Here is a 72,089-nt window from a genome sequence, read left to right on the forward strand (position 1 = left end):
GAAGAGACAACAATGAATAGAAAAAAAAAAAAAAAAAACCTGTGAAATTGAGGACCAATAAGTGAAGAAACAGACATTAGAGGAGTAGAAAAAATCTGCCTCATTTTAGCCTAAGTGTTAACCATTCCTTTACCAACAGGAAATATTAATCTGTCAACTACCTTAGGATGATTGATACTGTTCCCCCCACTATTTGAATGATGATATTAACATTTTGAAAGGTTAGGTTGGCTCTCCAGCTTTAAAAAACTAAGGTGTGGTAGATTTGAAATTCAAGTCCAGATTTCCTAATTCAAAAGTTTTGCATTTTATATCATTAAGAAAAGTCTGCTCTTATGATCCTTTGTATTTCAGCAGTATCAGTTGTAATTTCTCCTTTTTCATTTTTAATATTATTTTTGAGTCCTTTTGCTTTTTTCTTGAGGAGTCCAGTAAAAGGTTTATCAATTTTATTTATCATCTCAAACTTTTCATTTTATTGATTTTTGCTATTGCTTGCATCAATTCTATTTTGTATTTTCTGCTCTGATCTTTATGGTTTCATTCCTTCTACTTAAGGATTTTGTTTGTTCTTCATTCTCTAGTTGCTTTAGGTGTAAGTTTAGATTGTTTATTTAAAACTTTTCTTGTTTCTTGAGGTGTGATTGAATTACTATAAACTTCCTTCTTAGAACTGCTTTTGGTGCATCTTATAGGTTTTGGGTCTTTGTGTTTTTGCTGTCATTTGAATCTATGTATTTTTTTAAATTTCCTCTTTGATTTCTTTAGTGATCTCTAGGTTATTCAGTAGCATGTTGTTTAGGTGCCGTGCATTTTTCTTACAGTTCTTTTTCCTCTGATTGATATCTGATCTCATAGAGTTGTGGTCAGAAAAAGTGTTTGATATAATTTTAATTTTCTTAAATTTTCCGAGGCTTGATAGATGTCATCTATCTTGGAGAATATTTCATGTGCACTTGAGAAGAAAGTGTATTCTGCTGCTTTGGAGTGGAAATCTCTAAATTTCTAATTTGTTCCCTATAACTGCTCACAGTAGTCTTTCATGATCCTTTGTATTTCTCTGGTATCAGTTGTAACAACACTGCTTTCATTTCTGATTTGTATTTATAAGTGTGCTGGCCATTCTGCTGCTGGCATACACTTCCACACACAACCTTGCGCATCTGTCCTATTCTTACTTGAAGTCACTGTTCAAATGTCAACTTGTTTGCCAGTCTTGCCACAACACTCATGAAAAATAGAATGCACTATTCCCTCTCACGTTCATATTTGTTTTCCATTTTGTCATATCTTTAGTCCGCATTTGAAGTTGTATAGAATTTTATTATTTCCTTATATACTTTTTCTCTATCAATGAATTGCAAGGATTTGTGTGCTTCAGCATCCATTATTCATAGTCTAGTTAGTGCCTAAAATGTGGCCAGACTTCGCTGTACATTCCTTACATTTATGAAGAATTTCTCATTAAAAGTTTAAAATTCTTGTCCCGTTAGAGAAAAAGCTGATTGGGACAGAAATTCCATATCATAAGTGACACAGAATATCCCAAACCAGGACTGTGTAACAACCTGGAGTTGTGGGATGGGGAGGGAAGTGGGAGAGAGGTTCAAGAGGGAGAGAACGTAGGTATACCATGGTGATGTTTGGCAGAAATCAACACAATATTGTAAAGCAATTATCATTCAATCAAAAATAAATAAATTTAATTATAAAAAAAAGAAAGCCAGATCCATACAATGAATATAAAAATTAATGTATTGGCTGAAAAGTATATACAGTAGCATTTAGAATATGTGACTAATGTAAGTTCATGTGAATATTAATCATATTATTTGCTTCTCTCTTCAGAGTCACAGCCAGCATATGGAAGCAAGAAATAAAACAAGAATTTCAGAATTTTTGCTTCTGGGATTTTCAGAGGAACCAGAAATACAGCCCCTCATATTTGGACTTTTTCTCTCCATGTACCTGATCACTGTGTTTGGAAACCTGCTCATCATCCTGGCTGTCAGCTCAGACTCCCACTTCCACACCCCCATGTACTTCTTCCTCTCCAACTTGTCCTTTGTAGACATATGCTTCACCTCCACCACCATCCCAAAGATGCTGTGGAACATCCAGGCACAGAACAAAGCCATAACCTATGAAGGCTGCATTATCCAGATGTATTTTTTCATACTTTTTGTATGTTTGGATGACTTCCTCCTGACTGTGATGGCCTATGACCGCTTTGTGGCCATCTGCCATCCCCTGCACTACACGGTCATGATGAACTCCCAGCTCTGTGGACTGCTCATGCTGGTGTCCTGGGTGATGAGTGCTCTGAATTCCTTGATACAAAGTTTGATGGTATTGCAGCTGTCCTTCTGTACAGACTTGGAAATTCCCCACTTTTTCTGTGAAATTAATCAGATGGTCCGACTTGCCTGTTCTGACACATTTTTTAATGACATGTTGTTTTATTTTGCAGCTGGGATGTTTGGTTTTTTAACCCTCACTGGGATTCTTTATTCATATTCTAAGATAGTTTCCTCCATAAGAGGAATCTCATCAGCTCAAGGGAAGTATAAAGCATTTTCCACCTGTGCATCTCATCTTTCAATGGTCTGCTTATTTTATTGTACAAGCCTAGGAGTGTACCTTAGCTCTGCTGCTACCCAAAGCTCACACTCAAGTGCAACAGCCTCAGTGATGTACACTGTGATCACACCCATGCTGAACCCCTTCATCTATAGTCTGAGGAACAAAGATATAAAGAGAGCTCTGGAAAGAATCCTTGAAATGGCAGCTACAAAAGGTCCAACTGTTTGGAGGCTGAAGTAGTATGTGATTTCAGAACTGAAATAAAGGGAGCCAGAAATTGTTATTTTTTATCAGATTGTAGAAGGAGAACTTCCTCTTTTTCTCTGTTTCCTGGAATTTCCATTTGTATGAATTCAACTCCTCTACACAATTTATGTAACTCACTTTATTGAGCTTTATTGTGAATAATACCTTTAATTTTGATAGGGATTGCAATGGATCTGTAGAATGCTTCGGGTAGTATGAATATTTTAATAATATTAAGTCTTCTAAATCATGGACACTTGATAATCTTTTCATTTATTTGTCTTCTTCAATTTCTCTTATCAGTGTCTAACAGTTTTTAGTGTATATGTCTTTCAACTCCTTGATAAAATGTATTCCTAAATATTTATTTCTTTTGAATGTTATTAGATAAGTCCTGGGAGCTTATCTAGTAGCTGTGTCATACTGCAGCTAGCAGTATGCTTATTTGACATGATTGCCTTTGAAATAAATGACTCAAAAATCAAAAACTTAATTTTAAGCACTTTTATTACAATCAAAAAAGGTTAATGGTAATGCACTTATATTGCAAATATGCTACTGTCACTTATAAATGCTTTCTTGGTTTTATGTTATATCTAAAATGTTGTTGCTGTTGTTCAATTGCTAAGTCGTGTCCAACTCTGCGACCCCATGGACTGCAGCATGCCAGGCTTACCTGTCCTTCACTATCTTCTGGAGTTTGCTCAAACTCATGTCCATTGAGTCAGCGATACTATCTAACCATTTCATTCTCTGTCACCCCCTTCTCCTCTGGCCAGTATCAGGGTCTTTTCCAATGAGTCAGCTCTTCATGTCAGGTGGCCAAAATATTGGAACATTAACTTCAGCACAAGTCCTTCCAAAGAATATTCAGGGTTGATTTCCTTTACGGTTGACTGGTTTGATCTTCTTGCTGTCCAAGGAACTCTCAAGAGTCTTCTCCAGCACCATAGTTCAAAAGCATCAATCCTTTGGCATCCAGCCTTCTTTATGGTCCAACTCTCACATCTATACATGACTACTGGATAAACTATAGCTTTGACTATACCAACATAGTCACTGTAAAAATTATCAAATATGTATCTCCCAGTTGTGACTACATGGAAAGATAAGTGGGATTAAATTGACCTAATAATGAAACGTTGCTGCTACCAGACATGAACAATGCCAGGATCCATGGCCTCCAGAGGAGTTGAATTCAATCTGGGACCAGAGACAAGGCTTAATTACTCAGAGTTGGTTTTTTTTTTTTTTTTTCTGTAATAAAGTTTTATTAAAGTATAAAAGAGATAGAGAAAGTTTCTGACATAGACATCAGAAGGGGACAGAAAGTGCCCCGTTGCTAGTTTTTAGCAAGGAGTTGTATACCTATAAGCAAGCTACTAGAGAAAGGAAAGCCTCGAAACAGAGAGAGTTGCACCAGGCCCCTCATTTACAACATGCACTTTGAGATAGTATTCGCACAAGGTGAGTCATCCTGGGCTCACCCAGAATTTTTATTTTATTTTATTCATATCAATGAAACAATTCACATGAATCTTGAAGAAAGGCAGATTTCCAAACAAATACTTAGTGCATTAACGTAGCTTAAGAAATACATTTCCATGAGAAAAACACATTGGTCAGCTCAAGGTTTGAGATAAAGTTAAGTTCTGTTGCAACCAGGTGTCTCCATGGCAACACAGGATTAGAAGAGAAAAGAAAAAAAAAGATCTTCCACTTGCAGTTTATTTCCTCTTGCAGCTTGGGGATCTAGGACCTCCCTACTGAGACTACTCTCAATAAAAGCTTAGGGTCAGAGAAAACCATAAAAATGAGGAACTAAAATGTCAAACCAAGTATTTTGTTAATATGCATAATATTTCTTTATCATGCTCTACATTTATTTATTAAAGCATGAAACATTGATGACCACAGGTTAGGAGACACATTCATTGAGATGAAGGATTGGTTATCTTCCTTTTTCTGCTTGAACTGTTAATGCTACCTACAAATATAATATCTCCTATTGTTTTACAAAAACCCCCCATTTCCTGAGATTTGTCATAAATACAAAAGGGATGATGGATGAACAATATCAGTTCATCCATTTCCCATATTCTTCATGGTTAGGAGTCTCTTCATGCTTCATGATCAGAGGATGATCTGCAAGACAGCTTGATATCTTGCCCAGTCATGTGATTCAGGGCCACCAGTGTTTCTGCACAAACATGCATATCTGTCCACCTCTCCTTGTGACCTAGAAGGTAATCTCAAGGTAGTCACTTATTACTACAGTTGTCTGAAATAAATTGAATAACAGAATGACCATGGATGTTCTCTTCAAATGTCAGAACATATGCCAAAAATTAAAAGCTTCAAGTTATAATTGCCCTCAGCTCTGTTTATTTGAATTATTTTATCAGTTAATAATCCTGCATAACAAGCTATTTTATGTCAAGTTGAGATACCTTATTACCTTTTTTTTAGATGAACTTATTTGCTATGGAGTTGTACTGACTTATTTGTGCTCCTTATAAAGGTGTAGTCTGTTGTCAGTCTCTACATTAAGTTTCTAAGCCTCATCCATGATGTTAGTAAGTCTGTGGTGCTTTTCTGTCTTCGATCAATGTATGATGAGCTTTCTGTATTTCTTTATCTAGGATAAACTTCTATTTGCAAAAAAAAAAAAATGAGTTTATCATGTGAATTACTTAAATTTAATAACTGTTTCTACATCCCTAAATGAGGCTTGGCTTTCTTCCCATTTAGAAGACATTTCTTCCTCCCTGTTAAGGGAGAAACTACTGCCTATGTTCTAGACCAGCCCCTAGCCACGGACCACCATTTAATTAAATTATCAGAGTATAATTACACACAATAAAATGTATATATACTAACACATATATATGGAATTTAGAAAGATGGTAACAATAACCCTGTGTACGAGACAGCAAAAGAGACACTGATGTATAGAACAGTCTTATGGACTCTGTGGGAGAGGGAGAGGGTGGGAAGATTTGGGAGAATGGCATTGAAACATGTAAAATATCATGTATGAAACGAGTCGCCAGTCCAGGTTCAATGCATGATACTGGATGCTTGGGGCTAGTGTACTGGGACGACCCAGAGGGATGGTATGGGGAGGGAGGAGGGAGGAGGGTTCAGGATGGGGAACACATGTATACCTGTGGCAAATCCATTTTGATATTTGGCAAAACTAATACAATTTTGTAAAGTTTAAAAAGAAAAAAAAAAGAATTAAAAAAAAAAGAATAAAAAAAAAAAGTGACTTTTCAGCCCAGTAAAAAAATAAAGTGTACAATTTGGTGAATTAAAGGACTTACACAAAAAAATAAGAGAACACATTGCATATTTCCATTTATGTGTAATTCAACAGTGCACATAGCTTTAAATGCTTTGTTATATAATTGTGAAAATTTTAAGCTTACTGAGGCTCAATTCCTTATTTATAAATTCAATTTGGAATATTAAATATAAGTTCATATGGATACCCTGAGAAATAAATGAAACATGTGGAAATTCATTTTTATGCAAAGAAAATGTTTCAAAGGTAATGTGACAGTGTGTGTGTTTGCATACATCTTTCTTTAAAATAAGCACAATCATACAAATACATATAAACACAAAAACACAATTATGATTCCATCTTTTATGTTGAAAAGAAGCTTGAGAGAAAGTTGGAGAGAACAGAAATGAAAGTAATGAATATTTAAATTAACATGATATTAAAAATATTGATGTATAGGCCAAAAATTTAAAGTAAAATGGGTGACTCCATTTTCTTTTTTTTTTTAATTTTATTTTATTTTTAAACTTTACATAATTGTATTAGTTTTGCCAAATATCAAAAAATGGATTACTTTTCCTTTCTTAAGTTCAATGTCATTATAGACAACATTTAGATTTATGCAATGAGGAATTCACTAATAGGCCAGAATATCTTCATATTGATTAAAAATTTGTTTCTCCTTGGTGTGAGTTTTTATCATAAAATGTTCTTATTACTCACAGTAGGCCAAGTAATGAATGGAAAGTCAATGGGGAACACATGTACATCCATGGCTGGTTCATGTGAATGTATGGCAAAAACCACACAATGTTGTAAAGTAATTAGCCTCCAATTAAAATAAATTTTAAAAAAATTTAGAGTCTTCCCAAGTAGCCCTAGGGGCAAAGAATCTGCCTGTCAAAGTAGGAGGTACAAGAGACTTGAGTTTGATCCCTGGGTTGGGAAGATACTCTGGAGGAGGAAATGGCAATCCACTCCAGTATTCTTGCCTGGAGAATTCCATGGACAGAGGAACCTGGCAGGCTACAGTCCATGGGTGGCAGAATCGGACACAACTGAGCATACATACATTGCAACTACATTATATAGAATAAATGTCTATAACAGTTTCCTATTGCTATTATATAAAAAAAATTCCAACTTCAGTTTCCTGAAAAAAAAAAAAAAGAAACAAATATATGCTTTTACAGTTCTAGATGTCAGAAGTTCAATTACTCCCAGGGACTAATGTCAAATTCTGGGGTTGTGGTTCAAGGTGGCAGAATAGGAAGATCCTACACTCACTCACCTCAAACCACAGATGCACCAAATCTCCAATTATGTATGGGTCAATTTTTTTCCAAAGTAAACCTGAAAACTATGGGAACATCTTCTCCATAACAAAGCTAATAAGGCTTCATCAAGATCGTAGGAGAAGCAGAGAAGTGGTCTCTTCAAAAACCCCACCCCTGCCATTGGTGACCTACAGGTGGGCAGGATCTCATGCTTACAGATATTTTCCTTGATGGACAATGGGTTTATACCTGGCATCAAGCATGCCCATTCTTGGGACCTACACCAAAAGGTCTCAAGTCACCAAAAAGCATGGCATTGGAAATCATTGGTGCTTCTTTCCAGGAAACCCCAAAGTCAGTATGGAAGGGAAAGTCTGTTCTTACACAGCTCATGTGCAGATTCACTTACCCCAGGAGCAGCATAAAAGCAGCAGTTTTAAAAAGCACCTAGAACATATATAAAGAAGATTCATTAGTTAATTAAGGCTTCTGCTTAGGGTGCAGGGGCTTATTGATATTTTCTCTGAGAACAGGGACATTGGAAGTGATCATTTTTTGTTCTCAATCCACCTTGTTAGTGTTGTCATTAGTGTGTGCCACTATTACATGAGCTCAATCTTCTAAGTGTCCACAAGAATGCCCAACAACCATGTGTTCCCTTCCCCTCTTGAGGCCAACAAGCTTTCTGGGAACTTGCATTCTCCTTGCCACATGGAAGTGGAGGGTTTGCCCCACACCCACACTATCCCATGCCCCTGCTATGTCCAGTGGGCTTTCCTCAACTATGGGCTCTCCCATGACCCTGTACCCTTATAAGGATTACTCACCAAGGCTACTCACATCCCCACTGCAGCCAGTGGGATTAACCTGATTCTCCTGCAGCCTAAATGAAGCCAGAATGCTTCTCTTGCACTTTTGGCCTTTCTAGGCCCTGATGCAGCTAAACTCTTGCCCTGATCTAGAATCCCTGGCAGCCTAACTGACACTAGAGAATTTGCCCCTCTCATGTGCTCATCTGCCTGCAATACAGGAGACCCCAGTTCGATTCCTGGGTCGGGAAGATTCCCTGGAGAAGGCATAGGCTACCCACTCCAGTATTCTTGGGCTTCCCTTGTGGCTCATCTGGTAAAGAATCCGCCTGCAATGTGGGAGACCTGGGTTTGATCCCTGGGTTGGGAAGATTCCCTGGAGAAGGGAAAGGCTACCCACTCCAGTATTCTGGCCTGGAGAATTCCATGGACTGTACAGTCCATGGGGTCGCAAAGAGTTGGACATGATTGAGCAACTTTCACTCACTCATGTGCTCATCCAGGCTTCCGTGGTGGCTCAGATGGTAAAGAATTTTCCTGCAATGCAGGAGACTTATGTTCGATACCTGAGTGGGGAAGATCCCCTGGAGAAGGGAATGGTAACCCACTCCAGTATTTCTTGCCTGGAGCATCCCATGGACAGGAGCCTGGCAGGCTACAGTCTATGGGTTTGTAAAGAGTTGGGCATGATTGAATGACTAACACTACTACTGCTATGCACTTATCCATGGCCCTGATTCATGTGAGCTTGCCCTATGTTCCTACCCCCTCCCCCGTATTGCTGGTTCACTCACACCAGACCTAGACTCCCCTACAGCCCATTGTGTCCATCAGACGAACACAATACACACAAGAGATGCCTCTCAAGCACCCAGCACTTGTGGCCAGGCAACCACTGTTTGGAGGGCCACAGGACTGAAATAGTCAGAGAAACAGTTCTGAGCAGGCTACCACCCTCAAGGCACAACATACAAAGTTGCCTGAAACACTTTTCCAAGTCTTCCTTGAAAAAGGCCTATTCACTTGTGCTGGAGCTTTAGCCTGAGTTGCATGTTTCATATCTAAAGGCTATAGATATGAGACAAAGCTGGGGGATGGCATCTCAGTGCTCTTCTTTGGCCTCAATGTATCTCACAGGTACCCCCCAGAAGGAGTTTATACACTCATCTGGATCTCCAATTTTTGCAACTAGTCAAGAGAACACCTACTGTGCTTCATCAGTAGGCCAGCAGGGGTTTCCATCGTGTACCCACAGAACTGTAAATAATTGTAATATTTAAATAATTGCCACCTGACAATCTATCTTCCAACTAGTCTGAAACCATGTATTGATAGTGGTCCCTCCCTTTGGCACATATAGGGCTTGCTTGGAACCACCTCAAAAACTGGCACCAAATAGAAGTCACAGAACTGAAGGACAAAATAACTGAACTAAAAAATACACTAGAGAGGTTTAACAGCAGACCAAATGATACATAAGAACAGATCAGCAACTCGGAAGACAGGGTAGTGGAACTCAGCCAAACAGGACAGCTAAAAAGGAAGAGAAAAAATAAAATGAAGACAGTTTAGGACATACCTGAAGCAACATCAATTGGAATGATATGTGCATTACATGGATCCCAGAACAATAAGAGAGAGAGGGAGACAGAAAACTTATTTAAAGGAATAATTGCTGGAAATTATTCTAGCCTAGAGATGTTGAGAGACTGTGAAACAACTCAAATAGATCAAGAGCAAGACACATTATGATTAAAACAAAAAAAACTTAGCATAGAATTTTAAAAGCACCAAGGGAAAGGCAACTTACTACATACGAGGGCACTCCTAGTGTATTAACAGATTTCTCAAAAGAAATTTTGCAGGCCATAAGGGAGTTATGACCAAGAAAATTATGATGGTGTGATCACTCACCTAGTGCCAGAAATCCTGGAATGTGAAGTCAAGTGGGCCTTAGAAAGCATCATTACGAACAAAGCTAGTGGAGGTGATGGAATTCCAGTGGAGCTATTTAAAATCCTGAAAGATGATGCTGGGAAAGTGCTGCACTCAATATGCCAGCAAATTTGGAAAACTCAGCAGTGGCCACAGGACTGGAAAAGGGCAGTTTTCAATCCCAAAGAAAGGCAATGCCAAAGAATGCTCAAACTACTGCACAATTGTACTCATCTCACACGCTAGTAAAGTAATGCTCAAAATTCTCCAAGCCAGGCTTCAGCAATACGTGAACTGTGAACTTCCAGATGTTCAAGCTGGTTTTAGAAAAGGCAGAGGAACCAGAGATCAAATTGCTGACATCTGCTGGGTCATGGAAAAGGAAGGGAGTTCCAGGAAAACATCTACTTCTGCTTTATTGACTATGCCAAAGCCTTTGACTGTGTGGATCACAATAAACTGCGGAAAATTCTGAAAGTGATGGGAGTACCAGACCACCTGATCTGCCTCTTGAGAAACCTGTATGCAGGTCAGGAAGCAACAGTTGGAACTGGACATGGAACAACAGACTGGTTCCAAATAGAAAAAGGAGTACAGTACGTCAAGGCTGTATATTGTCACCCTGCTAATTTAACTTCTATGCAGAGTACATCATGAGAAATGCTGGGCTGGAGGAAGCACAAGCTGGAATCAAGATTGCCCAGGGGAAATATCAATAACTTCAGATATGCAGATGGCCCCACCCTTATGGCAGAAAGTGAAGAGGAACTAAAAAGCCTCTTGAGGAAAGTGAAAGAGGAGAGTGAAAAAGTTGGCTTAAAGCTCAACATTCAAAAGACTAAGATCATGGCATCTGGTCCCATCACTTCATGGGAAATAGATGGGGGAACAGTGGAAACAGTGCCAGACTTTATTTTTTGGGGCTCCAAAATCACTGCAGATGGTGACTGCAGCCATGAAATTAAAAGACACTTACTTCTTGGAAGGAAAGTTATGACCAACCTAGATAGCCTATTAAAAAGCAGGGATATTACTTTGCCAACAAAGGTCTGACTAGTCAAGGCTATGGTTTTTCCTGTGGTCATGTATGGATGTGACATTTGGACTGTGAAGAAGGCTGAGCACCAAAGAATTGATGCTTTTGAACTGTGCTGTTGGAGAAGACTCTTGAGAGTCTCTGGGAATGCAAGAAGATCCAACCACTCCATTCTAAAGATCAATCCTGGCATTTCTTTGGAAGGAATGATGCTAAAGCTGAAACTCCAGTACTTTGGCCACCTCATGCGAAGAGTTGACTCATTGGAAAAGTCTCTGATGCTGGGAGGGATTGGGGGCAGGAGGAAAAGAGGACGACAGAGGATGAGAGGGCTGGATAGCATCACCGACTCGATGGACATGAGTTTGAGTGAACTCCAGGAGTTGGTGATGGACAGGGAGACCTGGCATGCTGGGATTCATAGGGTCGCAAAGAGTCGGACACAACTGAACGACTGAACTGAACTGAACTAAAGGGAGTCACATGATATACTCAAAGAGGTGAAAAGGAGAGAAAAAAAAGAAAGAAGCATAAAACTAAAAATACTCTACCCAGCAATGTTTTTATTCAGAATTGAAGAGTCAAAAGAATTTTAGAGATAAGTAAAAACTTGAAGAGTTCATCATCACTAGGCAGTCCTAACAAGAAATGGTAAAGGGACTTCTTTAAGCTGAAAAGAAAGATCAATATTAACAACAACTATGGCAACAAACATATGAAAGTATAGATCTCAATGGTAAAAGTAAATACATAATAAAAGTAATGGATTACTTACCAATAAACTAGTATGAAAGTTATAGATAAGTAGTAGAAATAATGGCAACTAAAACAATTAGTTAAAAACATACAAAATAAGACATGTAAAATGTGACACTGAAAACACACAACATGGGAGCAATTGAAAATATAGAGTTTTAGGAAAACATTCAAATTTAGACTGTTAGCAACATAAAATAAACTATTATAATTATCAGTTGATTTAAGTAAGCCTGATAATAAGAAGGGCACATGATTTAAATAGTTTTCTAAAAGAATATACAGAAGGAAACAGTGATACAAAATGATGTTTCAACATCACTATTTATTAGAGAAATACAAATCAAAACCACAATGAGATATCACCTCAGATGTGTTAGAATCTACCACTACTGCTACTACTACTGCTACTACAGTGGGTAGCCTTTCCCTTCTCTAGAGGATCTTCCCAACCCAGGAATCAAACCCAGATCCCTGGCATTGCAGGCAGATTCTTTACCAGCTGAGCCACCAGGGAAGCTGTGTGTTAGAATAGCTACTATCAAAAAGACAAGAAATCACAAGTACTGATGAGGATGTACAGCAAAGGAGACCCTCATCCTCTGTTTTGGGGAATTCATCATATATAAGTGCAGCCACTATAAAAACTATGGATATCACTCAAAAAAAAAAAAAAAATGTAAGTAGACCCACATAGTCCACTTTGAGTATTTTATTGGAAGAAAATAAAAATGTATTTGAAAAGATGTATACATCCCTATGTTCATTGCAACTTTATTTACCATAGGCAAGATATGGAAGCTACTTATCTATCAATACATTAATGGATAAAAATATATATGAGATACACACAGTGAAATACTACATGCACTCACACAAGGAAATACTACTCAGCTATGAAAAAGGAGCCATTGCCATTTGAGACAACATGGATGGACCTCATGAGTATTATGCCACATGAAATAAGTCAGGCAGAGAAAGACAGATACTGTATGGTTTCACTTATATGATTGCACTTATGTATGGAATTTAAAACAAACAAACAAACAAAAAACTCGTAGATACAGAGAAAAGCTTGTTGGTTATCAGAGGATGAGTGAACTGGAGTGGGTGAACAAAATGGTTGAAGGGGGTCAACTGTAATGTGACAGATGTTATTCTGGGGGTTCTTTCCCATGGATTTTAGATGTTTAGCAGCATCATTTCAGACTTTATCTGACATTCAACGGGAAAACATTTCTAGTTGAGAACCACTGGTCTAGTTTGAAAACTAGAAGTATCCTGATGGATTTACAATCAAGAGCCATCACATACTCAGATGATAACATTGCCCAGTTCACTAAAGACCTTCAAGCCCCATTTCTGCAGGGGAGAATAAAGTTCTTAAAATGTACTTCCTCATAGATGAGATGATTGTAAATACTCAATCAAACAATCCATATTCGGTACTAAGCTCAGGTTTTAGTAAAATAAATAAATAAATAAATAATTAAATGTATCTCTCATCATTCACAAGTGTTTTATAATGAACTAAAATGACATCTCTGAACTACAGATGTAAGTATAAAATCCCTATGAACTACAGATGTAAGTATAAAAATCCCACGTGTAATGAAGACAATGTACTTCATGCCCAACCTTTATTACCAAAAGAGCTCAGTCCCCGCCCCCCGCCCCCAACACACACTCTTTGTTGAAAGGAGAATAGAAATGTTCATAGGATTCAGGGCCTGTGCCTCCACCACAGGTCAGTGATTTGAAGATGCAAGAGACCTGATCCAGACAGGTTCCTCAGTCTTAGATTTGGAGAAAACTCTAACTCAGAGTTGAGATAAGGTGCTAGGAGATTTAGATATCTGAAAGGGAGGCTACTTCATGGAGGAGTGAAAAACAGAGAACAGAAATGGATTCACTTGACTTCTACCCTGCTCTCCTGTTAATTGAGAATCATTAAGGAAATTTTCCTTCCTTCCTTAACAGTTTTCCAGGGGAATTATGAGGTTTAGAGCTTGAAATAACAGAGAGAAACATGCCTAATTAGCAGATATAGGGAGTTATAAATATATCCACATTTGCAGTTTCTCAGCAAGTGTAAACTTGGGCTGGAAGGGTCCTTTTCCCTCTTTATTTGGAGTCCTAATTCTGGTTGGGGGCTGTAGCTTTACTCATTCCTGCTGTTTTGTCTCCATCACCAACCATCCAAGGGAGAATTCAAATGTCCCTGTTGGAGACCATCCTCTCAGAGTTCCCATCCATGTGAGTCAAACAACCCAGCTGACTACGCATAAGGTCAGAGAGAATGGAAGCCAATTCAATTCAAGCCAGAGGCAATAGATTACTGTATCTATTTATTTGCTTGATAAATTAATTAATGTATCTATTATAGTAGTCACATAAAATTTACAGTGCAGCAATGCTACTTACATCTTTGACCATATTTCACAGTCTTTATCATGAAATTACTATTATGTCAGTGCTAGAAAAAGATGTTGAAGTTGTTAAATTCACATTGACTCCTATCAGGGGTGATTTTCCCCCTGGGGACACACTGAACAATGTTCTGGGACATTTTTGACTGTCAACCTAGAGGAAGGAAGATGGAGACCATGGATGCTGTAAACATCTTTCAATCTACAAGACAGAGCATAAAAGAGAATGATCTGGTTCAGAAAATTAATAGCCCTGAGACTGAGTATCCCTGGGGTAAAGCATATCAGTGAGGCAGTGTGTGTGTGTTCAGTTGTGTCTGACTATTTTGCGACTTCATGGACTATAGCCCACCAAGCTCCTCTGTCCATGTTGTCATTTCCTTCTCCAGGGAATCGACCCAGGGATCAAAGTCACATCTCTGGTGTCTTCTGCTTTGGCCGGTGGATTCTTTGCAATCTAGCACCACCTGGGAAGCCCAAAGAATATCTGTACTTGTGATATTTATAGCTCTTTTTGGGTTGTTAATACTTTATGTTTATGCTAGCAAAATTAGAGTACTTTCTTTGCTACTAGTTTAAAAGTTCCAACCTCAACCATCATAACAGTTCTTAATCCCAGTCTTTTTCCCAGGCTGATAGGTAAAGATGTTTCATGTTTTCTTAAAATATTGCTCAGTTAATCTTCATTTCCAGGGTCAGTCTGTTCCCCTGTCCTTGAGGCCAGTTCTTGGAATTGTGGCAGCTTTTAGGTCATGGCTACAGTCTGGTCCTCATGTAGTTAACTTCTTTCACCTGATGAGGGTTTCAGTATCTATAAGACAACTCACAGGATACAGCTCAGAATATTATCTACAAATCTTTTTTTTTTTTTAATCTAAATCTTGAGAAGGAACTAAAGGTCCTTGACTGATTCTGCTTAATGACTAAACCCCTATTATTTAGTCTGTTGGACTGGTTTCCTTTGTTTCTGCATTTTCTCACTGCTCTAAGTTCTTCTCCAGCTGAAGTTTTTCTACACACAGAAGACAGGTGGAACACAAGGTGAAGGTGAAGACCATAAGGCTCTCCTCCATTTCAGTTTCACTTGTAACATCTCCTCTTTCAGTTCTGATGTCATTTATTTGAGTCCTTGCCATTCTGTCTGCTGGGTACACACTTACACACATACTTTTGCATCTCCCTCCCATTCTTACTAGAGGTTATGATTGATGTGTCACCATGTTTGCCAGTCTTACCCAAAGCACATGAAAAATAGAATACTGTACTCTCCTTTATGCTTGCTTTCTTTCTCATCATACCACTTGTCCCCATCAGAAGTGATAGATAATCTTAAGTTTGCGTATATATTTTTCGATCAGTGACTTGTAGGGAGTGTTGCTTTTCAACATCTTATATTCATTGCCTAGGCAATGGTGAAAATATGGTCATACTACAATTTACATTCCTGAAATAGATGGGTTTCTCACCAAAACTATAAAATTCATCCTGCCCTCTTAGGGAAAAAGCTGATTGGGAAAGCAATTTCATATCAGAAATGGTACAGGGGGATTCATTAAAGAAAATCAGATCCATACAACAAATACAAAAATTAATTTTTTTTATTAAAAAAAATTTTTTTTTTACTTTACAATATTGTATTGATTCTGCCACACATCAACATGAATCCACCATGGGTGTATGCATGTTCCCCATCCTGAACCCCCCTCCCACCTCCCTCCCCATACCATCCCTCCAAGTCATCCCAGTGCACCAGCCCCAAGCATCCTGTATCGAACCTGGACTGGCAATTTTGAATCAGTTCTAATGAGGTGGATGAAACTGGAGCCTATTATACAGAGTGAAGTAAGCCAGAAATAAAAACAACAATACAGTATACTAATGAATATATATGGAATTTAGAAAGATGGTAACGATAACCCTGTATGCGAGACAGCAAAAGAGACACAAAAATTAACTTATTGACTGCAAAGTATACATTATATAATTTAGAATATGTGAATAATGCAAGTTTGTGTGAATATTGGTGCTTCCCAGGTGACTCAGCAGTAAAGAATCTGCCTGAAATGCAGGAATCACAGGTTCAATCCATGGGTTGGGAAGATCCCTTGGAGAAGGGCATGGAATCCACTCGAGTATCCTTGCCTGGAGAATTCCATGGACAGAGGAGCCTGGCAGGCTATAGTCCATAGTATTACAAAGAGTCAGACACAACTGAAGCAACTTAGCACACACACCCTCACATATTTGTATTAGTCATGTTATTTCCTTCTTTCCTAGAAGTTACTTCCATCATATGCAACCAGGCAATGATACATGGATTTCAGGATTTCTTCTTCTGAGATTTTCAGAGCAACCAGAAGTGCACCCTCTCATATTTGGGCTTTTCTTATCCATGTACCTGCTCACTGTTTTTGGAAACCTGCTTAGCCGTCAGTTCAGACCCCAACCTCCACACCCCTATGTACATCTTCCTCTCCAACCTGTCATTTGTAGATATCTGTTTCACCTCTACCACCATCCCAAAGATGCTGTGGAACATCCAAACCCAGAATAAAGCTATAACCTATGAAGGCTGCATCACACAGATTTATTTTTTCACCCTCTCTGCAGTGTTGGACATTTTTCTCCTGACCATGATGGCCTATGACCGCTTTGTGGCCATCTGCCACCCCTTGCACTACACAGTCATCATGAACCCCCGGCTCTGTGCACTTCTGGTTCTAATGTCCTCGATCATATGTCTTCTGAATTCCTTGTTACAAAGCTTAATGGTATTGTGACTATCCTTCTGCACAAACTTGAAAATCCCCCACTTTTTTTGTGAACTCAATCAAATGATCCAAATTGCCTGTTCTGACACCTTTCTTAATAACATGGTGATGTATTTTGCAGCTGTCCTGATGGGTGGTGGTCCTTTCACTGGTGTCCTTTACTCTTACTCTAAGATAGTTTCTTGCATACGTGGAATCTCATCACTTCAGGGGAAGTATAAAGCATTCTCTACCTGTGCATCTCACCTCTCATTTGTTTCCTTATTTTATTGTACAATGCTAGGGGTGTACCTTAGCTCTGCTGGTACCCACAGCTCACGATCAAGTGCAACTGCCTCAGTGATGTACACTGTGGTCACACCCATGCTGAACCCCTTCATCTACAGTCTGAGAAATAAAGATATAAAGAGGGCTCTGAAAGCACTCTTTGTGAAGCAAACTACAAAATGATCAATTGTCAGAATACTGAGGAAATGCACATGATAGCAGAAGACAAAGCCCCAGCGTCAGAAATTTTGAATATTTAATCAGATTGTTAAAGTAATATTTTTCTCTATTTATTTCCTAATGTTTTTTCCTTGACCTCAACTTCTTTATCAGGTTTAAATAACTGACTTTATCAACCTTTCTGCTCTCTGATATCCAACAGCTTTGCTCATTGCTGTTTTCATGTTTTCCCAAATTTATTTTCAACCATGGCTCAGAAATATTTGGAAATCCCCATTTACCTAATGAAACAACATTTTAGAATATTTCATATTATATACATCATATTAAATACTTTTTCTGTTGTTTTACTACTGGAATTGTCATACATTATAGTACTCTGATGAAAAAAGGTACAACTGATGATGAAAGCAATTTATATAAGTTAATAATGGAGGAAAATCTGAGACCACTTTTTGCCTTTTTATCAAACATTTCTTTCTATAGCTCTACCTTAACTGCTCCTACTTACAATATCGATTGTACGTCAAGGCTGTATGTTGTCACCTTGCTTATTTAACTTATATTCAGAGTACATCATGAGAAACACTGGACTGGAAGAAGCACAAGCTGGAATCAAGATTGCAGGGAGAAATATCAATAACCTCAGATATGCAGATGACACCACCCTTATGGCAGAAAGTGAAGAGGAACTCAAAAGCCTCTTGATGAAAGTGAAAGTGGAGAGTGAAAAAGTTGGCTTAAAGCTCAACATTCAGAAAATGAAGATCATGGCATCTGGTCCCATCACTTCATGGGAAATAGATGGGGAAGCAGTGTCAGACTTTATTTTGGGGGGCTTGAAAAATCACTGCAGATGGTGACTGCAGCCATGAAATTAAAAGACGCTTACTCCTTGGAAGGAAAGTTATGACCAACCTAGATAGCATATTCAAAAGCAGAGACATTACCTTGCCAACAAAGGTTCGTCTAGTCAAGGCTATGGTTTTTCCTGTAGTCATGTATGGATGTGAGAGTTGGACTGTGAAGAAGGCTGAGTGCCGAAGAATTGATGCTTTTGAACTGTGGTGTTGAAGACGGCTCTTGAGAGTCCCTTGGACTGTAAGGAGATGCAACCAGTCCATTCTGAAGGAGATCAGCCCTGGGATTTCTTTGGAAGGAATGATGCTAAAGCTGAAACTCCAGTACTTTGGCTACCTCATGCGAAGAGTTGACTCATTGGAAAAGACTCTGATGCTGGGAGGGATTGGGGGCAGGAGGAGAAGGGGCCAACAGAGGATGAGATGGCTGGATGGCATCACAGACTCAGTGGACATGAGTCTGGGTGAACTCCAGGAGCTGGTGATGGACAGAGAGGCCTGGCGTGCTACGATTCATGGGGTCGCAAAGAGTCAGACACGACTGAGTGACTGAACTGAACTGAACTGAAATGTGTTAAAGCTGGCCACTTGGTATTATTCTCCTCATTAGAGTTCTGATACTTTTTTCTTATTTTTTTTTCTTTTTCTTAATTCAGTGTCTAAAATGCTGACTTTAGTCACTGGCAAAATTATTATCAAATACATTTCTTCAAGAGGAGTATTTATTCTAAGATAAACTTTAATAAATATGCTGACCTAATATGACCTTAGATTCATAGATGACCTTAAAAAAGATGAAGATTTTTAAATCATATACTGAGTTATTTTGCAAAATATTTATTTTTCATACTGTACATTTATTCACTGGAATATGGACATTTTGGGTGTTGGTTAGTTGTGTTTGGGTGTTAGTTGTTTGGGTGTTAATTAGTTGTGTCCCACTCTTGTTTGGGTGTTAGTTAGTTGTGTCCAACTCTTTTGTGACCCCATGGACTGTAGCCTGCCAGACTCCTCTATCCATGAGATTTCCCAGGCAAGAATGCTGGAGTGGGTTGCCATTTCCTTCTCCAGGGGATCTTCCCAATCTACATCTCCTGCTTAGCAGGTACATTCTTCAACACTGAGCCACTTGGGAAGCCCAGAATATGGAGAACTGTTGTCCATAGAATAGCGCTTTTATATATGTGTGGAAATTTGATTGGTACTTTTTAGTTTTATTGATGTATTATCTTTTTACCACTTCAAAATGTTTAATGCTGCCTATAGTATGAGTCCTTCTATTGCTATAAGGGAAATATGTCCCCTCTCCTACACTTTTTCATGAACACTAAAGTAATGGTGGATGAACATTATCAATGTCACCAATTATATGTTTCCTTTATGCACAGGAATTTTTTCATGTTTATTTCCAAAAAGTGACTCAGGAGAGCATGAATTCCTATCAATTCACATGAATGAAGAGCACTAGTATTCCCACACACACATGCATGTCCTTTCAACTGTTTCTGGTGACCATAAGCACTTTATAATAGAGTCATCTGAAATAACAAAATAATCAAGAGTACTGTCTTCAAATATAAGAAAAATACCAAGAATAATTAGCAGATTATTGTCTTCATTCTTACTTCTATTCACTTTGCTAATTGTATCAGTTAGCTGTTGCTGCATAACCAGCTATCCTAAGAGCAAATGATATAATATAATTCCTTTCTTACCAAATGATAATATATGATGTGATATGTATTACACATATATAATTGGAGCTCCACTGCTCTCTTCTTGAGTATAATAGTGAGCTAGGAGAATTTACATCTGTTTCTAAGGTTTGTTAATAACACGTGTGGTCAGGTTGCACTTCTTTCTACAATCAGTTTATCATATTTTTATACCTAGGTTCATATTTTATTTTAGAAAAGAAAAAGTATCAAATGTGAATTTAATTTATCTATATCATTCCTGTATCTATATGGATACCATTTGTTTCTTCCCAGGTAGAAGAGATACCTCCTATCACTGCCCAGTCTGAATCACCTACTAGTCCTCTAGATACTACTGTGGTACATTCATTGTTACATTTTCCCTTCTGTAAAGTGTATTGGGCTTTAAGTATGACACAATATACACTATACATAATTAAAACATATAATTCAATAAATTAAAGAGCCATACCAAAATTACAGTACTACTTCATGTTTCCATTTGTATATAATTCAAGAACGTCCCCAATAAATTTCAGTCTTTTTATGTGATTCTTAACAATATAACATTTCTGAGCCTAAATTTTCTTATTTCTAAATGTCATGTAGTACTGTAAACATAACATCAGGCAAATATTATATGAAATAAATTAAATGTGCAGACATATTTTCTCAGGCCCAAAGAAAATATTCAAAAGAAAGTTGTGTGCATGTATATGTAAATTCATTTATATAAATTTTATCGCAAATAAACATACACATATTTGTACACAAAAACAGACTCCTGATCTCATATTTTGTCTTTAAAGGAAACTTGGAGAGGATTAAAATGTAAAAAAATGAATCTAAAAATTAACATGAAATAGAAGAGTGTAGAAATTTACACAAAGATTTAAAGTAAATGCTATAAATAAATTTAAATGATTAATGACTTTATTTACTTAATGTCTCAAAAATGAGAAATCCAAATCACATTTACATTTGTACATGATAAATATTCTACTGATTAAAGAGACTGAATATCTCCAAATTAATTTTTGATTTCTTCTTCTGCTTAAGATGGGGTCACGACATTGAATGCCTTTACAGGGGAAGCTGAATGAATGAACTGAGACACTTAATATCAATTTCCTCAGCAAACTTTTATTAGTTAAATGTTTATATTCAATTCCCAATGCTAATTTTAAATACCATACTAGTGATAGAAAGCAAATATGTGTATATATCTTTTCTTATTTTTGGTAAATGTCTTTATATTTTTAATTTTTATTGGGGCAGAGTCACTCCACAATGTTGAGTTAATTTCTGCTGTACAGTGAACCCCAACCCTAACCCTATACAGAGAAGTGAATCAACCACATGCATATGTATATCCAAGGAACTCTGCTCAATGCTCTGTGGTGACTTAAATGGGAAGGAAACACATATATGCTCTTACAATTCTAGGGTCAGAAGCCTGAAATGGGTCTCACTGGCTGAAATCAAGAGGTTTGAGGGGTGTGGCTAAAATGGCAGAAAAGAATGACCCTGAGTTCATCTCCTCCCATGGTAAAACCAAAACTATAATTCACAGAGCAGCTATTGATGAGAACTATCCATGAGAAGACTAGCCAAAATGATTTTCATGACTAAAGATATAAAGAAGAAAACACAGCACAATGAGTAAGAAGGAAGGAATGCAATATATACCCAAGATTTCATTTACAAGGAGGAGACTCACACAGGAAGATAATCACAACTTCAGAGGTTCTCCCCAAGAGTGCTGGGTCTGAGCCCCACAACAGGCTCTCCAGACCAAGAGTCCTACACTGGGAAGACAAGTCTTCAAACCATCTGGCATTGGAGTTCAGTGGGGCTTGCATATTGGAGAGTCAGAGGGCTACCGAATAAAGATTTCCCTCTTAAAGGGTGCATGAAAAATCTCAGTTGCTCTGAGACAGCACAGTTCAGTTCAGTTCAGTCGCTCAGTCGTGTCTGACTCTTTGCGACCCCATGGATCGCAGCACGCCAGGCCTCCCTGTCCATCACCAACTCCCGGAGTTAACTCAAACTCATGTCCATTGAGTTGGTGATGCCATCCAGCCATCTCATCCTCTGTTGTCCCCTTCTCCTTTTGCCCCCAATCCCTCCCAGCATCAGAGTCTTTTCCAATGAATCTGTGAGACAGCACAGAGACAGTTATTTGAGAAAAGACTGGGTCAGATCCACATACTTAATTTGACAAGCTTCTCAGATAGTCAAGAAACTCCTGGGACTGCCCTTGAGGATATAGACACCAGCAACAGTCATATTGGGGACCTCATTCTAACATGAGGACACTGCTGCTGGCAAACACCATTTTGGAGCCCTCCCTCTAGCGTTCTAGCACAATAGTTTTACCTATCCGCCAGTGAACTAAACCAGTCAGCTTCAGCCTCAGATCCAGCCACCCCAGGATTTGGTTCTGCTATCTAGTAGGCCTCACCAACCCCAATAATCCCTGGGTTTTAAAGCCAACAGAACTGTTTGTGTTCTGTTTCCCTAGGAATGCTGTACAATTACATGTGCCAGGATCCAGACCTCCACACCAGCAGCCTGGTATTAGCCCTGGAAGCACACAATCAGTCATGCTGGAACCAGACCATATAATTCTAAAATTTGTGTGTAAACACAAAAGACCCGACATAGGTAAGGCAATCTTGAGAAAGAAGAAGAAAGTTGGAGGTAACACACACTTTGATTTCAAACTACACTACAAAGTCACATAATCAAAACTGTATGGTTCTGGCTCAAAACAGACATATTGATCAATGAAACAGAATACAGTGTCCAGAAATTAACTCTCACTGGTATGGACAGCTAGTCTATGGCAAAGGAGACAAAATGTACAATAAGGAAAAGAAAGCATTATCAGTAAATGGTGTTGGAAAGTTAGACAGATAAATGCAAAAGAATGAAATTGGACTACTGAGAAATCAGACCATGTACAAAAATGAACTCAAAATAGATTAAAGACATATGCAAAATCTGAAAGTATAAAACTCCTAGAAGACATGGGCTGTATGCTATTTGAATTTTGTCTGAGCAATATTTTTTTGATCTATTTTCTTGGCAAGGCAAATGAAATAAAAAATAAGCAAATTTGCACAGTGACGAAAACTTTCAAGAAAATGAAGAGGTGTGCTACTGTGTGTGTTGTGTGTTTCTGATTAGTTGTGTTTGACTCTGTGACCCTATGGATTGTAGCCCACAAGGCTCCTCTGTCCATGGGATTTCCTGGCAAGAATACTGGAGCGGGTTGCCATTTCCTCCTGCAGGAGATCTTCTCAACACAGGGATTGAACCTGCATCTCCTGTGTCTCCCGCATTGCAAGTGGGTACTTTACTGCTGAGCCACTAGGTGAGAGAAGGTAATTGCAAATGATATATCTGAAGAAGGGTGGATAGCCAAAATATAGAAAGATCTCATTTAACTTAACATTAAAAAAATAGTAATTAAAAATGGGCAGAAAGCCTGAATTGGCAGTTTTCCAAAAACACACACTGAGGCCAACAGGCATATGAGAATATGTTCAATATCAGTGCATGTGTGCTAAGTCATTTCAGTCATGTTTGACTCTTTGTAACCCCATGGGCTGTGGCCCACCAGGCTCCTTTGTCCATGGGATTCTCTAGGCAAAAATACTGGAGTGGGTTGCCAGGCCCTCCTCCAGGGGATCTTCCCAACACAGAGATCAAACCTAGGTCTCTTACATCTCCTGCCTTGGCAGGCAGACTCTTTACATCTAGTGCAACCTGAGAAGTCAATATCGATAATTACCAGGAAAATACAGATCAAAACCACAATCAGATACCGCTTGACACCTATTAGAATGGTCACCTTCAAAGAGACAGGAAATAATAAGTATTTTGAGGATGTGGAGAAAAGGGAATCTTTGTGCCCTGTTTGTGGCATTGCATATTGGTACAGCCATTATAAACAACAGTATGAAGTTTTCTAAAAATAATTAAAAATAGAACTTCTAGGGAGAACAAGATGGCAGAGGAGTAGGTGGATGTGGAGTACATCTCTCTCCATGGATATATCAGGAATGCACTTTCAGACACAGAAGTGCACACATAATACCAATTGAGAGTGGACAGGAGTACATGACCGGTGGGAAAGAATATATACAACCAAACAAAACTAGGTAGGATGAAGGAACTAGGGGGGAAATAGGAGTGTTAGTTGGACTGGACCTGCCCTTGGCTAATTGGGGAACTGAAGCAGGGGTCTGGTCCCCAAATCAGGACAATTGTCTGAGTCAGAGGAGAAACATTTAAGGCTGCAAGTGAAACAGCTGATCTGTTGCAGCCTAAATGGAATGAGAATCATATAGTTCTTGCCACAGCCATACATATCCTGCAGAGGAATGCAGGTCCCCTGGAAGGCACAGCAGCTGGGAGCTGGAGTTTAGGGATTGTGGAGCAATCCTAGGGCGAGGGCTGCTATTGACTGCAGAGAGATGGATCGAGCAGATGTGAGGGAGGAGATTGTGGTGGGAAATGCCTGTGAAGGAAAGCCAGGCAGCCATGGAAGTAAGGCGATACTGCTAGTCAAGCATAGGGGGTTGAGCCATCACCATAGCCTCTCTCTCCCCACATGCCAGTATAGGAGGTGAACAATAGAAAGGCTGGCCCATCGAGAGCCCGACCCACTGAACTACAGAGTAGGACTCCATCCAGGATACTCTTTTAAGTGACTGATGCACAGAACTACAGAGTAGGACCCCACCCAAGGTGGCCCTTTAAGTGCCTGATGTGCCGATCTACAGAGTAGGACCCCAGCCAGGGGGGCCCTTTAAGTGCTTAAAGGGTTGATGCTATGGAGAAAGACTGACCCAAGAGGCCTTCTGATTGCCAGCTACAAGAGGCTCAAAAAGACTATGATAGGGCCTGCAGTGGAGGCAGTCCATGTCCCTGCACACTTGGTGCTGCCAGGGTCCCCACAAGCCAAGTAGCTGTGCTACCTTCATGCTCAACCCTTACTGGGGCAGAGCTGTCACAGCCAAAAAAAATCTTGCGTCTACACATGCAGGGTGGTTTTGATCATGTCAGACACTTTGTGACCCTGTGGACTGTGGCCTGCCAGGCTTCTCTTTTGGGGAGGTCTCAAGGCAAGAACACTGGAGTGTATTAGCTAATACCAGTTGCCATACCCTTCTAGAGCACTATATTTCCTGCTTCCTTAGCCACCAACTCCTCTGAGTTACCTGGTGCTGCCAGAACCCCTGCTATGCAAGCATCTACACCACCTCCACTCCTGGCTCTCACTGGGGTAGACCCAAGTCCTCCAGGGCAGCCTCAGGAGCAAACCCCAGTGGACGACCCACATGCAGAGGTGGGAATAAAACCATAATTGAAACCCAGGGGCAGTGTGTCTAAGGAAAGACCTCAAACCTTCCCACCAGCTGTACAAGCTGCAGATTAAATCCACATGACAACTAGTCAGACTCTGTGTCTATGGAATATATAAAAGGACCTTGAGACCTCCCACAAAAGAAAATGCACTAATTCTGATAGCTGTGGACATTGGAGGCAAGAACACACAGGAGTAGAACCAGATTCGAATCTGAGCTGCCCCCAACAGCAGTTCCAGAGACCAGCACAGTGTTGGAGGGCATCCTAGGGAACCAAGGTGGACTCTGACTCCTAGAGAGGAAAAGACACTGACAGCAGTGACTCAAGAAAAACATTTATTATTCTTATGTTTTCACTTGTTCTGTAGAGTATTTTTTCTTTTTTTCTTTTTATCTCCCTCTGTTGTAGATACCAATTTTATTGGCACTATGAAATCTAATCTTTGCCTCCGTCACATTTTTTATTGTTGTTATCTACCTCTGCCTCTAAGTTGGGTTTTCACAGTTCTGTAAAGTTTTCCTTTTTTAAAAATTTTCTTTCTTCTTCCTTGTTTTCCTTAATTTTAATTTTTTAGACCTATTACTTTTTTTTACAATTATTCCTTTTTTTGCTTTTCCTACTGTTATTTTCCCCTTGCAGTTAATCTTGAATATATATAAATCTTCTTCATCTACCTCTATTTAACTTTGCATATCTATTCTCTCTTTTTTTCTGTCCTTTCATTTCAATATATTTGTTAGTTTTGCTTCATTGCTTTATTCCCAACTTAGCACCTTGATTTAGTTTAGTTCTTCAGCTTGTGCTTTACTTAATTTTTATCTTAACTGATAAATATAATTTTAGATTTCCTTTGATCACCAGGTCAAGCTACTGTACTTTATTTTTGTTGGACTGTTTTGATTTTGCTTATGGGTTTATATGTATATGTGTATATTCCATTATTTTAATTATTCTTTTCTTGATTTTGTAACTGCCATTTGTCTGGGGTTCATCTTTGGTTTCTCATTTTGGGGCATTTATTTTAATCTCATGTAATGCCATAACAAACCAATTGTGGAATCTTTGTTCCTGACCAGAGATCAAGCCCTGAGCCTTTGAGGTGGGAGCACTGTCTCCAAGATCCCAGACTATCAGAGAATTAGCCCTAAGGAGTATCAAATAGTGACAACTCACACAAAGGAAACCACTTGAATACAAGACCCAGTATCACCCAACCACCAGTAGCATCCTGTGCAGGACACCTCATCTAAACAACAAACAAAACAAAAATACAAACCCAAACATCAGCAGATAGAATTACCACCTCACTCAGCTATGCCCATCAGAGGAAAAACAAACAAACAAAGAAAAATTCAGCACAAATCTCACCCCATACAAAGCTTACACAAACCACTGGACCAACCTTAGGAGGGCAGAAACCAAAAGGAAGAAAGAATTCAACCTTGAAGCCTGGGAAAAGGACACCTCAAACACAATAAGTTTAAAAATATATATAATGAAAAGGCAGACAATTACCACACAAATGAAGAAACAAACTAGAAACATAGAAGTCCAAATAAATGGAGAAGAAATAGGTGAACTACCTGGAAAAGAATTCAGAATAATGATGAAAGATGATAAAAATAAAAGACGAAAAAAAAAAAAACAAACTTGAAAACAGAATGGAGAAAGTTCAAGAATCAATTAACAAAGAACTAGAAGAATAAATAACAAACATGCAGAGACAAACAATACAATTGCTGAAATTAAAAATACTCTAGAAGGAAAAATAGCAGAATATCTAAAGCAGAAGAGAATCAGTGAGCTGGAAGATAAAATGGTGAAAATAACCTCTGAAGAGCAGAATAAAGTAAAAAAATGAAAAGAAGTGAGGATAGTCTCAGGGACCTTTGGGATAATATCAAATGCACCAACGTTTGAATTATAGGGGTGCAAGGGGGCGGTCCTAAGATGGCAGAGGAATAGGATGGGGACACCACTTTCTCACCCACAAATTCATCAAAAGAACATTTAAACGCTGAGTAAATTCCACAAAACAACTTCTGAATGCCGGCAGAGGACATCAGGCACACAGAAGAGCAGCCTATTGTCTTCAAAAGGAGGTAGGAAAAATATAAAAGACAAAAAAAGAGACAAAAGAGGTAGGGATGGAGCTCCATCCCAGGCAGGGAGTCTTAAAAAGAGAGAAGTTTCCAAACACCAGGAAACACTCTTACTGCCGAGTCTGTGCCGAGCCTTGGAACCACAGAGGGCAACATAACCAGGAGGAAAAATAAACAATTAAAACCCACAGATTAGGAGCCCAGCAGTAACTCTGCCAGCAGAGAAGCAGCGCAGACACCTGCACCTGCCACTAGCAAGCAGGGGCTGGGCAGGGAGGCACGGGCTGCACTGCCTAGAGTAGGGATCAGGCCTGAATGCCCCAAGGGTAATCACAGCGAATTAATTTGTGCTAGCAAACCAGACTGTGGGATAGCTACCACGTGAAAAGCCCTAAGACACCGCCAGGCCCGCGCACAAAACGAAGGGCTGGACAGAATTAGCCAGCTGCAGTCCATCCCCCTCCAGTGACAGGCAGCCAGGGCTGGAAGGGGGCAATTGCAGCCCCAGAGAGACATTATCTACCTAACTGCAATCAGGCTTCTTTGCTATCTAAGACTTCTTAGGGTTCCGGACAGTCATCATCTGCCTGAGAAGGAGCACTGGTTGTACACCCAGATAACCGAGCAGCAGGGACAGGAGAAGTGATAAGTTGCAGTGACCATGCTCACCAAACACCTCATCACCCGAGCTGCTCAGAGCTGGGAGGGCAAAAAACGCAGGCCCAACAGGGTCTGCGCCTCTGAGGACTACCCGAGTGCCTGAACCTGAGCAGCTGAGACCTGGGAGGTGCATGCAGCCCAGGGTTGGCCTCGAATGGTTCCCAGCAGAGCAAACTAGAGCCTGAGCTGTGTGGGCAGGGAAGGTGTACGAGCCATGAGTGGGTGCAAGCCCAGTGTGTCTGAGACACTGGGAGCACACACCAGTGTTATTTGTTTGCAGCGTCCCTCCCTCCCCACAGCTTGACAGAACAAGTGAGCCAAAAAAAAAAAAAAAAAGTGTTCACCACTGTGTCCCTTGTGTCAGTGTGGAAATCAGACACAGAACAGACCAGCAAACAGAAGAAGCTAAAATTGAGGGAACCACCCTGGAAGTGACAGCTGCAACAGATTAAAACCTGGTAGTTAGTACAGACTACATAGGAAAGGGACTGTAGATCTTGAGAAATATAAGCCAGACCAAGGAACTATCCTAGTGGATGTGATGGAATTCCAGTTGAGCTATTTCAAATCCTGAGAGATGTTGCTGTGAAAGCACTGCATGCAATATGCCAGCAAATTTGGAAAACTCAGCAGTGGCCACAGGACTGGAAAAGGTCAGTTTTCATTCCAATCTCAAAGAAAAGCAATGCCAAAGAATGCTCAAACTACTGCACAATTGCACTTCTCTCACACACTAGTAAAGTAATGCTCAAAATTCTCCAAGCCAGGCTTCAGCAATATGTGAACCGTGAACTTCCAGATGTTCAAGCTGGTTTTAAAAACACAGAGTAACCAGAGATCAAATTGCCAACATCCACTGGATCATAGAAAAAGCAAGAGTTCCAGGAAAACATCTATTTCTGCTTTATTGACTAGGTCAAAGCCTTTGACTGCATGGATCACAATAAACTGTGGAAAAATCTGAAGAGATGGGAATACCAGACCAACTGACCTACCACTTGAGAAATTTGTATGCAGGCTAGGAAGCAACAGTTAGAACTGTACATGGAACAACAGACTGGATTCAAATAGGAAAAGGAGTACGTCAAGGCTGTATATTGTCACCCTGCTTACTCAACTTATATGCAGAGCACATCATGAGAAATGCTGGGCTGGAAGAGGCATAAGCCAGAATCAAGATTGCCAGGAGAAATATCAAGAACCTCAGATATGCAGATGACACCACCCTTATGGCAGAAAGTGAAGAGGAACTCAAAAGCCTCTTGATGGAGGTGAAAGAGGAGAGCAAAAAATTTGGCTTAAAGCTCAACATTCAGAAAACAAAGATCATGGCATCTGGTCCTATTCCTTCATGCGAAATACATGGGGAAACAGTGGAAACAGTGTCAGACTTTATTTTTGGGGGCTCCAAAATCACTGCAGATGGTGACTGCAGCCAAGAAATTAAAACACGCTTACTCCTTGGAAGAAAAGTTATGACCAACCAAGATAGCATATTGAAAAGCAGAGACATTACTTTGCCAACAAAGGTCCGTCTAGTCAAGGCTATAGTTTTTCCAGTGGTCATGTATGGATGTGAGAGTTGGACTGTGAAGAAAGCTGACCACCAAAGAATTGATGCTTTTGAACTGTGGTGTTGGAGAAGACTCTTGAGAGTCCCTTGGACTGCAAGGTGATCCAATCAGTACATTCTGAAGGAGATCAGCCCTGAGATTTCTTTGGAAGGAATGATGCTAAAGCTGAAACTCCAGTACTTTGGCCACTTCATGTGAAGAGTTGACTCATTGGACAAGACTCTGATGCTGGGAGGGATTGGGGGCAGGAGGAGAAGGGGACGACAGAGGATGAGATGGCTGGATGGCATCACTGACTCAATGGACGTGAGTCTGAGTGAACTCTGAGAGATGGTGATGGACAGGGAGGCCTGGTGTGCTGCGATTCATGGGGTCTCAAAGAGTTGGACACGACTGAGTGACTGAACTGAACTGAACTGACTGAAGGAACTATCTGAAAATGAACTGACCCCATACTGCCCACAACAACACCAATGTCCTAGATATATTTTTACTATTTTTAGTATCATTCTTTTTTTTAACTTTTGTTTAATTTTTAAGTCCTCTATTGTTCCTTTAATTTTCATTTTTATAACCTACTAATACTTTTCAAAAAAAGACTATTTTTAAAGCAAACTTCATATATATTTTTTAATAATTTTGTGACTTTTTTTTTCTTCTTCTTTTCTATAATATTGTATTTTTGAAAATCCAACATCTACTCTAGAATTTTAATCTTTGCTTTTTGGTATTTGTTATCAATTTCGTACCTTTAAGAACCCAATCTTCGTACCCATTTTTACTTGGGAGCGAGATTACTGGCTTGACTGTTCTCTCCCCCTTTGGACTCTCCTTTTTCTCCACCAGGATGCCTCTGTCTCCTCCCTGACCCTTAACTTCTCTACCCAATTCACTAAATCTCTGTCTGTTCCAGATGGTGGAGAACACTTAGGGAACTGATTACTGGCTGGGTCTGTCTCTCTCCTTTTCATTCCCCCCTTTTATCCTCTTGGCCACCTCTGTCTCCTTCCTCCCTCATTTCTTCTTTGTATAACTCCATGAACATCTGTGAGCGGTCCAGACTGTGCAGCGCATATAAGGAACTGACTACTGGCTAGCTTGCTCTATGCTCTTTTGATTCCACTTCATCTGATTGGGGTCACCTCTAAGTCCCTCCTCCCTCTTCTCTTCTCCATGTAACTCTGTGAAACTCTCTGGGTGTCCCTCGCTGTGGAGAAACTTTTCATCTTTTACCTAGATGTTTTATTAACAGTGCTGTATAGAATGAGAAGGCTTGAGACTACTGTAAAAATAAGATTGAAAACCAGAATCAGGAGGCTTAAGTCCAAATCCTGAGAACATCAAAGAACTCCTGACTCCAGGGAACATTAATTCATAGGAGCTCATCAAAGGCCTCCATCAGATCAGATCAGATAAGATCTGTCGCTCAGTCATGTCCAACTCTTTGTGACCCCATGAATCACAGCACACCAGGCCTCCCTGTCCATCACCAACTCCTGGAGTTCACTCAAACTCATGTCCATCAAGTCAGTGATGCCATCCAGCCATCTCATCCTCTGTCGTCCCCTTCTCCTCTTGCCCCCAATCCCTCCCAGCATCAGAGTCTTGTCCAATGAGTCAACTCTTCACATGAAGTGGCCAAAGTACTGGAGTTTCAGCTTTAGCATCATTCCTTCCAAAGAAATCTCAGGGCTGATCTCCTTCAGAATGGACTGGTTGGATCTCCTTGCAGTCCAAGGGACTCTCAAGAGTCTTCTACAACACCACAATTCAAAAGCATCAATTCTTCGGCGCTCAGCCTTCTTCACAGTCCAAGTCTCATATCCATACACGACCACTGGAAAAACCATAGCCTTGACTAGACGGACCTTTGTTGGCAAAGTAATGTCTCTGTTTTCAATATGCTATCTAGGTTGGTCATAACTTTCCTTCCAAGCAGTAAGCGTCTTTTAATTTCAGGGCTGCAGTCACCACCTGCAGTGATTTTGGAGCCCAGAAAAATAAAGTCTGATACTGTTTCCACTGTTTCCCCATCTATTTCCCATGAAGTGATGGGACCGGATGCGATGATCTTCGTTTTCTGAATGTTGACCTTCAAGCCAACTTTTTCACTCCCCACTTTCACTTTCATCAAGAGGATTTTTAGTTCCTCTTCACTTTCTGCCATAAGGTTGGTGTCATCTGCATATCTGAGGTTATTGATATTTCTCCCAGCAATCTTGATTCTAGCTTGTGCTTCTACCAGTCCAGCATTTCTCATGATGTACTCTGCATAGAAGTTAAATAAACAGGGTGACAATATACAACCTTGATGAACTCCTTTTCCTATTTAGATCCAGTCTGTTGTTCCATGTCCAGTTCTAACTGTTGCTTCCTGACCTGCATACACATTTCTCAAAAGGAAAATCAGGTGGTCTGGTATTCCCATATCTTTCAGAATTTTTCATAGTTTATTGTGATCCATGCAGTCAAAGGCTTTGGCATAGTCAATAAAGCAGAAATAGATGTTTTTCTGGAACTCTCTTGCTTTTTCCATGATCCAGCGGATGTTGGCAATTTGATCTCTAGTTCCTCTGCCTTTTCTAAAACCAGCTTGAACATCAGGAAGTTCACGGTTCACATATTGCTGAAGCCTGGCTTGGAGAATTTTGAGCATTACTTTACTAGCATGTGAGATGAGTGCAATTGTGCGGTAGTTTGAGCGTTCTTTGGCATTGCCTTTCTTTGAGATTGGAAGGAAAACTGACCTTTTCCAGTCCTGTGGCCACTGCTGAGTTTTCCAATTTTGCTGGCATATTGACTGCAGCACTTTCACAGCATCAGCTTTCAGGATTTGGAATAGCTCCACTGGAATTCCATCACCTCCACTAGCTTTGTTCATAGTGATGCTTTCTAAGGCCCACTTGACTTCGCATTCCAGGATGTCTGGCTCTAGGTCAGTGATCACACCATCGTGATTATCTGGGTTGTGAAGCTCTTTTTTGTACAGTTCTTCTGTGTATTCTTGCCACCTCTTCTAAATATCTTCTGCTTCTGTTAGGTCCATACCATTTCTGTCCTTTATCGAGCCAATCTTTGCATTAAATGTTTCTTTGGTATCTCTGATTTTCTTGAAGAGATCCCTAGTCTTTCTCATTCTGTTGTTTTCCTCTATTTCTTTGCATTGATCGCTGAGGAAGGCTTTCTTATCTCTTCTTGCTATTCTTTGGAACTCTGCATTCAGATGTTTATATCTTTCCTTTTCTCCTTTGCTTTTGACTTCTTTTCTTTTCACAGCAATTTGTAAGGCCTCCCCAGACAGCCATTTCGCTTTTTTGCATTTCTTTTCCATGGGGATGGTCTTGATCCCTGTCTCCTGTACAATGTCATGAACCTCATTCCATAGTTTATCAGGCACTCTATCTATCAGATCTAGGCCATTAAGTCTATTTCTCACTTCCACTATATAATCATAAGGGATTTGATTTAGGTCATACCTGAATGGTCTAGTGGTTTTCCCTACTTTCTTCAATTTAAGTCTGAATTTGGTAATAAGGAGTTCATGGTCTGAGCCACAGTCAGTTCCTGGTCTTGTTTTTGCTGATTGTATAGAGCTTCTCCATCGTTGGCTGCAAAGAATATAATCAATCTGATTTCGGTGTTGACCATCTGGTGATGTCCATGTATAGAGTCTTCTCTTGTGTTGTTGGAAGAGTGTGTTTTTATGACCAGTGCATTTTCTTGGTGAAACTCTATTAGTCTTTGTCCTGCTTCATTCCTTATTCCAAGGCCAAATTTGTCTGTTACTCCAGGTGTTTCTTGACTTCCTACTTTTGCATTCTAGACCCCTATAATGAAAAGGACATCTTTTTTGGGTGTTAGTTCTAAAGGGTCTTGTAGGTCTTCGTAGAACCGTTCAACTTCAGCTTCTTCAGCATTACTGGTTGGGGCATAGACTTGGATTACTGTGATATTGAGTGGTTTGCTTTGGACACGAAAAGAGATCATTCTGTCATTTTTGAGATTACATCCAAGTACTGTATTTCGGACTCTCTGTTGACCATGATGGCCACTCCATTTCTTCTGAGGGACTCCTGCCTGCAGTAGTAGATATAATGGTCATCTGAGTTCAGTTCACCCATTCCAGTCCATTTCAGTTCACTGATTCCTAGAATGTTGACATTGACTCTTGCCATCTCTTGTTTGACCACTTCCAATTTGCCTTGATTCATGAATCTGACATTCCAGGTTCCTATGCAATATTGCTCTTTACAACATCAGACCTTGCTTCTATCACCAGTCACATCCACAGCTGGGTATTCTTTTTGCTTTGGCTCCATCCCTTCATTCTTTCTTGACTTATTTCTTCACTGATCTCCAATAGCATATTGGGCACCTACTGACCAGGGGAGTTTCTCTTTCAGTATCCTATTATTTTGCCTTTCCATACTGTTCATGGAGTTCTCAAGGCAAGAATACTGAAGTGGTTTACCATTCCCTTCTTCAGTGGACCACATTCTGTCAGATCTCTCCACCATGACCCACCAGTCTTGGGTTGCCCCATGGGCATGGCTTAGTTACATTGAGTTAGACAGGCCTGTGGTCCTAGTGTGATTAGATTGACTAGTTTTCTGTGAGTATGGTTTCAGTGTGTTTGCCCTCCGATGCCCTCTTGCAACACCTACCTTCTTACTTGGGTTTCTACTACCTTGGGCGTGGGGTATCTCTTCATGGCTGCTCCAGCAAAGCGCAGCCATTGCTCCTTACCTTGGACGAGGGGTATCTCCTCACCACTTCCCTTCCTGACTTTCAACGTGGGCCTCCATACCTACACTGAAACCTAGCACCACCCTAGGGCCAACAAGTTCCAGAGCAAGACATACCACAAAAATTCTCCAGCAACACAGGAACACAGCCCTGAGCTTCAATATACAGGCTGCCCAAAGATACTCCAAAACCATTGACATCTCATAACTCATTACTAGACACTTCACTGCACTCCAGAGAGAAGAAATCCAGTTCCACCCACCAGAACACCGACACAAGCTTCCCTAACCAAGAAACCTTGACAAGCCACCGATACAACCCCACCCACAGCAAGGAAACTCCATAATAAAGAGAACTCCAAAACTGCCAGAATACAGAAAGGCCACTCCAAACTCAAAAATATAAACAAGATGATGAGACAAAAGAATACCCAGCAGGTAAAGGAACAGGATAAATGCCCACCAAACCAAACAAAAGGGGAAGTGATAGGGAATCTACCTCATAAAGAATTCCGAATAATGATAGTGAAAATTATCCAAAATCTTGAAATAAAAATGGAATCACAAATAAATAGCCTGGAGACAAGGATTGAGAAAATGCAAGAAAGGATTAACAAGGATCTAGAAGAAACAAAAAAGTGTCAATATATAATGAATAGTGCAAGAAATGAGATAAAAAACACTCTGGCGGGAACAAATAGTAGAATAATGGAGGCAGAAGATAGGCTTAGTGAAGAAGAAGATAGAATTGTAGAAATAAATGAATCACCGAGGAAAAAAGAAAAACGAATTAAAAGAACTGAGGACAACCTCAGAGACCTCCAGGACAATATTAAAGGCTCCAATATTCGAATCATAGGAGTCCGAGAAGAAGAAGTCAAAAAGAAAGACCATGAGAAAATACTTGAGGAGATAATAGTTGAAAGCCTCCCTAAAATGGGGAAGGAAATAATCACCCAAGTCCAAGAAACCCAGAGAGTCCCAAACAGGATTAACCCAAGGCAAAACACCCCAAGACACATATTAATCATATTAAAAAAGATCAAACACAAAGAACAAATACTAAAAGCAGCAAGGGAAAGACAACAAATAACACACAAGGAGATTCCCATAAGGATAACAGCTGATCTTTCAATAGAAACTCTTCAGGCCAGGAGGGAATGGCAGGACATACTTAACGTGATGAAAGAAAATAACCTACAGCCCAGATTACTGTACCCAGCCAGGATCTCATTCAAACATGAAGGAGAAATCAAAAGCTTTACAGACAAGCAAAAGCTGAGAGAATTCACCACCACCAAACCAGCTCTCCAACAAATGCTAAAGGATCTTCTCTAGACAGGAAACACAAAAAGGGTGTATAAACTCAAACCCCAAACAATAAAGTAAATGGCAATGGGGTCATACTTACCAATAATTACCTGAAATGTAAATGGGATGAATACTCCAACCAAAAAACAAAGACTGGCTGAATGGATACAAAAACAAGACCCCTATATATGTTGTCTACAAGAGACCCACCTCAAAACAGGGGACACATACAGACTGAAAGTGAAGGGCTGGGAAAAGTATTCCACGCAAATAGAGACCAAAGGAAAGCAGGAGTAGCAAAACTCATATCAGATAAAATAGAGTTTAAAACAAAGGCTGGGAAAGGAGACAAAGAAGGACACTACATAATGGTCAAAGGATGAATACAAGAAAAAGATATAACAATTATAAATATATATGCACCCAACATAGGAGCAACACAATATGTAAGATAAATGCTAACAAGTATGAAAAGGGAAATTAATAATAACACAATAATAGTGGGAGACTTTAATACCCCCACTCATAACTATGGATAGAACAACTAAAGAGAAAATTAACAAGGAAACACAAACTTTAAATGATAGAGTAGACCAGTTAGACATAATTTATATATATATATATATATATATATATACACACACACACACATATATATATATATATATATATATATATATATATATGTAGGATATTTCACCCCAAAACAATGAATTTCACCTTTTTCTCAAGTGCACATGGAACCTTCTCCAGGATAGATCACATCCTGGGTCAAAAATCTAGCCTTGGGCCATAAATTGAAATCATTCCAAGCATCTTTTCTGACCACAATGCAGTTAGATTAGATCTTGATTACAGGAGAAAAACTACTAAAAATTGCAACATATGGAGGCTGAACAACACATTGCTGAATAACCAACAAATCACAGAAGAAATCAAAAAACAAATCACAATATGCATAGAAACGAATGAAAACGAAAAAATAACAACTCAAAACCTATGGGACACTGTAAAAGCAGTGATAAGGGGAAAGTTCATAGCAATACAGGCACACCTCAAGAAAGAAATCTTAAAAATTAGGGCAGAAATAAATGCAAAAGGAAACAAAAGAGACCATAGCAAAAAGCAACAAAGGCAAAAGCTGGTTCTTGAAAGGATAAATAAAATTGACAAACCATTAGCCAGAGTCATCAAGAAACAATGGTAAAAAATCAAATCAATAAAATTAGAAATTAAAATGGAGAGGTCACAACAGACAACACAGAAATACAAAGGATCATAAGAGACTACTATCAGCAATTATATGCCAATAAAATGGACAATGTGGAAGAAACTGACAAATTCTTAGAAAAGTACAACTTTCCAAAACTGAACCAGGAAGAAATAGAAAATCTTAACAGACACATCACAAGCATGGAAATTGAAACTGTAATCAGAAATCTTCCAGCAAACAAAAGCCCAGGTCCAGACGGCTTCACAGCTGAATTCTACCAAAAATTTAAAGAAGAGCTAATACCTATCCTACTCAAACTCTTGCAGAAAATTGCAGAGGAAGGTAAACTTCCAAACTCATTCTATGAGGCCACCATCACCCTAATACCAAAACCTGACAAAGGTCCCACAAAAAAAGAAAACTACAGGCCAATATCACTGATGAACATAGATGCAAAAATCCTTAACAAAATTCTAGCAATCAGAATCCAACAACACATTAAAAAGATCATACACCATGACCAAGTGGGCTTTATCCCAGGGAAGCAAGGATTCTTCAATATCTGCAAATCAATCAATGTAATACACCACATTAACAAATTGAAAAATAAAAGCCATATGATTATCTCAATAGATGCAGACAAAACCTTTGACATAATTCAACATCCATTTATGATAAGAACTCTCCATAAAGCAGGAATAGAAGGAACATACCTCAACATAATAAAAGCTATATATGACAAACCCACAGCAAAGATTATCCTCAATGGTGAAAAATTGAAAACATTTCCCCTAAAGTCAGGAACAAGACAAGGGTGCCCACTCTCACCACTACTATTCAACATAGTTTTGGAATTTTTGGCCACAGCAATCAGAGCAGAAAAAGAAATAAAGGAATCCAAATTGGGAAAGAAGAAGTAAAACTCTCACTGTTTGCAGATGACATGATCCTCTACACAGAAAACCCTAAAGACTCCACCAGAAAATTACTAGAGCTAATCAATGAATATAGTAAAGTTGCAGGATATAAAATCAACACACAGAAATCCCTTGTATTCCTATACACTAATAATGAGAAAATAGAAAGAGAAATTAAGGAAACAATCCCATTCACCATTGCAATGAAAAGAATAAAATACTTAGGAATATATCTACCTAAAGAAACTAAAGATCTATATGTAGAAAACTATAAAACACTGGTGAAAGAAATCAAAGAGGATGCTAAAAGATGGAGAAATATACCATGTTCATGGATCAGACGAATCAATATAGTGAAAATGAGTATACTACCCAAAGCAATCTATAGATTCAATGCAATCCCTATCAAGCTACCAACGGTATTTTTCACAGAGCTAGAACAAATAATTTCATTATATCTATGGAAATACCAAAAAACCTTGAATAGCCAAAGCAATCTTGAGAAAGAAGAATGGAACCGGAGGAATCAGCCTGCCTGACTTCAGGCTCTGCTACAAAGCCACAGTCAATCAAAACAATATGGTACTGGCACAAAGACAGAAACATAGATCAATGGAACAAAATAGAAAGCCCAGAGATAAATCCACACACCTATGGACACCTTATCTTTGACAAAGGAGCCTAAAATATACAATGGAGAAAAGACAATCTCTTTAACAAGTGGTGCTGGGAAAATTGGTCAATCACTTGCAAAAGAATGAAACTAGAATACTTTCTAATACCATACACAAAAATAAACTCAAAATGGATTAAAGATCTAAATGTAAGACCAGAAACTATAAAACTCTTAGAGGAGAACAAAACAAAACACTCTCCAACATACATCACAGCAGGATCCTTTATGACCCACCTCCCAGAATATTGGAAATAAAATAAACAAATGGGACCTAATTAAACTTAAAAGCTTCTGCACAACAAAGGAAACTATAAGCAAGGTGAAAAGACAGCCTTCAGAATGGGAGAAAATAATAGCAAATGAAGCAACTGACAAACAACTAATCTCAAAAATATACAAGCAACTCCTACAGCTCAATTCCAGAAAAATAAATGACCCAATCAAAAAATGGGCCAAAGAACTAGAAAGACATTTCTCCAAAGAAGACATACAGATGGCTAACAAACACATGAAAAGATGCTCAACATCACTCATTATCAGAGAAATGCAAATCAAAACCACAATGAGGTACCATTTCACGCCAGTCAGAATGGCTGCAATCCAAAAGTCTACAAGCAATAAATGCTGGAGAGGCTGTGGAGAAAAGGGAACCCTCTTATACTGTTGGTGGGAACAAAAACTAGTACAGCCACTATGGAGAACAGCGTGGAAATTCCTTAAAAAACTGGAAATAGAACTGCCATATGACCCAGCAAACCCACTGCTGGGCATACACACTGAGGAAACCAGAATTGAAAGAGACACGTGTACCCCAATGTTCATCGCAGCACTGTTTGTAATAGCCAGCGCTTGGAAGCAACCTAGATGTCCATCAGCAGATGGTTGAATAAGAAAGCTGTGGTACATATACACAATGGAGTATTACTCAGCCATTTAAAACAATAGATTTGAATCAGTTCTAATGAGGTGGATGAAACTGGAGCCAATTGTACAGAGTGAAGTAAGCCAGAAAGAAAAACACCAATACGGTATACTAATGCATATATATGGAATCTAGAAAGATGGTAATGATAACCCTGTATGTGAGACAGCAAAAGAGACACAGATGTATAGAACAGTTTTTTGGACTCTGTGGAAGAGTGGGGAGGGGGCGGTTATTTGGGAGAATGGCATTGAAATATGTATAATATTATATAAGAAATGAATCCCCAGTCCAGGTTCAGTGAAGGATACAGGAAGCTTGAGACTGGTGCAGTGGGATAACCAAGAGGGATGGTATGGGGAGGGAGGTGGGAGTGGGGTTCAGGATTGGGAACACGTGTACACCCATGGTGGATTCATGTTGATGTATGGCAAAACCAATACTGTATTGTAAAGTTATCATGGTTTTTAAACTAGCTTTAGAGTATCATTTGTTTCTATTTCATACAGTTTTTTTGGATCTCTATGTTGTTGTTGTTGTTCTGTTGCTAAGTCATGTCTGACTCTTTATGACCCCATGGACTGCAGCACACCAAGCTTACCTGTCCTTCACTATCTCCTGGAGTTTGCCCAAACTCAGGTCCATTGAGTCAGTGATGTCATCCAACCATCTCTCCTTTTTCATAACTCTGTGTAACTCAATGAAACTATGAACCATGCTATGCAGGGCCACCCAAGATGGACAGGTTATGGTGGAGAGTTCTGATAAAACATGGTCCACTGGAGAAGGGAATGGAAAACCACTTCAGTATTCTTTAAGAACCCCATGAACTGTGTGAATCCTCTGTACTTAACCTAATTTCATTCCTACTGATGGTCTTTGTTTCATAAATTCTAAGCTTCTTTTAACACTCTCTTTTTTTGTGTTACGTATCTATTCATAGGCATGCTGCTGCTGCTGCTAAGTCACTTCAGTAGTGTCCGACTCTGCGCGACTCCATAGACGGCAGCCCACCAGGCTCTCCCGTCCCTGGGATTCATAGGCATACAAATACACAAATAGCATTCTGTGGCATCACAATTGTTCTTCATGTCTTAGTGCAGTCCTTTTTTCTACATGCCAGTCTTTCTTTTACTCAATAATACCTCAAAGACTAAACCTCCATTCAACTAGTATAATGCTAATTCATTATTTCAGTGGCTCCATAACATTTCATGGTGTGACTGTGCTATTCACCTGTGTAAAGCTTGTTCTGCCGAAAGTTTTCACTTCCATCTCAGGTTCAAAGGATCTGTTAACAAAATGAGCCACTCGTTAAATGCAAACAAATAATACAAATATTTACTAGAGAATTATCTTGCTTACTTTCAATATACTAACATTAAAAGAAAAGAGAAATAAAAAGAGCAAAGGATACAACAACAAATTGGGTTCTTACCAACATCCAGACTTAAACAGTGCTGGGAAGTCTCATTACATCTGGAGTCCCAATTGGGAAAGGGTCCCAGGCACCAGCGTGTCCAATTTGTGGGTGAAACTTCAAAGATTGCAGTTCCAGTTCATTTCTAATTCTAGGAAGCAAACTGATATCATCATCAATCTGTGAGCAAATTTCAGCTCTGGTTTCATGTTACTGCTGTTTGCCTTGTTGTGTAAAACTTGGAGTGTAGTCAAGCCTGGGGCTTGGTTGACAGGGCTCCTCCAGGGGCTCAAAAATCTCAAGATATTTCCCACATTTTATCTATGGTGTTGTAGTCTTGCACTCACATCAGGCAGTCACTCCCAGTCAGGCCAGTGTCCAGGCAGGTTATAAGAAAGTTCAGAGACCTGCTCTGCTTTGTCTCTGAAGCCTAAACAAGACAATATATTTAATTTCCCTGACAAAGATTTACATAATTTTTCTCAATTGTTGCTGTTATTCACTCATTAAGTCATATCCAACACCATGGATATTACCATTATGACAATCATACAAAAATATTTTAAGATTGCTATGTTAAAACTCTGATTCCCTACCAAATGCAATATCATTCCTTCAAGGAACATTGAGCACTGTCCAGAGACATCTTGAACTAACAGCCTACAATGCACAGGATAGACCCCACCACAAAGAATAATCAACTGGCCCAGGATTCCAATAGTGCCAAGATTGAGAAATCACAGTTAAAATCTGTATTTTAATGTTAACAGTCTCTTCAGGTTATTTCCCACGTGTAACATTTCACCTTTCTGCAGAAAAAGTAGAGAATCCTTGTTTACTACCTGTTTAAAAACCCCAACCCCAATCAATGTGAGAGATCTTTAAGTTGTCTCACAGACTGATGGATGTGAATGAGATTTTTGTTAGTTTGTTTATTTAAACTATTAATCAACTTGAAGAAATTTCATGTAGTTGATCAGCATGTTCATTAAAACATGTCCATTGTTATTACATGTCCATAAATTACATGCCTTCTATTCTTAGCAGCATTTTTAATGATTTTTGCAGATCTTTCTTCATTAACTCTTAGTTGAATATACTGTCCATAAAAAGTTTTAAATTTTATGTAGTCAAGTACATCCATCTTCTTACATATGATTTTCTTGTTTTAATTACGATGATGTTTCCCACATGTAGCTTTATGTGTATTGTTCAGTCATTCAGTCACGTCTGGCTCTTTGTGATCCCACTGACTACAGCACACCAGGCTTCCCTGTACTTCACCATCTCCTGGAGCTTGCTCAAAGTCATGCCCATTTAGTTGCTGATGCCATCCAGCCATCTCATCTTCTGTCGTCCCCTTCTTCTCCACACATTTTTATCTGTAGATCTTTAAATATTCACCTAAGGGGCCTTCTGTCTGTTTACACTGAGGTCTATAATCCTTCGGAAATTTTTAAGATGTGTGAAGTAGAAAGCCACATAATTTCCTTCTAGATGGATAACTATTTGTGCCAACTTCTTTGAAAAAATCAGCCTTTATCAACCTTATCATATAATAAAGGCCCAAATGCACGGAAACCTAATCCCTGATTCATTCAACAAATAGCAAAAGAACATCTGTTTCAAGTCAAAGAGGTATCAGTTCGGTTCAGTTCAGTCACTCAGTCGTGTCCGACTCTTTGCAACCCCATGAATTGCAGCACGCCAGGCCTCCCTGTCAATCACCAATTCTCAGAGTTCACTCAGACTCACATCCATCGAGTCAGTGATGCCATCCAGCCATCTCATCCTCTGCTGTTCCCTTCTCCTCCTGCCCCCAATCCCTCCCATATTCAGAGATTTTTCCAAAGAGTCAACTCATCGAATGAGGTGGCCAAAGTACTGGAGTTTCAGCTTTAGCATCATTCCTTCCAAATAAATCCCAGGGCTGATCTCCTTCAAAATGGACTGGTTGGATCTCCTTGCAGTCCAAGGGACTCTCAGGAGTCTTCTCCAACACCACAGCTCAAAAGCATCAGTTCGTTGGAGCTCAGCTTTCTTCACAGTCCAACTCGCACATCCATACATGACCACTGGAAAAAAAATAGCCTTGACTAGACGGACTTTTGTTGGCAAACTAATGTCTCTGCTTTTCAATATGCTATCTAGGTTGGTCATAACTTTTCTTCCAAGGAGTAAGTGTCTTTTAACTTTGTGGCTACAATCACCATCTGCAGTGATTTTGGAGCCCCCAAAAATAAAGCCTGACACTGTTTCCACTGTTTCCCATGAAGTGATGGGACCAGATGCCATGCTCTACGTTTTCTAAATGTTGAGTTTTAAGCCAACTTTTTCACTCTGCACTTTCACCTTCATCAAGAGGCTTTTTAGTTCCTCTTCACTTTGTGCCATAAGGGTGGTATCATCTGCATATCTGAGGTTATTGATATTTCTCCCTGCAATCTTGATTCCAGCTTGTGCTTCCTCAAGCCCAACATTTCTCATGATGTACTCTGCATAGAAGTTAAATAAGCAGGGTGACAATATACAGCCTTGACATACTCCTTTTCTTATTTGGAACCAGTCTGTTGTTCCATGTCCAGTTCTAACTGTTGCTTCCTGACCTGAATACAAATTTCTCAAGAGGCAGGTCAGGTGGTCTGGTATTCCCATCTCTTTCAGAATTTTCCACAGTTTATTGTGATCCATGCAGTCAAAGGCTTTGGCATAGTCAATAAAGCAGAAATATATGTTTTTCTGGAACTCTTGCTTTTTCCATGATCCAGCAGATGTTGGCAATTTGGTCTCTGGTTCCTCTGCCTTTTCTAAAACCAGCTTGAACATCTGGAAGTTCACAGTTCACACATTGCTGAAGCCTGGCTTGGAGAATTTTGAGCATTACTTTACTAGCGTATGAGATGAGTGCAATTGTGCAGTAGTTTGAGCATTCTTTGGCATTGCCTTTCTTTGGGATTGGAATAAAAACTGACCTTTTCTAGTCCTGTGGCCACTACTGAGTTTTCCAAATTTGCTGGCATATTGACTGCAGCACTTTCACAGCATCAGCTTTCAGGATTTGGAATAGCTCCACTGGAATTCCATCACCTCCACTAGCTTTGTTCATAGTGATGCTTTCTAAGGCCCACTTGACTTCGCATTCTAGGATGTCTGGCTCTAGGTCAGTGATCACACCATCGTGATTATCTGGGTTGTGAAGGTTTTTTTTGTACAGTTCTTCTGTGTATTCTTGCCACCTCTTCTTAATATCTTCTGCTTTTGTTAGGTCCATACCATTTCTATCCATCATCAAGCCCATCTTTGCATGAAATGTTCCCTTGGTATCTCGAATATTCTTGAAGAGATCTCTAGTGTTTCCCATTCTGTTGTTTTTCTCTATTTCTTTGCATTGATCACTGAGGAAGGCTTTCTTATCTCTTCTTGCTATTCTTTGGAACTCTGCATTCAGATGCTTATATCTTTCCTTTTCTCCTTTGCTTTTCACTTCTCTTCTTTTCACAGCAATTTGTAAGGCCTCCCCAGACAGCCATTTTGATTTTTTGCATTTCTTTTCCATGGGGATGGTCTTGATCCCTGTCTCCTGTACAATGTCATGAACCTCTGTCCATAGTTCATCAGGCACCCTATCTATCAGATCTAGTCCCTTAAATCTGTTTCTCACTTCCACGGTATAATCATACAAGATTTGATTTAGGTCATACCTGAATTGTGTAGTGGTTTTCCCTACTTTCTTCAATTTAAGTCTGAATTTGGCAAGAAGGTGTTCATGATCTGAGCCACAGTCAGCTCCTGGTCTTGTTTTTGTTGACTGTATAGAGCTTCTCCATCTTTGGCTGTAAAGAATGTAATCAATCTGACTTTGGTGTTGACCATCTGGTGATGTCCCTGTGTACAGTATTCTCTTGTGTTGTTGGAAGAGAGTGTTTGCTATGACCAGTGCATTTTTTTGGCAAAACTCTATTAGTCTTTTCCTTGCTTCATTCCATATTCCAAGGCCAAATTTGCCTGTTACTCCAGGGTTTTCTGGACTTCCTACTTTTGCATTCCAGTCCCCTATAATGAAAAGGACATCTTTTGGGGGTGTTAGTTCTAAAAGGTCTTGTAGGTCTTCATAGAACCGTTCAACTTCAGCTTCTTCAGCCTTACTGGTTGGGGCATAGACTTGGATTACTGTGATATTAAATGGTTTGCCTTGGAAACGAACAGAGATGATTCTGTCATTTTTGAGATTGCATCCAAGTACTGCATTTTAAATTCTTTTGTTGACCATAATGGCTACTCCATTTCTTCTAAGGGATTCCTGCCCGCAGTAGTAGATAAAATGGTCAAAGATGACCACAGAGGTATAGATACACTTTATGTTATATTCTTTTATGTCAAAATCTTTGCTTAATTAATTATTGATCCATGTTGATATTGTTCAAGAACTGCATTGTACATCATATTTCAACAAGTTTTCAATGCTCCATTCATTTGCTGAAGACAGTTGTATAACCATAACTCTATTAATTGGTTTTATTATCTCTGCCAATCATTTTATTTCTTGGTTTTTCAGTTTTGTAGATTTGTTTTTATATAAGCACACTTCCCAAAAGATGATGCTGTGAAAGTGCTACACTCAATATGCCAGCAAATTTGGAAAATTCAGCAGTGGCCACAGGACTGGACAGGGTCAGTTTTCATTCCAGTCCCATAGAATGGCAATGCCAAAGAATGTTCAAACTGCCACACAACTTCACTCATCTCACTCGTCTAGAAAAACAATGCTCAAAATTCTCCAAGCCAGGCTTCAACAGTACATGAACTGTGAACTTACAGGTGTTCAAGTTGGATTTAGAAAAGGAAAAGGAACCAGAGATCAAGTTGCCAATGTCCATTGGCTCATTGAAAGAGCAAGAGAGTTCCAGAAAAACATCTACTTCTGCTTTATTGATTATGCCAAAGACTTTGACTGTGGATCACAATAAAATGTGTAAAATTCTTTAAGAGGTGGGAATACCAGACCACTTGACCTGCCTCCTGAGAAATCTATATGCAGGTCAAGAAGCAACAGTTAGAACTGACATGGAACAACAGTATGGTTCCAAATCAGGAAAGGAAGACGTCAAGCCTGTACATTGTCACCCTGCCTATTTAAATTCTATGCAGAGTGCATCATGTGAAATGTCAGACTGGATGAAGCACAAGCTGGAATCAAGATTGCTGGGAGAAATATCAGTAACCTCAGATATGCAGATGGCACCATGCTTATAGCAAAAAGTGAAGAAGGACTAAATACCCTTTTGATGACAGTGAAAGAGGAGAATGAAAAAGCTGGCTTAAAATTCAACATTCAGAAAACTAAGATCATGGCATCTGGTCCCACCACTTCATGGCAAGTAAATGGGGAAACAATGGAAACAGTGACAGACTTCATTTTGGGTGGAGCTCCAAAATCATTATGGATGGTGACTGTGACCATTAAATTAGGAGATGCTTGCTTCTTGGAGGAAAAGCTATGACCAAATCAGACAGCCTATTATAAAGCAGAGACATTACTTTGCCAACAAAGATCCATCTAGTCAAAGCTATGGTTTTTCCAGTTGTCATGTACAGATATGAGTTGGATTATAAAGAAAGATGAGCACTGAACAATTGATGCTTTTGAACTGTGGTGTTGGAGAACACTCTTGAGAGTCCCTTGGACTGGAAGGAAATCCAACCAGTGCATCCTAAAGGAAATCAGCCCTGAATATTCATTGGAAGGACTGATACTGAGGCTGAAGCTGTAATACTTTGGCCACCTGATGCGAAGAATTGACTTGTTGGAAAAGACCCTGATTCTGGGAAAGATTGAAGGCAGGAGATGGGGACAACAGAGGATGAGATGGTTGGATGGTGTCACTGACTCAATGCACATGAGTTTGAGCAAGATCCAAGACTTGGTGATGGACAGGAAGCCTGGTGTGTTGCAATCCATGGCATCGCAGAGTTGGACAAGACTGAGTGACTGAAGTGAACTAGTGTACAAGTATTTATATGAGTATATTTATCTACAGTAAAAAAATACATACAAATGTGCACACACATACATGCACATGACTCTTGCCTTGAATATTTTATTTGCACTCTTCAAAATATATCCCCACATTTCATTTCATGCACTATTCATCTGAAATCATGTATGCTATCCCACATAATGTTCATAAATAAGAAAATTGAGGCTCATAAAGAGTATGTTTTAATAATTACATGAAAAACATGAAATTTATTGTGCACTTTTTTGAATTTTATACAAATTGAAGCATGAGATAAGTACTATAATGTTCGTATGGCTCGTTTTACTTATCAAATTCAAAATTTTAGTTCTGTGTTCTTTATACAGTGATATGCTCCAATTATAGTCCAACAAGTTTCTTAGAAGGAAAAAATATAACATCATAGAATCTAGAGCACTGGTAAGTGATTCATACTACCAGTATGTGATAGGAGGTATCTCTTCTGCTTGGGAAGAAAGAAAATTGATATATAGGTATAAAACATTAGAAGTAAGTTAAGGAATACATTGACTATGCAAAGCCTTTGACTGTGTGGATCACAATAAACTGTGGAAAATTCTGAAAGAGATCGGAATACAAGACCACCTGACCTGCCTCTTGAGAAACCTATATGCAGGTCAGGAAGCAACAGTTAAACTGGACATGGAACAAGAGACTAGTTCCAAATAGGAAAAGGGGTACGTCAAGGCTGTATATTGTCAACCTGCTTATTTAACTTCTATGCAGAGTACATCATGAGAAATGCTGGGCTGGAGGAAGCACAAGCTGGAATCAAGATTGCTGAGAGAAATATCAATAACCTCAGATATGCAGGTGGCCCCACCCTTATGGCAGAAAGTGAAGAGGAACTAAAACTCCTCTTGAGGAAAGTGAAAGAGGACAATGGAAAAGTTGGCTTAAAGCTCAAAATTAAGAAAACTAAGATCATGGCATCTGGTCCCATCCTTTTATGCCAAATAGATGGGGAAACAGTGGAAACAGTGTCAGACTTTATTTTTTTGGGAGGGGGGCTCCAGAATCACTGCAGATGGTGATTGCAGCCATGAAATTAAAATACACTTACTCCTTGGAAAGAAAGTTATGACCAACATATATAGCATATTCAAAAGCAGAGACATTACTTTGCCAACAAAGGTCCATCTAGTCAAGGTTATGGTTTTTCCAGTGGTCGTATATGGATGTGAGAGTTGGACTGTGAAGAAAGCTGAATGTTAAAGAATTGATGCTTTTGAACTGTGGTGCTGGAGAAGACTCTTGAAAGTCCCTTGGACTGCAAGAACATCCAAACAGTCCATCCTAAAGGAGACCAGTCCTGGCTGTTCATTCGAAGGACTGATGCTGAGGCTGAAACTCCAATACTTAGGCTACCTGATGCGAAGAGCTGACTCATTGGAAAAGGCCCTGATGCTGGGAGGGATTGGGAGCAGGAGAAGGGGACGACAGAGGATGAGATGGCTGGATAGCATCACTGACTCGAAGTACATGAGTTTGGGTGAACTCTGGGAGTTGGTGATGGACAGTAAGGCCAGGTGTGCTGCGATTCATGGGGTCACAAAGAGTCAGACACGACTGAGCAACTGAACTGAACTGAAGGAATTTACACTTGCTATTCTTTCTTTCCTGTAAAATATAAGATGAACATAATCATAAAATAAACTGATTGTATACTGATTCTAAGGAGAAGTGCAACCTGGTCACAAATTTGTTGTTGTTGTTTAGCTGTTCTTGTTTTTAGTATTTTTTTTAATTTATTTATTTTAATTGGAAGCTAATTACTTTACAATATTGTAATGGGTTTTGCCATACATTAACATAAATCAGCCATGGGTGTACACGTTTTCCCCATCCTGAACCCCCCTCCCACCTGCCTCCCATTCCCATCCCTCAGGGTCATCCCAGTACAACAGCCCTGAGCACCCTGTATCATGCATTGAACCTGAACTGGCAATCTGTTTCACATACGATAACATACATATTTCGATGCTATTCTGTCCAATCATCCCATCCTCGCCTTCTCCCACAGAGTTCAAAAGGCTGTTCTATACATCTTTGTCTCTTCTTTTCTGGCATATAGGGTCTTCGTTCAGTTCAGTTCAGTGGCTCAGTCGTGTCCAACTCTTTGTGACACCATTAATCACAGCACGCCAGACCTCCCTGTCCATCACCAACTCCCGGAGTTCACCCAGACTCATGTCCATTGAGTCAGTGATGCCATCCAGCCACCTCATCCCCTGTCGTCCCCTTCTCCTCCTGCTCCAATCCCTCACAGCATCAGAGTCTTTTCCAGTGAGTCAACTCTTCACATGACGTGGCCAAAGTACTGGAGTTTCAGCTTTAGCATCATTCCTTCCAAAGAACACACAGGACTGATCTTCAGAATGGACTGGATGGATCTCCTTGCAGTCCAAGGGACTCTCAGGAGTCTTCTCCAACACCACAGCTCAAAAGCATCAATTCTTCGGTGCTCAGGTTTCATCACAGTCCAACTTTAACATCCATACATGCCACTGGAAAAATCATAGCATTGACTAGATGGACCTTTGTTGGCAAAGTAATGTCTCTGCTTTTGAATAGGCTATCTAGGTTGGTCATAACTTTCTTTCCAAGGAGTAAGCGTCTTTTAATTTGATGGCTGCAATCACCATCTGCAGTGATTCTGGAGTCCCCCAAAAATAAAGTCTGACACTGTTTCCACTGTTTCCCCATCTATTTCGCATGAAGGGATGGGACCAGATGCCATGATCTTAGTCTTCTGAATGTTGAGCTTTAAGCCAACTTTTTCACTCTCCTCTTTCACTTTCCTCAAGAGGCTTTTTAGTTCCTCTTCACTTTCTGCCATAAGGTTGGGGCTACCTGTATATCTGAGGTTATTGATATTTCTCCCTGCAATCTTGATTCCAGCTTGTGCTTCCTCCAGCCCAGCATTTCTCATGATGTACTGTGCATATAAGTTAAATAAGCAGGGTGACAATATACAGCCTTGACATATTCCTTTTCTTATTTGGAACCAGTCTGTTGTTCCATGTCCAGTTTAACTGTTGCTTCCTGACTTGCATACAGATTTCTCAAGAGGCAGATCAGGTGGTCTGGTATTCCCATATCTTTCAGAATTTTCCACAGTTTATTGTGATCCATGCAGTCAAAGGCTTTGGCATAGTCAATAAAGCAGAAATAGATGTTTTTCTGGAACTCTTGCTTTTTCCATGATCCAGCGGATGTTGGCAATTTGATCTCTAGTTCCTCTGCCTTTTCTAAAATCAGCTTGAACATCAGGAAGTTCAGGGTTCACATATTGCTGAAGCCTGGCTTGGAGAATTTTGAGCATTACTTTACTAGCGTGTGAGATGAGTGCAATTGTGCGGTAGTTTGAGCGTTCTTTGGCATTGCCTTTCTTTGAGATTGGAAGGAAAACTGACCTTTTCCAGTCCTGTGGCCACTGCTGAGTTTTCCAATTTTGCTGGCATATTGACTGCAGCACTTTCACAGCATCAGCTTTCAGGATTTGGAATAGCTCCACTGGAATTCCATCACCTCCACTAGCTTTGTTCGTAGTGATGCTTTCTAAGGCCCACTTGACTTCGCATTCCAGGGTGTCTGGCTCTAGGTCAGTGATCACACCATCGTGATTATCTGGGTTGTGAAGCTCTTTTTTTGTACAGTTCTTCTGTGTATTCTTGCCACCTCTTCTAAATATCTTCTGCTTCTGTTAGGTCCATACCATTTCTGTCCTTTATCGAGCCAATCTTTGCATTAAATGTTTCTTTGGTATCTCTGATTTTCTTGAAGAGATCCCTAGTCTTTCTCATTCTGTTGTTTTCCTCTATTTCTTTGCATTGATCGCTGAGGAAGGCTTTCTTATCTCTTCTTGCTATTCTTTGGAACTCTGCATTCAGATGTTTATATCTTTCCTTTTCTCCTTTGCTTTTGACTTCTTTTCTTTTCACAGCAATTTGTAAGGCCTCCCCAGACAGCCATTTTGCTTTTTTGCATTTCTTTTCCATGGGGATGGTCTTGATCCCTGTCTCCTGTACAATGTCACGAACCTCATCTATAGTTTATCAGGCACTCTATCTATCAGATCTAGGCCATTAAATCTATTTCTCACTTCCACTATATAATCATAAGGGATTTGACTTAGGTCATATCTGAATGGTCTAGTGGTTTTCTCTACTTTCTTCAATTTAAGTCTGAATTTGGCAATAAGGAGTTCATGGTCTGAGCCACAATCAGTTCCTGGTCTTGTTTTTGCTGATTGTATAGAGCTTCTCCATCGTTGGCTGCAAAGAATATAATCAATCTGATTTCGGTGTTGACCATTTGGTGATGTCCATGTATAGAGTCTTCTCTTGTGTTGTTGGAAGAGGGTGTTTTTATGACTAGTGCATTTTCTTCGTGAAACTCTATTAGTCTTTGTCCTGCTTCATTCCTTATTTCAAGGCCAAATTTGTCTGTTACTCCAGGTGTTTCTTGACTTCCTACTTTTGCATTCCAGTCCCCTATAATGAAAAGGACATCCTTTTTGGGTGTTAGTTCTAAAGGGTCTTGTAGGTCTTCGTAGAACCGTTCAACTTCAGCTTCTTCAGCATTACTGGTTGGGGCATAGACTTGGATTACTGTAATATTGAGTGGTTTGCTTTGGACACAAAAAGAGATCATTCTGTCATTTTTGAGATTACATCCAAGTACTGTATTTCAGACTCTTTTGTTGACCATGATGGCCACTCCATTTCTTCTGAGTGATTCCTGCCTGCAGTAGTAGATTTAATGGTCATCTGAGTTCAATTCACCCATTCCAGTCTATTTAAGTTCACTGAGTCCCAGAATGTCGACATTCACTCTTGCCATCTCTTGTTTGACCACTTCCAATTTGCCTTGCTTCATGGACCTGACATTCCAGGTTCCTATGCAATATTGCTCTTTACAACATCGGACCTTGCTTCTATCACCAGTCACATCCACAGCTGGGTATTCTTTTTGCTTTGGCTCCATCCCTTCATTCTTTCTGGACTTATTTCTCCACTGATCTCCAGTAGCATATTGGGCACCTACTGACCTGGGGAATTTCTCTTTCAGTATCCTATCATTTTGCCTTTCCATACTGTTCATGGGGTTCTCAAGGCAAGAATACTGAAGTGGTTTACCATTCCCTTCTCCAGTGGACCACATTCTGTCAGACCTCTCCACCATGACCCTCCCATCTTGGGTGGCCCCACACAGCATGGTCTATTTTCATTGAGTTAGACAAGACTGTGGTCCGTGTGATTAGATTGACTAGTTTTCTGTGATTATGGTTTGTGTGTCTGCCCTCTGATGCCATCTCGCAACACCTACCATCTTACTTAGGTTTCTCTTACCTTAGACATGGGGTATATCTTCACCGCTGCTCCAGCAAAGTAGAGCTGCTGCTCCTTACCTTGGACGAGGGGTGTTTCCTCACAGCATCCCTTCCTAACCTTGAACGTGAAGTAGCTCCTCTCGGCCCTCCTGCGCACGCAGCCACCACACCTTGGACGTGGGGTTCCTCCTCTCAGCCGCTGCCCCTGACCTCGGCCATGGGGTCATCATTACCATCATTCTGAATTCCATATATATGCATCAGTATACTTTATTGCTATTTTTCTTTCTGACTTACTTCACTCTTTATGTTAGGCTCCAATTTCATCCACCTCGTTAGAACCGATCCAAATGAATTCTTTTAAATGGCTGAGTAATACACCATTGTGTATATGTACCACAACTTTCTTATTCATTCATCTGCTGATGAACATCTAGGTTGCTTCCATGTCCTGGCTATTATAAAGAGAGCTGCGATGAACATTGGGGTACACGTGTTTCTTTCAATTCTGGATTCCTTGGTGTGTATGCCCAGCAGTGGGTTTGCTGGGTCATATGGCAGTTCTATTTCCAGTTTTTTAAGAAATCTCAACACTGTTCTCCATAGTGGCTGTACTTTTTGCATTCCAACCAACAGTGTAAGAGGGTTCCCTTTTCTCCACACCCTCTCCAGCATTTATTGCTTGTAGACTTTTAGATAGCACCCATTTTGACTGGAGTGAAATGGTTCCTCATTGTCGTTTTGATTTGCATTTCCCTGATAATGAATGATATTGAGCATCTTTTCATGTGTTTGTCAGCCATCTGTATGTCTTCTCTGGAGAAATGTCTGTTTAGTTCTTTGGCCCATTTTTTGATTGGATCATCTATTTTTCTGGAATTGAGCTTCAGGAGTTGCTTGTATATTTTTGAGATTAGTTGTTTGTCAGTTGCTTCATTTGCTATTATTTTCTCCCATTCTGAAGACTGCCTTTTTCACCTTGCTTATAGTTTCCTTTGTTGTACAAAAGCTTTTAATTTTAGTTAGGTCCCATTTGTTTATTTTTGCTTTTATTTCCAATATTGTGGGAGGTGGGTCGCAGAGGATCCTGCTGTGATTTATGTCGGAAAGGATTTTGCCTATATTCTCCTCTAGGAGTTTTATAGTTTCTGATCTTACGTTTAGATCTTTAATCCATTTTGAGTTTATTTTTGTGTATTGTGTTAGAAAGTGTTCCAGTTTTATTCTTTTACAAGTGGTTGACCAGTTTTCCCAGCACCATTTGTGAAAGGGATTGTCTTTTCTCCATTGTATATTCTTGCCTCCTTTGTCAAAGTTATGGTGCCGTAGGTGCGTGGATTTATCTCTGGGCGTTCCATTGATCTATATTTCTGTCTTTGTGCCAGTACCATACTGTCTGGATGACGATGGCATTGTAGTAGAGCCTGAAGTCAGGCAGGTTGATTCCTTCAGTTCCATCCTTCTTTCTCAAGATTGCTTTGGCTATTCGAGGTTTCTTGTATTTCCATACACATTGTGAAATTATTTGTTCTAACTCTGTGAAAAATACTGTTGGTTGCCCGATAGGGATTGCACTGAATCTATAGATTGCTTTTGGTAGTATACTCATTTTCACTATATTGATTCTTCCAATCCATGAACATGGTATATTTCTCCATCTATTAGTGTCCTCTTTGATTTCTTTCACAAGTGTTTTATAGTTTTATATATATACAGGTCTTTTGTTTCTTTAGGTAGATATATTCCTAAGTATTTTATTCTTTTTGTTGAAATCGTGAATGGGATTGTTTCCTTAATTTCTCTTCCTATTTTCTCATTATTAGTGTATAAGAATCCAAGGGATTTCTGTGTGTTGATTTTATATCCTGCAACTTTATTATATTCATTGATTAGCTGTAGTAATTTTTTAGTGGAATCTTTAGGATTTTCTATGTAGTGGATGATGTCATCTGGAAACAGTGAGGGTTTTACTTGTTCACTTCCAATCTGTATGCCTTTTATTTCTTTTTCTGCTCTGATTGCTGTGGCCAAATCTTCCAAAACTATTTTGAATAGTAGTGGTGAAAGTGGACACCCTTGTCTTGTTCCTGACTTTAGGGGAAATTCTTTCAATTTTTGACCTTTGAGGATAATGTTTGCTGTGGGTTTGTCATATATAGTTTTTATTATATTGAGGTATGTTCCTTCTATTCCTGCTTTCTGGAGAGTTCTTATCATAAATGGATGTTGAATTATGTCAAAGGCTTTGTCTGCATGTATTGAGATAATCATATGGCTTTTATTTTTCAGTTTGTTAATGTGGTGTATTACATTGATTGATTTGCAGATATTGAAGAACCCTTGCTTCTCTGGGATAAAACACAGTTGGTCATGGTGTATGATCTTTTTAATGTGTTGTTGGATTCTGATTGCTAGAATTTTGTTAAGGATTTTTGCATCTATGTTCATCAGTGATATTGGCCTGTAGTTTTCTTTTTTTGTGGGATCTTTGTCAGGTTTCGCTACTAGGGTGATGGTGGCTTAATAAAATGAGTTTGGAAGTTTACCTTCCTCTGCAATTTTCTGGACGAGTTTGAGTAGGATAGGTGTTAGCTCTCCTCTAAATTTTTGGTAGAATTCACCTGTGAAGCCATCTGGACCTGGACTTTGTTTGCTGAAAGATTTCTGATTACAGTTTCAATTTCCATGCTTGTGATGGGTCTGTTAAATTTTTCTATTTCTTCCTGGTTCAGTTTTGGAAAGTTGTACTTTTCTAAGAATTTGTCCATTTCTTCCACGTTGTCCATTTCACTGGCATATAATTGCTGATAGTAGTCTCTTATGATCCTTTGTATTTCTGTGTTGTCTGTTGTGACCTCTCCATTTTCTTTTCTAATTTTATTGACTTGATTTTTCTCCCTTTGTTTCTTGATGAGTCTGGCTAATGGTTTGTCTATTTTATTTATCCTTTCAAAGAACCAGCGTTTGGCTTTGTTGATTTTTGCTATCATCTCTTTTGTTTCTTTTGCATTTATTTCTGCCCTAATTTTTATGACTTCTTTACTTCTACTAACCCTGGGGTTCTTCATTTCTTCGTTTTCTAGTTGCTTTAGGTGTAGAGTTAGGTTATTTATTTGACTTTTTTCTTGTTTCTTGAGGTATGCCTGTATTGCTATGAACTTTCCCCTTAGGACTGCTTTTACAGTGTCCAATAGGTTTTGGGTTGTTATTTTTTCGTTTTCATTCGTTTCTATGCATATTTTGATTTCTTTTTTGATTTCTTCTGTGATTTGTTGGTTATTAAGCAGTGTGTTGTTCAGCCTTCATATGTTGGAATTTTTAATAGTTTTTCTCCTGTAATCAAGATCTACTCTTACTGCATTTTTGGTCAGAAAAGATGCTTGGAATGATTTCAAATTTTTTTTTTTAAATTTATGGCCCAAGGCTAGATTTATGACCCAAGGCTAGATTTATGACCCAGGATGTGATCTATCCTGGAGAAGGTTCCATGTGGGCTTGAGAAAAAGGTGAAATTCATTGTTTTGGGGTGAAATGTCCTATAGATATCAATTAGGTCTAACTGGTCTACTGTATCACTTAAAGTTTGTGTTTCCTTGTTAATTTTCTGTTTAGTTGTTCTATCCATAGGTGTGAGTGGGGTATTAAAGTATCCCACTATTAATGTGTTATTGTTAATTTCCCCTTTCATACTTGTTAGCATTTGTCTTACATATTGTGGTGCTCCTATGTTGGGTGCATGTATATTTATAATTGTTATATCCTTTTCTTGGATTCGTCCTTTGACCATTATGTAGTGTCCTTCTTGGTCTCCTTTCACAGCCTTTGTTTTAAACTCTATTTTATCTGATATAAGTATTGCTACTCCTGCTTTCCTTTGGTCTCTATTTGCGTTGAATACCTTTTCCCAGCCCTTCACTTTCAGTCTGTATGTGTCCCCTGTTTTGAGGTGGGTCTCTTGTAGACAACATATATAGGGGTCTTGTTTTTGTATCCATTCAGCCAGTCTTTGTCTTTTGGTTGGAGCACTCACCACATTTACATTTCAGGTAATTATTGGTAAGTATGACCCCATTGCCATTTACTTTATTGTTTGGGGTTTGAGTTTATACACCCTTTTTGTGTTTCCTGTCTAGAGAAGATCCTTTAGCATTTGTTGGAGAGCTGGTTTGGTGGTGGTGAATTCTCTCAGCTTTTGCTTGTCTGTAAAGCTTTTGATTTCTCCTTCATGTTTGAATGAGATCCTGGCTGGGTACAGTAATCTGGGCTGTAGGTTATTTTCTTTCATCACGTTAAGTATGTCCTGCCATTCCCTCCTGGCCTGAAGAGTTTCTATTGAAAGATCAGCTGTTATCCTTATGGGAATCCCGTTGTGTGTTATTTGTTGTCTTTCCCTTGCTGCTTTTAGTATTTGTTCTTTGTGTTTGATCTTTGTTAATTTGATTAATATGTGTCTTGGGGTGTTTTGCCTTGGGTTAATCCTGTTTGGGACTCTCTGGGTTTCTTGGACTTGGGTGATTATTTCCTTCCCCATTTTAGGGAAGCTTTCAACTATTATCTCCTCAAGTATTTTCTCATGGTCTTTCTTTTTGTCTTCTTCTTCTGGGACTCCTATGATTTGAGTGTTGGAACGTTTAACATTGTCCCAGAGGTCTCTGAGATTGTCCTCATTTCTTTTAATTCGTTTTTCTTTTTTCCTCTCTGATTCATTTATTTCTACCATTCTATCTTCTTCTTCACTAATCCTATTTTCTTCCTCCGTTATTCTACTATTTGTTCCATCCAGAGTGTTTTTTATCTCATTTCTTGCATTAGTCATTATATATTGATGCTTTTTTATTTCTCCTAGGTCCTTGTTAATCCTTTCTTGCATTTTCTCAATCCTTGTCTCCAGGCTATTTATTTGTGATTCCATTTTTATTTCAAGATTTTGGATAATTTTCACTATCATTATTCGGAATTCTTTATGAGGTAGATTCCCTATCACTTCCCCTTTTGTTTGGTTCGGTGGGCGTTTATCCTGTTCCTTTACCTGCTGGGTATTCCTTTGTCTCTTCATCTTGTTTATATTGCTGAGTTTGGGGTGGCCTTTCTGTATTCTGGAAGTTTGTGGAATTCTCTTTATTATGAAGTTTCCTGACTGTGGGTGGGGTTGGACAGGTGGCTTGTCAAGGTTTCCTGGCTAGGGAAGCTCCTGTCAATTAATGTTCCCTGGAGTTAGGAGTTCTCTGGTGTTCTCAGGATTTTGACTTAAGGCTCCTGCTTCTGGTTTTCAGTTTTATTTTTACAGTAGCCTCAAGTATTCTCCATCTATACAGCAAAATTGATAAAACATCTAGGTTAAATATGAAAACTTTCTTCACAGTGAGGGAAACCCAGAGAGGTTCACAGAGTTACATGGAGACGAGAAGAGGGAGGAGAGAGATAGAGGTGACCAGGCGGAGAAGAGGGGGAATCAAAAGGAGAGAGAGCAAGCTAGCCAGTAATCTCTTCACTATGTGCTCTCCACAATCTGGACCGCTCAGAGATGTTCAGTTATACAGAGAAGAAAAGAGGAAGAAAGGAGACAGAGGTGGCCAGGAGGATAAAGGGGGAATCAAAAGGAGAGAGACAGATCCTGCCAGTAGTCAGTTCCCTAGGTGTTCTCCACAGTCTGGAACACACAAAGAGATTCACAGAGTTGGGTAGAGAAGAGAAGGGGGAGGGATGAGATAGAGTTGACCTGGTGGAGAAAAAGGAGAGTCCAAAGTGGGAGAGAGCAGTCAAGCCAGTAATCTCGGCGCCAAGTAAAAATTGGTACTCAAGATTAGGTTCTTAAAGGTACAAAATTGATAATAAATACCAAAAAGCAAAGATTAAAAATCTACAGTAGAGGTTGGATTTTCAAAAATACAATATTAAAAAAGTCACAAAAATTATAATATATATATATATATATATATATATATGAAGTTTGCTTTAAAAAATAAGGTCTCTCTTTTTTTTGCAAAGTAATCAAATCAGATCAGATCAGTCACTCAGTCGTGTCCAACTCTTTGAGACCCCATGAATCGCAGCACGCCAGGCCTCCCTGTCCATCACCAACTCCCGGAGTTCACTGAGACTCATGTCCATTGAGTCAGTGATGCCATCCAGCCATCTCATCCTCTGTCGTCCCCTTCTCCTCCTGCCCTCAGTCCCTCCCATCATCAGAGTCTTTTCCAGTGAGTCAACTCTTTGCATGATGTGGCCAAAGTACTGGAGTTTCAGCTTTAGCATTATTCCTTCCAAAGAAATCCCAGGGCTGATGTCCTTCAGAATGGACTGGTTGCATCTCCTTTCAGTCCAAGGGGCTCTCAAGAGTCGTCTCTAACACCACAGTTCAAAAGCATCAATTCTTTGGCGCTCAGCCTTCTTCACAGTCCAACTCTCACATACATACATGACCACAGGAAAAACCATAGCCTTGACTAGATGGACCTTTGTTGGCAAAGTAATGTCTCTGCTTTTGAATATGCTATCTAGGTTGCTCATAACTTTCCTTTCAAGGAGTAAGCGTCTTTTAATTTCATGGCTGCAGTCACCATCTGCAGTCATTTTGGAGCCCAGAAAAATAAAGTCTGACACTGTTTCCCCATCTATTTCCCATGAAGTGATGGGACCAGATGCCATGATCTTCATTTTCTGAATGTTGAGCTTTAAGCCAACTTTTTCACTCTCCACTTTCACTTTCATCAAGAGGCTTTTGAGTTCCTCTTCACTTTCTGCCATAAGGGTGGTGTCATCTGCATATCTGAGGTTATTGATATTTCTCCCAGAAATCTTGATTCCAGCTTGTGCTTCTTCCAGTCCAGCGTTTCTCATGATATACTCTGCATAAAACTTAAATAAACAGGGTGACAATATACAGCCTTGACATACTCCTTTTCCAATTTGGAACCAGTCTGTTGTTCCATGTCCAGTTCTAACTGTTGCTTCCTGACCTGCATACAAATTTCTCAAGAGGCATATCAGGTGGTCTGGTATTCCCATCTCTTTCAGAATTTTCCACAGTTTATTTGACCCACACAGTCAAAGGAATAGTACATTATAAAAATGAAAATTGAAGGAGTAATAGAGGACTTAAATTTTTTTTAAACAAAATTTTAATTAAAGAATGATAAATCCCATGGATGGAGGAGCCTGGTAGGCTGCAGTCCATGGGGTTGGGAAGAGTCAGACACGACTGAGCGACTTCACTTTCACTTTTCACTGTCATGCATTGGAGAAGGAAATGGCAATCCACTCCAGTGTTCTTGCCTGGAGAATCCCAGGGATCGGGGAGCCTGGTGGGCTGCCGTCTATGGGGTCACACAGAGTCAGACACGACTGAAGTGACTTAGCAGTAGCAGTAGCAGCAGTAAAAATATATCTAGGACTTTCTCTGGTGGTGATGTGGGCAGTGTGGGGTCAGTTCATTTTCGGATAGTTCCTTGATCCAGCTTACTTTTCTCAAGATCTATAGGCCCCTTTCTATGTCGTCAGTACTAACTACAGAGTTTTAATCTATTGCACCCGTCACTTCCAAGGAGGTTCCCTCTGTTTTAGCTTTTTCTGTTTACTGGTCTCTTCAGTGTCTAATTTCCATCCTGACACAAGGGGGCAGTGGTGGACACTTTTTTAGGCTCACTTGTGAGAGGTAACAGGCAGGAAGGCCAGGGGTCACCAAAAGGAGGAAGTAGCCTGCAAGTGTCAGACATTTTTATCTCTCTTAAGCGGCAGGAGGAAACCAACTAGCAATATTTTTTTCCTTCTCTATACAAATTTAAAAGGAGGTTTCTCTTAAAATACTGTGTTGCCATAATGATACCTGGTTTCACCTGAAGTTAACTATTCTTAAACCTTGAGATAACCAATGCAATTTTCTTACAGAAATGTTTGTCTTAAGCTATGCTAATGTGTTATGCATTTACCCCAAACTCTGTCTTCACGTCAATTCCGCCTCATGGCTCAGAACCTACTTGACAAACCAGTATGTTATACTCAGATATTGTTCCCCTAATCTATGTAAATGAAACTATTTGTATGGTAATCTGTCCTTCTACAAGATTCAAGTTTATCATTTTATGGCCCAGGATGAACCATTTGGTGCCAAGATTATCCCAAAATGCATCTTATGGGTGAAGGGCCTGGTGCCATTCTAAGTTTTAAGACATTCCTTTCTTTCATTAACAGACTGCTAGTGACTATATAACATCCAGCTGAAAACTAGCAGGGGGGTACTTTTTCTGCCCCCTTCTGATGCCTATGTCAGAAGCTTTCACTATCTCCTTTATACTTTAATAAAACTTTATTACATAAAAGCTCTGAGCAATCAAGCCTCATCTCTGGCCCCGGATTGAATTCTTCTCCTCCGGGGGCCAGGAATCCCTGTGTCTTTTTGTTCAACAACAGCCTTTCACTTGTTCAGTCATGCTGTGGGGAGGGAGGGATGCTGCAAACAAATAACGCTGGAGTGTGCTCACAGTGTGTCAGCCACACTGGGTTTGCCCTCACTCACAGCGTGTGTGCTTTCCCTGTGTATACTGCTTAGGCTCTAGGTTGCTCTGCCAGGAACTGTCTGAAGACAGCCCTGGGTTGTATGCACTTCCCAGGTCTAAGGTACTCCGGTTCAGGTACTCCAATAGTCCTCAGAGGCGCAGACTCGGTTGGGCCTGCATTTTGTGCCCTTTCCAGGTCCAAGCAGCTCAGGTGTTTGGCAAGCACAGTCACTGCAAGTTATCACCTCCCCCGCCCCTGCTGCTTGGTTTTCTGGGTGTACAACCAGCACACCTTCTCAAGCAGATGTTTATTCCTAGAATGTTGATTCCTAGATTCCTAGAATGTTAATGTTCACTCTTGCCATCTCCTGTTTGACCACTTCCAATTTGCCTTGATTCATAGACCTAACATTCCATGTTCCTATGCAATATTGCTCTTTACAGCATCGGACTTTGCTTCTGTGACTAGCCACATCCACAACTGGGTATTGTTTTTGCTTTGGCTCCATCCCTTCATTATTTCTGGAGTTATTTCTCCACTGATCTCCAGTAGCATATTGGGCACTTACCAACCTGGGGAGTTCCTCTTTCAGTATCCTATCATTTTGCCAGGTTGTGTTGCAACCTGGCCAGCTGACTGTGAATTTGCTAACAAAGGACAGGGTTGGCAGCTCAGCCTGTTTTTACACCTTCCTCTGAGCAAACCCACATCCAAGGTCAGGGTGAGTGGCCGAGAGGAGCTACCCCACGTCGGAGGTCAGGAGCATTCAAGCCCAGTCCCTACTGTAAGCAATGCAGCCCGCCCCTCCCTGTTCAGCCCCCGCTTGCTGGTAGTGGATGGGCTACTTCTCCACTGGAAGTTGCCCTTAGGCACGTAATCTGTGGGTTTTATTTATTTTTCCTTCTGGTTGTTTTGCCCTCTGAGATTCCAAAACTCCCCACAGACCCGCTGGTGAGAGGGTTTCTTGGTGTTTGGAAACTTCTCCTCTTTTACAGCTCCATCCCTAACTCTTTTGTCTCTCTTTTTATCTTTTATGTTTTGTCCTACCTCCTTTCAAAGACAATGGGCTGCCTTTCTGGGTGCCTGATGTCCTCTTGCAGCGTTAAGAAGTTGTTTTGTGGAATTTCCTCAGCATTCAAATGATCTTTCAATTAATTTTTGGGGGAGAAAGTGGTATCCCCGTCCTATTCCTCTGCTATTTTCTGTGCTTTTTTTTCACACATGTTATTAAACAGCCTTATAAACAAATGTAGACACTCAAAGTTGACTATAAACTTGAGAGAGCAGTGGGGCTCTGGACAGCATCCATTATCTTTGGTAAGAAAGGGATTATGTTATATCATTTGCTTTTAAGGTAGTTTGTTATGCAGCAATAGCAAGCTGCTACTTGATCTTTATTTTATAATGATAAAAGTGAATAGAAGTAAGAGCAAAGAGAATAATCTGCTGCTGATTATTCCTGGCAGTTTTCTTATATTTGAAGCAGTGTTCTTGGTTGCTCTGTTATTTCTGTAAAAATAGTGTTTCAAAGGACTCATTTCCCAGTCACCAGAAGCAGTTGAAAGAACATGTTCATGTGCGTAGGAAGGCTGGTACTATTGACTCATATGAATGGAATGAATCTTTGTGACCCCATGGACTGTAGGCCCCCAGGCTACTCTGTCCATGGAATTTTCCAGGCAAGAATATAGGACAAGAAATAAATCTAGTCCTATATTAAATGTACATGTACTGAAACTTAATTTCTCATTCATTCAACAAATAATAACAGGACATTTGCTAGAAGCCAAAGAGTTCTGCTAAGTCACTTCATTAGTATCCAACTCTTTGTGACACTATGGACCATAGCCTGCCAGGCTCCTCTGCCCGAGGGATTCTCCAGGCAAGAATACTGGAGTGGGTTGCCATTTCCTTCTCCAGAGGATTCTCCCAGCCCAGGGATCAAATCCGCATCTCTGGCGTCTCCTGCATTGGCAGGCAGATTCTTTACAACTAGTACTACCTTATATTATGTTTGCTTATATCAAATTCTTTGCTTTATTAATATTGACTCAATAATTTTTTTCGAATTATTACTATTGTACATATTTCAGTTAGTTTTCAGTGATCTAATCATTTGTTGAATACAGTTGTATAATACCACTCTATTTAACTGAGTTCATTATCTCTGTCAATCATTTTATTTCATAGTTTTTCATTTTCTTAGATTTGTTTCTATGTAAGTACACATCTTGGAGAAGGCAGCAGCACCCCACTCCAGTACTCTTGCCTGAAAAATGCCATGGGTGGAGGAGCCTGGTAGGCTGAAGTCCATGGGGTCGCTGAGGGTCGGACATGACTGAGCGACTTCACTTTCACTTTTCACTTTCATGCATTGGAGAAAGAAATAGCAACCCACTCCACTGTTCTTGCCTGGAGAATCCCAGGGATTGGGGAGCCTGGTGGGCTGCCATCTATGGGGTCGCACAGAGTCGGACACGACTGAAGCAACTTAGCAAGTACACATCTATTCACATATCATTTTGAGAAATTAGGGCTGATATTACAAATGAAAGCCCTGCTTCTCTGAGACTTGCATTATAATGGTGAGGTACAACAAAATAAAATATATATGCATATGACCTACAACCCCAGACATGAATCTTGTGAAGAAGATCATTCAGAGTTAGAAAATAAACTACATGTTGTGTGAAGAACTTAATAACGTGGTCTAAGGGGACCTTTGTACAAAGCAAGAGCCACTGATTGTTTTCAAAAGAGATAAAAAATGTGAAACCAGGAATAGCAAAGAAAAGATGACACTTAAGGAAAATAAAAGAGACTTTTCTCATGTTCTATAATATCATATAAAATCCAATTGTTCAAATAAGTATGAAAGAGCCACGGGGGTGGGGGGAGCCTTCTACTGCTTCATATATATTATGCCCAATGTGATTGTACTTTGCATATTTCCTTTGGTGACATATTGATTTATTTCCTTAGCATATTTTTCTCTTGGAGCTTTGAATCTACAAGTGATTGATACCATAAAAATATCACTGCTTTCTTCTACTAACCAAATTTATTTTATTCTTTTATATACTTTCCCTATCTATCAAGGAGCTGTAAGAATTGGAGTGAAAAGAATTTTTTTTTCTTTGTCATCATTTCTCAGGACCCGCTTGAGCTATTAGATCTCTTTTCATGTTTATTCATGTCCAATTTCTCTCTCTCTCTCTCTCTCTCTCTCTCTCTCTCTCTCTCTGTCTTTTCCTGTTTATTGAGCAGATTGTTTCTGTTTCCATTGATATAGGACATAAAATGAGTATGCCAATCTGTATCCTCAATTTTATTTGTCCATAAGAAACGTACGAATTGGAATTTCAGTTACCATTTCTACATTCTTTGCAGAAATGATGTGATCCTGTCAGATTGAGTTATACCCACTTGTATTAATAGATTAACCACAGAAGCTGAGTATGAGAAAAGTATAGTAAGAACAGCACAGGAAGCAATGGTCTGGTGTGTGTGTGGGCAGAGGGGTTTGCATATGCTTGTGTGTGTGTGTGTGTGTGTGTGGTGAACTGAAATCAGTCCTCAGTGGTACAAGCCAAGTCTCGTATCTCCCACATTGCAGGCAGACACTTTAACCTCTGAGCCACCAGGGAAGCCCCATATATTCCAAGGTGACTCTTATAATACAGAAGTCAGAATTCAAACAAGAGATGGTGTTTAAGAGGACATTGATTTCAATTTACAGGATGCCTTTAGTTCAGTTCAGTCGCTCAGTCATGTCCGATTCTTTGCGACCCCATATACTGCAGCACGCCAGGCCTTCCTGACCATCACTAACTCCCGGAGTCCACCCAAACCCATGTCCACTGAGTCGGTGATGCCATCCAACCATCTCATCCTCTGTCATCCCCTTCTCCTCCTGCCCTCAATCTTTCCCAGCATCAGGGTCTTTTCCAATGAGTCAGCTCTTCGCATCAGGTGGCCAAAGTACTGGAGTTTCAGCTTCAACATCAGTCCTTCCAATGAACACCCAGGACTGAGCTCCCTTAAAATGGACTGGTTGGATCTCCTTGCAGTCCAAGGGACTCTCAAGAGTCTTCTCCAACACCACAGTTCAAAAGCATCAATTCTTTGGTGCTCAGCTTTCTTCATAGTCCAACTCTCACATCCATACATGACCAGTGGAAAAACCATAGCCTTGACTAGATGGACCTTTGTTGACAAAGTAATGTCTCTGCTTTTCAATATGCTGTCTAGGTTGGTCATAACTTTCCTTCCAAGGAGTAAGTGTCTTTTAATTTCATGGCCTCAATCACCATCTGCAGTCATTTTGGAGCCCAGAAAAATAAAGTCTGACACTGTTTCCACTGTTTCCCCATCTATTTCCCATGAAGTGATGGGACCAGATGCCATGATCTTTGTTTTCTGAATGTTGAGCTTTAAGCCAACGTTTTCACTCTCCTCTTTCACTTTCATCAAGAACAGTCCCAAAAAGAGAACCTGCAGCTCTGCCTCTTTTGAGAATCCAAGCAGCATAAATTCTGAAACTTGTGTATGGTTTCCTGGTTCCATATTGCTTATGAGATATCTAGTGGCTCAGATGGTAAATAATCTGCCCGCAATGCAGGAGACACAAGTTCAGTCCCTGGGTCAGGAAGACTCCCTGGAGGAGGGAATGGCTATGCACTCCAGTATTCTTGCCTGGAGAATTTCATGGACAGAGAAGCCTGGCAGGGTACAGTCCATGGGGTCACAAAGAGTTGGACATGACTGAGCAATCAACACACATGTTCAGAGTAATGTAATTGGTCTACTTTCTCCTGGGTACAGTCGACTGTGAGTCAATATTGTACCTAATCTCATCATTTCCCCAAACTGTCTTTATCTCAAAAATTCTTTCCTCCACAAAATCAAGAATCTGTTTTGAAATGTCTCTTGATTATTAAACTTTTTTATCTTGTTTTCCCCATTGATTCATATAAAAATTCACAAATGAAAGTGGCCCATTGTGCTACTCCATATTTTCCAGAACCTATGAAGATGCTGTGGCTCACCCAGATATTGTCAGGGAAACATTCATGTCCTCCCATCCAGGGAGGACATGATGGACAAATTTGAATGATGGACAAAATTGGAAGATTCCCCTAAAACAGTGAGGAGATGGGGCCACTCATGAAAATTCTGCAAGACAATTGTGTTTTCTCATACCCTGAGTTTGATGAGACAGACTTGACTATACTGAGGAAAAGCATTATGTAACTTTTTGGGACTTCTGAAAGTGAATTCCCATAGGGCCTCTTTAAATACAATATTCTTTGGTCTTTCTTCTCTAATGAATGTGTTTCTTAATTGCTAAGACATTAAGAGAAAGCAAATGCTTGTGCCAGGTTTTCTCCTTTAGGGTGTACATGGGAGCTTCAGTCATTTCTCCTATCTCACTGGACTTCTCAGAGTAGTTTCCAAGATGCAAGATATCATTAAAAGTTGATCTATGTGGTTATGGCATGCTATTTCTTCTTCCAAGAATTGAAGGACGCAATTGAACACCTGAGCTGGTGCTCTAGGAGTCTGACCCAAACATATGAGAAAAGTCCTTGATCTCACCTGATCCAAGAGAAAGTTACTGTGTATATTTACCATGAGGCCCCTTTTGACTAACTGATAGTGCACACCAATAAAAAGGAAAACCATCACCACTGAGTAGGACAATCATTGGATGCTTGCCATTGACAGTTTCACGGGGTCACCACAAGTAAGTCTGATAATTGCAGTAAGTGGAGAGCAAGTGAACATTAGCAATCTACTATGCCACTTGAGAAATCTGTATGCAGGTCAGGAAGCAACAGTTAGAACTGGACATGGAACAACAGACTGGTTCCAAATTGGAAAAGGAGTATGTCAAGGCTGTATGTTGTCACCCTGCTTATTTAACTTATATGCAGAGTACATCATGAGAAATGCTGGGCTGGAAGAAGCACAAGCTGGAATCAAGATTGCCGGGAGAAATATCAATAACCTCAGATATGCAGATGACACCACCCTTATGGCAGAAAGTGAAGAGGAACTCAAAAGCCTCTTGATGAAAGTGAAAGTGGAGAGTGAAAACGTTGGCTTAAAGCTCAACATTCAGAAAACAAAGATCATGGCATCTGGTCCCATCACTTCATGGGAAATACATGGGGAAACAGTGGAAACAGTGTTAGACTTTATTTTTCTGGGCTCCAAAATGACTGAAGATGGTGACTGAAGCCACAAAATTAAAAGACGCTTACTCCTTGGAAGGAAAGTTATGACCAACCTAGATAGCATATTCAAAAGCAGAGACATTACTTTGCCAACAAAGGTCCATCTAGTCAAGGCTATGGTTTTTCCTGTGGTCATGTACGGATGTGAGAGTTGGACTGTGAAGAAGGCTGAGCACTGAAGAATTGATGCTTTTGAACTGTGGTGTTGAAGAAGACTCTTGAGAGTCCCTTGGACTGCAAGGAGATGCAACCAGTCCATTCTGAAGGAGATCAGCCCTGGGATTTCTTTGGAGGCAATGATGCTGAAGCTGAAACTCCAGTACTTTGGCCACCTGATGCGAAGAGCTGACTCATTGGCAAAGACTCTGATGCTGGGAGGGATTGGGGGCAGGAGGAGAAGGGGATGACAGAGGATGAGATGGCTGGATGGCATCACTGACTTGATGGACGTGAGTCTGGGTGAACTCCAGGAGTTAGTGATGGTCAGGGAGGCCTGGCGTGCTGCGATTCATGGGATTGTGAAGAGTCAGACACGACTGAGTGATTGAACTGAACTGAACCTGCCACTTAGTCATCCATGAGACCCAAAGTTAATTGTGTCCTGTACTATATATGTCATATGACATTCAATGGGTTATAGTAACACTTTTAATATTGATACCATGAAATTCTAAGTCAATGACAAGGGCCAAGTTTGAAGTTAAGCAAATATGTTCATTTGGTGGAATACTGCCAACAAATCCCCAAATCACTGTGCTGTTTTTCTACACTACACTACACTATGGGGAGAAATATGTGACCAGTGTGAAAATATATCACAGAGGGATGGTATTCAGTTGGGGATAATAAAACAGGAGGAAAAGTCTTTCTATGGAGGGGCTATTTAGGACTGACTAGAGAACAAAAGCAATAATACAAGGTGATAACTAGTTGAAAGGGAAGAGGGAAGATGTACACATTGGGAAGAAGCTCTGCTGTATCCTTTTTATGTTTCTTTTCCTATTTTATTCAGCACAGCTAAAAAAGACAAGGTAGAAACTTGTCAGTCTGACATATTTGATTACAAAATTCCCATGAAGCAAAAGGGAAGAATCCAAAATGTTTGTATAAAGATAAGTGACTGTGATTACTCTATAGTATTCAATGCCATTCCCTAACCCAGTCTGGGATTCACAGGTGGCTCAGTGGTAAAGAATCTATCTGCCAATGCTGGAGACACAGGTTTGATCTGTGGGTTGGGAAGATCCCCTGGAGAAGGATATGGCAACACATTCTAGTGGTCTAGAATACTAGAATACTCTAATCCCCAATGTGACATGAATGTATTTAGAAATAGAGCTTCTAGGAGGTGATGCAGGTGTTGGAGAAATTAAGATAGAGGTCGATTTGTTCAGGCTTCAGAGGCAGGATAGCAGGCCTCTAACCTTGCTTTGGATCTTCCTGGACACTAACAGATTCTATGCCTACCACATGCACAGCTAGTCTGGCAGCAGTTTAGATAAGAAATAGAGTGGGTCATGGAATTTTTTAGCCCCTGGGGGTCTGATCAACCACTCAGCATTTCAATCAGTCAGTTCAGTCGTTCAGTCGTGTCTGACTTTTTGCGACCCCAGGGACTGCAGCACACCAAACTTCCCTGTCCATCACCAACTCCCGGAGCTTACTTATAGTTGGTGATGCCATCCAACCATCTGATCCTCTGTCGTCCCCTTCTCCTCCTGCCTCCAATCTTTCCCAGCTTTGGGATCTTTTCAAATAAGGTGGCAAAAGTATTGAAGTTTCAGCTTCAGCATCAGTCCTTCCAATGAATGTTCAGGACTGAATTTCCTTTAGGGTTGACTGGTTGGATCTCCTTGCAGTCCAAGGGACTCTCAAGAGTCTTATCCAACACTATAGTTCAAAAGCAACAATTCTTTGGTGCTCAGCTTTCTTTATGGTCCAACTCTCATATTCATACATGACTATTGGAAAAACCACAGCTTTAACTAGACAGACCTTTGTTGGCAAAATAATGTCTCTGCTTTTTAGTATACTGTCTAGGTTGGTCATATCTTTTCTTCCAAGGAGTTTAATGGAATCCTATGACTCACAAGATAAAACAACATTGTGAAATGTTTATATTAAAACCAGGGCTCCTTTTTGTGCACAAACCAACTATGGTATCAGTTTGCAGCCCAGAAATATAAATGGGAACCTCAAAATTCCAATTTTAAGTCTCACTTATGGAGTGGACACACCACCCAAGACCCTCTCCCAACTGGGACTCCAAGTTGCTTTTAATGAGGGAATTCCCAGTGCTGTTTAATTCTGATTGTTGGTTGGCCAAATGTGGTGATATATGTGCTGTTATTTCTCTCTATTGTTTCTATGTCTTTTCTTTTAATGACTGTACATTGAAGTCAAATAGTCTTATTTAAAAATTGAAATTGTTTATTTGTGTGTAATGAGTGGTTTCTTTTGTTAACAAATCCATTGAACCTGAAACAAATGTAAAAACATCAGCAAACAACCATGGTGTCAATAATTTAATAGGATTGGCAGCCTTATAAGAATAAAAAGAGCTTTCTCTCTCTCCCTCCCTCTCTCTCTCTCCATGTTTCTATACTCATGAAAAGGCCATTTGAAGATGCAGCAAGAAAGCAACCACATGCAAGCCAGGAAGAGTGCTCTCATCAGAATCCAACCATTTTGGCACCTGATCTCAGACTTCCATCCTCCAGAAATGTGAGAAATAAATTTTGTTGTTTAAGCTGTCCAGTCTTTTGTGTTTGTTACAGCATCCCAAGCTGACGAATGCAATGTGTAGCAACCACTTGATGAATGACTGAGCAATCTCCCTTAGACAAATCCCCAAAGTGTTCTTCAATTTCTCAGCAAAGTATGTTTCCATATTAGTCCCTGTCCTTTGATGTGATATTATGGTGTAAGGCAGTAAAGTCCTGTGTGCCCTGATTGTGGTTCTGACTCCTGGGAGAAGGTTTCTTTGTTTTCTCAGAGTTACACTTCAGGAAGAATTGTCTCCTATAGTAGAATGTCATCTATGTAAATCATCTCTCCCTGGCCAGTCTGTGGGTCTGAAGGCATGGGTAAAATGTTGGTTTTACACAGGGTCCAAGTTTAGACTTCCTCCAGGCTTTAAGACAATTCTTTAAGGATGTGATTTCTTCCATCATGTGCTACTGAAATAGGTAACAAGAGGAAACAAATCTACTCTAGTGAAAATGCTTTAAGTCTGGCTGGCGCTCAGAGAAGACCTTTCAGGATACATGTTGTTTTCACTTGTCACCCTTGAAACAGTCTTTCAAAAATATTTTTAAAGCAATGTCTTCACAAATACATGTATAAACAATGTAGATTTCCATCTCCTCTGAAAAGTCCCTCATGGTTTTGTAGTTAGTATGTGCTAAGCCCCCACTTTGGCACAGGCACCACTGATCTTATTCCAATCACCTTAACATTGATTTTGATTATTGTATACCTTCATAGAAATTGCTTCTCTTATGTGAAGTTTGAGGCATTATCCATTCAAAATAGATTTTTTTAAATTCATTTAAATTGTTGTTTATATTTCCCTGGTGGCTCAGATGGTAAAGTGTCTGCCTACAATGAGAAAGTCCCAGGTTCGATTCCTGGGTCAGGAAGGTCCCTTGGAGAAGGAAATGGCAACCCACTCCAGTACCCTTGCCTGGAGAATCCCACGGATGGAGAAGCCTGGTGGGCTACAGTCCATGGGGTTGCACAGAGTCAGACACGACTGAGTGACTTCACTTTGTATCTATAGTTGGGTTATTTTTATTGCTTAGTAGATTTCATCATTTGAATATACAATTTTTTATAATTATGTATCAATGGCTATTTCAGTTTTTCTTCCATTTTATCTATTATGAATAAACTTGATATAAACATTTGTGACCAAGTCTTTGTGTGGACATGTTTTCATTTACGTTAAATGAAAACCTAGGAGCAGAATTGCTGAGTCCTACATATAAATATGTGGCCTTCCCAGGTGGTGCAGCAGTAAATATTTCACCTCTCACCAGGGAGAGAGGACCCTGGAGGACTAAAGTCCATTGGGTTGCAAAGAGTTAGGCATGACTGAATGACTAAGCAGGCACACATACCCTGTAAATATGTATACTTTTATAAGAAATAACCAATTTTTTTGAAAGGGTTGGTTCTTTTTGTCATCTTATGTAAATGTATAAAAATTATACTAGTTTTCCACACCTCTGTATTATTTATTCATATTTTTGTGTAACAGATTCTCCCATAAAACTTAGAAAATGTACACACATCAATTATCTTAAAGTTTCTGTGAGTCAAGAATCTGGACATAGCTTAGTTGGGTTCTCTGAGCCCTGGTCTCTCACAAAGCTGCAATCTACCTGTCAGTCATTGTAGGAAAGTACATACAGATTATTGTAAACTTCATCAGATGGTGACTCCAATTGCTCCTGTTGTGGATGTGATATAGTCACAAATTGGATTAACAGAAACCCTGGCCATTAGTGTACAGCCTCTGATATGTCAAATGACTTGTCATCAACAGAAGATCGTATGAAGGACAGTTGCTTTCATCTGGTAGAGAAAGCATTACACGATGATTTCTCCAGCGAGTCCTATACTATTTTAGCATTAAATTTTCTGTATTATATACTTCTGAAAACTTATGTGGTAGATTCTATTTCCCACACTGAACCCAGAGAATATAATAAGAGATGAAATTTTTAGAGAAAGTACAGGAAGAAGCCGTTACTTATATGAAAAATGAAAGAAACTGAACTCTTTAAATAACTTAAATTTCAGATTGTCTTTCTGGTCACTGATAATATTAATCATGATTTAGATCTTTTAGGGTTTTGAGAACTGTTACTCATGAAAAAGTCTCTATCTTCAGACAAATATTTCCCTTATACTGAGAATGTTT

General features: G+C 39.7%; 1 protein-coding gene and 2 pseudogenes across 1 annotated transcript; 2 read left to right on the top strand and 1 right to left on the bottom strand.

The window, feature by feature from the left end:
* Positions 1-1,863: 1,863 nt before the first annotated feature.
* LOC139183965 (olfactory receptor-like protein OLF4) lies at positions 1,864-2,823 on the top strand. Its single transcript, XM_070792260.1, has one exon. It carries the CDS (start codon positions 1,864-1,866, stop codon positions 2,821-2,823), a length of 960 nt encoding a protein of 319 aa, XP_070648361.1.
* Positions 2,824-16,819: 13,996 nt separating this feature from the next.
* On the top strand, positions 16,820-17,581 carry LOC139183966 (olfactory receptor 7A10-like; annotated as a pseudogene).
* Positions 17,582-72,072: 54,491 nt separating this feature from the next.
* The window catches only part of LOC139183967 (olfactory receptor 7A17-like), a 936-nt pseudogene continuing 919 nt past the window's right edge, over positions 72,073-72,089 (bottom strand).

The sequence above is a fragment of the Bos indicus genome, chromosome 7 (assembly GCF_029378745.1).
Source record: "Bos indicus isolate NIAB-ARS_2022 breed Sahiwal x Tharparkar chromosome 7, NIAB-ARS_B.indTharparkar_mat_pri_1.0, whole genome shotgun sequence".
NCBI lineage: Eukaryota > Metazoa > Chordata > Mammalia > Artiodactyla > Bovidae > Bos > Bos indicus.

What these genes read in the sequence shown, in the direction of transcription:
- LOC139183965 (XM_070792260.1), top strand. Translation starts at nt 1,864, where the DNA reads ATGGAAGCAAGAAATAAAACAAGAATTTCAGAATTTTTGCTTCTGGGA.